The sequence below is a fragment of the Polypterus senegalus genome, chromosome 4 (assembly GCF_016835505.1).
Source record: "Polypterus senegalus isolate Bchr_013 chromosome 4, ASM1683550v1, whole genome shotgun sequence".
NCBI lineage: Eukaryota > Metazoa > Chordata > Cladistia > Polypteriformes > Polypteridae > Polypterus > Polypterus senegalus.
Genome location: NC_053157.1, coordinates 141,740,406 through 141,812,494, shown reverse-complemented (window position 1 = coordinate 141,812,494; position 72,089 = coordinate 141,740,406). Strand labels below are relative to the sequence as shown.

General features: G+C 37.6%; 1 protein-coding gene across 1 annotated transcript; it reads right to left on the bottom strand.

Annotated features, from left to right (window-relative positions):
- Window positions 1-23,868: 23,868 nt before the first annotated feature.
- LOC120528756 lies at window positions 23,869-53,627 on the bottom strand (the record flags this gene model as incomplete). The annotated part of the gene is made up of 2 exons (XM_039752896.1): window positions 23,869-24,169; window positions 52,972-53,627. Coding segments are annotated over 2 exons (957 nt in total), but the record flags the coding sequence as incomplete, so codon positions are not given.
- Window positions 53,628-72,089: the final 18,462 nt, after the last annotated feature.

The following is a 72,089-nucleotide window of genomic DNA, read 5'->3' as shown; positions in this document are numbered from 1 at the left end:
CAAATCAGTCTAGTATAATCAATTTAGACAGCACTTGTTATGTCTATTTTTGCCAAGAAACCCAAATGTTTATCCAAGTGTATGACCCTTAGAAAGCATTCACATAGTACATAGCTAGAGCAACTTTCTCAGGTGTTACTTATGTCAGCGGTTTCATCATGTATGAAGTAGAACCATTTGGTATTTCAATAATTCACTACTACATTGTCTTGTATTTATTATCCACAAAGTTCAGTGAATTAATTTTGAATCATGTTGCTGCAGAAGTTAGAATTCACAGGAGCTAGCTGGAAGTACATTCTCAGAGTTTTGACTCATAAATGGATGCACATTGTTTATGATAGATGGACAAAATCAAATTTCTGGGGAGTTACAACTTAAAGAAATGAGGAATTAAATGAGTGATTAGTCATACGATATCTTGGTGACATACTGGGATTCAAATACAATGCATTAGACATAGAGGCCTGATTTTGTGAGTGTGTTATAAAACCCTTCTTCCACTAAAACCACACACAAGTTTAACTATGATTTTTAAAATAATATTTAAAAAGAAAGATTGGAAGAGTAATATACTAAGTGGAACTTTTCTTAGTCAAATAGTACCTGGAAAGATCATACTAACAGTGGAGCACAAGTGGATTTCATAAATGCAATCAATGGCCAGTTAACACAGTATATTAAAGTACCAAGGAAAGTAAAAGCCTATCTAGATGTATTATTCTTTAACCAGTAACGGCGCACTACACGATAACGTGCAGTGAATACACTTGACTTGAACATTCATAGTTTTCATACTGTTTCTATATATGTTTAGCATTCATTTGCTCAGAGGTTGATGCGCTTGCTGCTTCATTAGCAGCTCTTCTTTCCTCCACCCTAGTGGCCCGGTTCTTCTCTTTTTTCGTTGGCATCTTTTCATGTTAAAACTGAATAAGTCAGTGTTTGTGTTGCAATTACTTATGTTTTCTTTAATTTTTCACTTAAGGTGACACTTAAGTCTTCAAACTACCTCAAGAATGATTCAAGATATGAAGAGGTAGGGGAAGTGACGGCAAAGGTGGTAGGGAATGAGAATGGTGCCTATACGCATGTGGCGCACAACTGCCCTGCTGGCCGCTGCCAAGAGTTGATTCTACAATAAAATAAAATAAAAATAAAAAGAGGAATAACCTTGGAGGTCAATCATCACCCTGAAAGCGGATAGTAGACGTCACATAGTATATGTGTACCAAATTTCAGGTCAATAGGTCGAACGGTTTGCAAGCTACAAGTGATTTAAAATCCTGGACAGACAAACAAACAGCCACGGTAGCGTATGATATACTGTATAAAGATAGTCAGGATAGAACTCTGGGGGTAGAGGTGTCCTTATCTTCAGGATCTAGGGGGCATAGTACAATACATTTCACAGTGTTTTGGCAGAGAGATAGTTTAAAAAATGTAACTGTTGAACTGAAAATTGGTAGGGCAATTTTGACCAAGAGTGGCAAAGCCCAAAAAGGTAAGACAGTTTGTCAGAGGACAGATGTTGCTTTGTCAGAAGTAGGGAGGAATGACAAGAGTGTTGCCATACTGACTATATCACTTCTTTGTACCAGCTAAATTTTTTTTTTTCTTACTGAAGGATATTTAAACGTCTTGGGTAGAAATAAAGGACGATCATTATTTTTCTCCCAGATATTTTTCTTGTATGATGTGACATAGACTTGAATAATGATGAACTTCAAATCATTTGGAAATTGCTTTAAAACCAACCCCAGAATGATATGCAGAAACAGTTGCTTCTATGAGATAATTGTAAATATCGTTTGTCCCTGTTATGATTTTACCACAAGCCTGAGTGCCTCTGACTGAACTGTCATCTAATACAGTGATTTGATTAGCAGCACCATCTATATTTAGGTTAAGTATACTTTATTATCTACAATAACTTACTTGACTTCCTTTTTCACACATCTTCTTTTAGATATTGACTTTTTTGTTGAATACATCCTAACAAATTCTTTTTTTAATTTTATAAGTTGGTAATGACTAGATGAGTTTCACATGGCTATATACTCATTCACTATTTTGTATCATAAACATATCTGTAATTCCTCAATTTATGCAATTTATTATGCTATGTATATTTATAATAATATTACAATGGCAAATTATTTTAGACTAACACATGACTGGATGACAATTCAATCAACTTATAACACTATCTGAATATTTTATCATTTCAATTAAATATTTTATTCCGTTTCATAAACATTGATTTATGTAGTGCAAAAAGTTTTTTCTTTCTTAGTGCCACGATCCTTGACATTTTTTACTTGTGAATAGTTATCTTTTCATGTTCATAGTGGTATTAATTATTTTTAAAACTGTTCTTTTTTTGTTTACTTAAGCTGCTGCTATTTTGTCGCTTAGTGGCAAGTTATTTGTATCATGTCAATTATCCAACAGTTTAAAGATAGGTGCAATGTAACCATAATATCAGAGTTTGAGGGGTTCTGATAAAAAACATTATGCATTATGCATCCCCACCTACAATTACAGCAGCTCAGGTGAGCAGAGAGCTGAGGAGACTTCGTGCCAGCAAAGCAGTGGGTCCAGATGGAGTACTGCCACGACTGCTGAAGGCCTGTGCACTGGAGCTGGTGAGTCCTCTACAGTGCATCTTCAACCTGAGACTGGAACAGGGGAGAGTCCCGAGGCTTTGGAAAACATCTTGCATCACCCCCAGTCCCAAAGGTATCACGTCCTAGTGAGCTGAATGACTTCCGGCCTGTAGCTCTGACGTCACATGTGATGAAGACCATGGAGCGGCTGCTGCTTCAATATCTGAGGCCACAGGTCCACCATGCCCTTGACCCTCTGCAGTTCACATACCATGAGAAGGTGGGAGTGGAGGATGCCATCATCTATATGCTACACTGATCCCTCTCCCACTTGGACAGAGGTGGTGGTGCTGTAAGAATTATGTTTCTGGCGCCTTCAACACCATCCAACCTCTGCTCCTTAAGGACAAGCTGACAGAGATGGGAGTAGATTCATACCTGGTGGCATGGATCGTGGACTATCTTACAGACAGACCTCAGTACGTGTGTCTCGGGAACTGCAGGTCTGACATTGTGGTCAGCAACACAGGAGCGCCGCAGGGGACTGTACTTTCTCTGGTCCTGTTCAGCCTATATACATCGGACTTCCAATACAACTCAGAGTCCTGCCATATGCAAAAGTTCGCTGACGACACTGCTATTGTGGGCTGCATCAGGAGTGGGCAGAAGTAGGAGTATAGGAACCTAATCAAGGACTTTGTTAAATGGTGCGACTCAAACCACTTAAACCTGAACACCAGCAAAACCAAGGAGCTTGTGGTGGATTTTAGGAGGCCCAGGCCCCTCTTGCACCCCTTGCTCATCAGAGGTGACTGTGTGCAGAGGATACAGACCAATAAATACCTGTGATTGCAGCTGGATGATAAATTGGACTGGACTGCCAATACTGATGCTCTGTTCAAGAGAGGACAAAATCAGCAATAAGATGCTGCAGATGTTCTATCAGACGGTTATTGCGAGTGCCCTCTTCTACGCGGTGGTGTGCTGGGGAGGCAGCATAAAGAAGAAGGACGCCTCACGCCTAGACAAACTGGTGAGGAAGGCAAGCTCTATTGTAGGCATGGAGATGGACAGTTTGACATCCGTGGCAGAGCGAAGGGGCGCTAAGCAGGCTCCTGTCAATCATGGAGAATCCACTGCATCCACTGTACAGTATCATCTCCAGACATAGGAGCAGCTTCAGCGACAGACTGCTGTCACTGTCCTGCTCCACTGACAGACTGAGGAGATCGTTCCTCCCCCACACTATGCGACTCTTCAGTTCCATCCAGGGTAGGGGCAGGGTATGGGTAAACGTTGACATTATACAAAGTTATTGTCTGTTTTACCTGCATTTTTATCACTCTTTAATTTAGTATTGTTTTTTATCAGTATGCTGCTGCTGGAGTATGTGAATTTCCCCTTGGGATTAATAAAGTATCTATCTATCTATCTATCTATCTATCTATCTATCTATCTATCTATCTATCTATCTATCTATCTATCTATCTATCTATCTATCTATCTATCTATCTATTTGCTTTCATTAATTCCTTGTTTGACTTCATGGCTCCTGACTTATTGCTATTGTTTATCAATTATGTTTCTAGGGTATCGTTTTACCCTGTTATCAGATCACCTGCTTGTATGAAAGGCCTTATCACGAAAGGTCCCAACTAACCTCTTAGCTTTTTTTCTTACTATCCACATTGTGCTCTGTTAATTCAACTGTACGGCCCATTAATGGCAGGTTACTTCGTGACTGTGGCTGCCTTTTATTTTCATTTCTTTACTTTACCAATGGAGGACTTGGCCAAAGTTATCCTTTGCGCCCTTAAGAGCAGCAGCTAGAAAAGGAATGACATTCTAACTCTCAGCTTGCTAATAACAATCAGACAGATACTGGCTTAAGCATTTACTTAAATTATATATATTTGCATCAAAACCAAAAGAAGCAAATATAAGCAATCCAAAGAATGGGTGGGTTCATGCAGCATTCATTCAGTTCCACATGACATTTCTCAGATGACCTAGTTCCTTAGTTACAGATTATACTGTATATTCTTAATTTAAAATGAAAAGAAATATTTCTTGGTGGAGACAGAGCTTCTTGAGAAGTCCATTTTTATTTGTTAGTTCATATGAAATATGTATTTACACAAATACAAATGTATTTTTCCAGCAGTGCTGAACTCTTTACCAGAGTGTCAGAAAACTTGGTATGGAATGGTCCATACAGTATTTTCATGTAAGTTACATTTTAATGACACTGTATTAAATCACTAATTGGAAGATTTACAATAGTTCTTGATAATAATACAGTGAAACAATAATACAAAACAACAATACAGAATTAAGTACATTAACTTATAATATTTATTATGTATCATCATGCATGCTCACCAGAGGGTTGCCTTCCAGATTCACCTAAGTTATGTGGTACCACCCAGGGACAAGAGGGGGCATTATTGCTAAAAGCCTTATCTATTTTTTTTCCTTCACAGCCTCGAGAAACTGCCCCTTGTGGGCAATGAAGCCAAGGAAGTCTCACCAGTTCCAGTGCAATTGGTATAACAGGGAGATGCTCCTGGAAGAAGTTGTCTCATTGTAGACCTGACCACAACAGAAAGTGCACTGATTCAAGGGAATTGTCCCTAGCTAAGAGTGCCTATGATCCGGTTGGCACCCCAAGCATTTGGCTTTTTACATGTTTCATCATTTGACCTGCTGCAGTATACAAATAAAGTAAAATGAATAGGACATTGAATGAAATGAACAACTGAGATAATATTTTATTTGAAGCTTAATATATTGCATCAATTGAAGTAAACAAACTCCATAGATAGACTGGGTGGCTTAATGCCTCTGTCCATGTTGATCTTTACAGATCTAGGTACATGTGCGTTCATTTTTTTTTTTTCTTCGTTATCAAGCATATGGTCTGGTAGGGCAAACAAGCTGTCAGTTAACTTACCTTAAAATGTGTTTGTGTGTGTGTGTGGGTGTACGTGGCTGAAACATGTTTCCTCATGCCTCCATGTGCGCGTACATGTTGTAAAAGACTTAACAAGAGACAACATAAAGGTTTGGGGTTTCCGGCCCCGTATATTGTAGACAACTCCACAATCAAATCTGGTCAAAATTATATAAACAAAACAGTTCATATGCGCGACGCCATTCTAGGCGTCGGCGGCCATTTTATAAGGGAGGAGCCGGAAGTGGAGGAATGCTGGGAAGGAACCGTGAGGGATAATGGGATTGATGACGTCAGGAAAGATGGCGGAGGAAGGGCAGAAGTAGCGTACTGCGGGAAGGCTTATGGTGGCGGAGCGTCTTTTTTCCTGGAAGAAGGCAAAGGAGAATGGTTAGTACCCCGCCACTCCCTGCCGGCAAACGTCTTCTGAAGCGTTTTAAGGTCTGTCCGCGGTCTCCTATTCGCACATGCGAAACAATGTATATTTAAATACATTACGTATCTCAAAATCTTCTCATGACTAAATGGAGCAGGATGCAAAAATCCCTGTTTAATTAAATAATTTTTACACTAGTTTTCGCTGGATGCAAGTCAAATTGTTTTTTAATTACAGCACGATAAATACTGGACCAAACTCAACTAAAAACAATAGGCCTGGAGTCTGTAATAAGGAAAATATCATGCAATTTGTTTAAAGAAGATATGTCAATTTTTCAAACATCATCATTGAACATAAGTCTTGGGATTTAGTGAGAATAACTCTTCTTCTAAATTGTTCTATTTTTGTAATATTCCAGGAGCTCTACACAATGGAGAAAAATGGAGAGACTGAAATTAAAAGATGTGAAAATCAACTTTTATTTTCCAGCATCACTAGTGCCAATTAATCTGACAGTCAGCTTTAAACTGACCCCTTGTAATTGTGTGCATGTGTCTACCAATGGACCTGCAGCTTATTTACTGCTGCATCCCACATTGAGTAGCCTTTTATAAACTAACTAGCAAAATACCCGCGCTTTGCAGCGGCGAAGAACTGCCTTAAAATGTTTATTAAGAAGAAAATTAAACCTTTTTAAACTGAGGGAAAATATACCAATAATTATTTGTTAAGACTCTCTTTGAATACTACACTGTGAGTTCGGCCCTCCGGTTGTAATATGACCAAGCAGTGCGCTGAGCTTACTCTTGAGCATGCAACGTACAGTTGGCAATGTGAACAGTAATTTTGTTTCAAATCTCACAGCTTGGATTGCTGCTGTCATAATCGGTTTGAGTTTCATGGTTTGTTTCAATTACGACAGTATTTGTAGGACTTGTGTTGAAGAGACATTCAGCATCTGTCAAGCGTTGTAAGTATACAACCAGTTTAATTGATAACTTCACATCCAGCTTTTGAGAGTTTAAACATTTATAAACATCAAAGTGTCCACTACTGAAATCGTCACCTGTGAATCTAAGATGTTTAACTCTTTGAGGGCTTAATATTTTTTTCAAAAAACTCAGTTTTCTGAAAAGCACACAAAGCAATGATTTCAACATAAAACGTCTTGCTACGTGCTATGGCTGCTGTTGGAGCATGTTTGGCAGCTCTGGCGGCAATGGCTGCACAGGGGCACCTCGATGGACATCAGGAATGCACAGTGGGCCGGCTGCCTGGCTGTCTTCACATTGCCGGTGGCCAGCGGTGGCAGTTGCAGTGTGACGGAATATGGGTTGTACCTCTTGTTATCATAAGTGGTGGTCCTCCAAGGCAAACACTGCTGTAGGTATATCAGCTACACAAATGATCAACTGTTTTATAGCTGATTACCGTCCTCTACCTCTGAATTTCAACAAAAGTTGACATCAGCCCTGAAAGAGTTAAGAGGCATTGGTGGTTGTCCAAAGGTGTAAAATATTTGGCCATTTCGGTACACTTGAAAGCGACAACCCAACAATTCAGCGGCAGCCATCAACTCACATGCAGATGCATAGGTGAAGGTCTTAAGCATTTAGTCTTATAGTGCTCCTGTGTAGTATAATTATCTCCTGTACCGTCATCAGTCCACACCTTGAACCCGTCCCAGTCATTCAATACATAAGACACAATGTTCCTCCGGATATCAAGAGTGAGCCTGATATGACCGTGCAATATGTAACAAAGAGAATGGAAAAGGCAGGTGCCATCTCCGGGCATGGAAACCACTCGGTAAGTGACAGTTCTTTGATCGATGGTGATCACCTCGATAGACATGTTAATGCGGGTACGGTTGGAATGATAAAGGAAATGGGTACCTGAACAATGTAAAGTAAGTCTAAAATACCTACACAATAACTATAATTGTAATAAATGAACAATGAAACAGCGGAGAAGCCGTGGATTAAATAAAAAGGCTGTAGTTATCAGCAGGGAGACGTGAATCCCGTGGCAAAGCAAGGAAGGGAATGTAGAGACTGGAGCGACGGACGGCCTTATATAGGCAGGCAGCCAACAACGTGGGAGGCGTTGGGATGGGGACCCGCCGCCTCACATGGTGACCGAGCTGCATAAGTAGGATTCAGTTAGCGTTGGGAACCCGCTTACCAAATTTCTTGAAGATGGACCCATAAGTAACAAAGACCGTTGAAAAGTTCAATATGGCGGCCGACAGTGGCATCATACCACCAAAATAAGTACCAAATTTCAGCCTTCTATCTACATGGGAAGTTGGAGAATTAGGGACGTTGGAAATTTCAATATGGCGGCTGACACTGGCGTCACACCACCGAAATAAGTACGTACATCGGTTTTGGTTAGCGCAGGGAAGCCACCTACCAAATTTCGTGAAGATGGGGCCATAAATAAGAAAGTTCAACATGGCGAACGTTGTCAACCGTTATGACCATTAAGCGTAGAATTTCGAAATGATACCTGCTTAACTTTTGTAAGTAAGCTGTAAGGAATGAGCCTGCCAAATTTCAACCTTCTACCTACACGGGAAGTTGGAAAATTAGTGATGTTGGAAAGTTCAATATGGCGGCCGACAGTGGCGTCATACCATCGAAATAAGTACGTACTTTAGTTTCGGTTAGCGCAGGGAAGCCGCCTACCAAATTTCGTGAAGATGGGGCCATAAATAAGAAAGTTTAATATGGCAGATGTTGTCGATCGTTATCGACCGTTATGACCGTTATGTGTAGAATTTCTAAATAAAACCTGCTTAACTTTTGTAAGTAAGCTGTAAGGAATAAGCCTGCCAAATTTCAGCCTTCTACCTACACGGGAAGTTGGAGAATTAGTGATGAGTGAGTGAGTGAGTGAGAACTTTGCCTTTCATAGTAGCTGTCCAGTCCCATGGCCCTCTTAGTCTCCGGCTGGATTAATACAGTATTATATTACATATAAACGTCTAAGCATGGAAGTATGTGTCTGTCCGGCCTGGAAGTGAGAGGTGAAGTCAGGGTAAGTGCTCGACCTCTGAGGATACGCAAGCGAGGCAAGCACGTCGGCAAAGTGAAACCTCCGAGAAAAGAGTCACATGCTTAGCAGCTAATACAGAAGCGAGGCAAGGACCTTGGCAAAAGGAAATCTCTGAAGAAAGACAATCACTTAGCCGCTAATGCACAAATGATGCGAGCACGTCAGCAAAACAAAACCTCCTAGGAGAGAGATGCCCAGAGTAGTTCCTTTCAATTACCTTATCTCTACATTTCAGGTTTTTTTTTTTGTCTGTTGATTTCAATAGTTTCTAGGACCCCGTGCTTTTTACAGCACGGGCTTACACAGCTAGTTGTTTAATAAAGTTAAAAAAAAAAAAAATTACAAGAAAATGCCACCCTGACCAAATCACTGCCTAAGATGCTTGTACATATATACATATACATACATATCTACATATATACATATACACATGCACATAAGCTATCGAGCCGCAGTCTATTACAGTATATGGACGAAAAAATAGGTTCCAGTTATGGCCATTACGCGTAGAAATTCAAAATGAAACCTGCCCAACTTTTGTAAGGAATGAGCCTGCCAAATTTCAGCCTTCTACCTACACGGGAAGTTGGAGAATTAGTGATGAGTGAGTGAGTGAGTGAGAACTTTGCCTTTCATTAGTATAGATAAATAATGTGTGAATAATGATATAGAAGGGTGCTTCAGTGAAACAAAAAAGATGAGGTGACTTTTCATGCAGCTCACATTAGCAAACTGCCTGTGCATTAAAAATAAATATTGTACAGAAAGCTAGAAATACTCATACAGAACAGAACACTTCCCTGACACATTGATTAGAATGGAGGGTATTGTAATCTAACTGTATCTCATATGTATAAGAAAGTTTTACATACATTAGATATAGCACAACAAACATAGTTTTTTTCATCATACACTTCAGATCTTCCATAGCATCTAAACTATTAAAAAATAAGTAAAACAGATATACTGTACAAGCAGGCAAAGACTTTTTGCTCATTAAACATAAATTTAATGTAATAAACTCTTCCATGGAAAGTGTCCCTTTTCCACATTTGTGGCCCTTCCCATCAAATGATCTCTTTATGTTACTGTGCGCTACTTCTGGCCTAACCGATGTTTTAAAACGGTCTTACAGAGTATGCTTTGAAATTATTGTATACAAAGGTGTGTTTATATCTTTGACTGGGTGTGTACTACTCAAAATGAAGTAATTTTGTTAAAGCACATTTGTGTTACTTAGCTCTCAGATGTCATCTGCTGGTAAAAATGGTGCAAGTTCATTAAAACTTCTGGCGTCTTGTACGCCAGTCCACGCTAGTAATTGCTGCATGTTATCAAGCACCCGGTACTGTACAGTACCCTATCATAAGCTAGCTTACAAGTACAAATACAATTTTTTTAACTAGCCACCATTACTTCCTGCACTAAATCAATAGCTTCTTTTAAACTCTACTAAATGACAGTACATAGTCAGCCTCTCATATGTGAATATTTGGAGACTATGTTGCCTGTTGATAGGCACATGCAAGCAATAATTTCACTGTGCACTGTACATCTGACAATAGTGATGTTATAAAACTTCTAAAATATTCTTAAAGCTAACACAGGGGCAAACTGAGTGGCTGGGAAATACTGAGTCAGCAACAGACACTGAAATCATAGGGTTGTTGTTAACAGTACAAAGCCAGAGACACTAGGCCACTACATTAACATTGACAAGGGATGATTGTCACTCAGCCACCTCACTAATTTCCAGACCATAAAAACAAGCAATAAACAACAGCATGGCTGACTTCCATCTTTACACAACCAGCTTAACAAAGATAATGTTGGTTTATTTATTCATTAATTTACTGGTAAAATACTGTGTGTTTTTTCTCCTTGGTTCATTTTTCTCTCTTTTAGTTATCTGATGGATTTTTTTCTCTTGTGTTCAGTGTGGCTTTAAAGTGCTTCTAAAGGCGGCTTACTTCCAGATGAGAAAGAGCTCCAATCAGACACTGTCAATATTGCTTATTTGAACAGTTCAATGCTTGGGTTGCTCTTCGATGTTTGCTTGTGCAGTCGCAAAAAATACATTTAAGGGAAACTCAAATAATAGTATTGGCAATAAATCTAAACTATTTCTGCTGTGCTTCTGTATCCAGTGTAAATTTACCAAAAGTTTGATACACTACTTGCTTTTTGCTTATTAATGTCAGAATGGCTATTCATTACTGTTCTAAGCTAAAACTGTTATGCTTTATTGTATCAGATCAAAATACTTGTCTGTTAAAAAGAAAATAATAACTCTTTAGGGATTACCCTGGTAAGGCTGTAAGCAGTCAGCTAATTGTTTACGAGAGGAAACAGATCTGAACACTATGAGAAAGTCATTACGCAGAGAGGAGAAAGGAAAAAGACATTAACACCTTTTTAGCATGGTCCTTACATAGGGTATGCCAGGAATATTTCCATGTCATAAACTCTAGTGAAGCAATAATATCATAAACACAATCTGCATATAAATGATGAAAAATAATACAAGTCTATTATGAAAGGGGCAATCATGAAAAATCTATAAGGTTACAAGCAGCAGACACTTTGACAAAACTGAACTAATGAACCTATAAAAAATAAATGTAACAGCATTCTCAAATGTGAGGTGTAGAAGTGATTTACATGAAAATAAACTCTTCAGATATAAAATTGATGACTTGCACAAGTTGTTCAGACATCTGACCAAGGACAAAACTAAGCTATTGAATTAACCAGAACTGCAATTGACTCTTGAGATGTGCCTTAAAAAACATAAAATGGCTTTAACCAGAAGGAGACTTGGAAAAGAAAGTCTAGCCTAGGTATAATACTCTCTCTCTTTGGGATTTTGGAGGCAAACTGTGGATGGGATGCATTTCTACAGCAATTATAAACTACAGAGCAATTGTGACTGCAGTGTCTTTTTTCGTTCAAGAAGCGGGTAGCTGGCACATAACAGCATGAAGGCTTTTATTAAAGAGGTCTCTCCTTCTAACAGCACCTGCCAGTGAGCTAAAATGTTTTCATTGTGAATGTACTGGTTTAGTTTTAGACTGTATATTCCTTAGATTTTTCTCCCATTAACAGGTCCTGTCATTTCTTTCTTTATAATATACACAATGAACACTTCTGCTGCACCCCTTGCTGATCAAGCTCTTGTTCCCTCTCAGCTCCAAAACTATAGCAACTCTTCCAGTAAATGCTATGAGATCTCTAGCTGTCAATACTTAATCTGCTTAATTAACTGAAGTGCAATGTTTCTTGTGTTACCCACACTACTACAGTGCTTGCCTTTTTCCACTGGCTACCAAACATTGTAAGGATCTAATTCAAAATTCTTTTCTTCACCTACAGTTCCCTGCATGGCTCTTCTTCTAAACAAGTCTACAGGTTTTCATTATGTACCTTCAAAAAGTCTCCGTTCTGTCTGCAGACCATCCCTACTCCTGAAAGACATGCTAACAATGTAAGATGCTCCAGGGTTCTTGCTGTCAAGCTGTAAGATGAAACTCCCGTGACATTTGAAACTCCACCCAATGATATTCAAAATATACCATCTTATAAAGTGCCTTGGAACTGCTAAGATTATTTTCCTCGTGTTCTCTTATTGGATATCTGCAGCTGTACCAACTATTTTTCATCCATTCTTAAGTATTAGTACACTTCTTCTGCTCTACTTTAAATTTGTTCACTATGAGTTGAGTGAACCTTGTACTTTTTAACTGTATATACTGTATATAAATATGTTTTCTGAATCACCTTGGATAAAGATGTCTGCTCAGTACAAAAATAATAGTAAAAAGCCCTGACAAATGTTTATACAGGTATGAGTGGCTTACTTATTGTAGCCGAAGTGAACAATTAAAACAAAAACAGGCTTTATTATTAGGAACTTGGACAGGTGCTTCCACATCTAACATACAGCTGTTGTAACTGAAAAGCCCACCAACACACAACTGCATGCGCTTTTCTTTTATCCCAATCACATAAAGGCAAAACGCACAAGGGTTTGTGGAAAAATAACAGAAAGAGCTGCAGTCTATGCATTTGCCCAAAATCCACCAGGATTACACTATCTGGCCAAGCTGCAATCAAAATTTTCCAGCTCACTTGAGGGTTGACAAACTGACCTGTTTGGTAGGGAAGTGATCTTGATCCTTTGTTTCCCTCAACTGAGTGCCACTGTTCAACTTTAACTGTTGTATCTCCTAGGATTCTCCAGAACACTGTTGATTGTTCAAAGGCAAATATAGAACCAACTGGCCTCAATGTAATACAAAAATTCAGTGCCTGGTTAGAAGATGTACCTGATTACACACTTATGCCAGTACTTCCAACACCTCACATGGGCCCTCCCAGATATTTTGCAGCTTAGGGGAATGTCCTCGTTTCCTCCTTGGACTTTACACTCACATCAGGTTTCCAACGTGGTATACTTAACATTGGCAGCAAGTATCATAGTGCCACTTGTTTTTGATCCCAGCTCTGGTGAGGTGTCCTGAAATAAAGACATATGTCCCAACCAGACATTCTCTGAAATCCCACATATATTGTGATCTAAAAAGGGTTTTCTCTGTAGGATACATGTATGGTTCTCTCTGCCAAAAAGCATGTAGGCAGGCATGCACGCTGCGGATTCCTGGATTGCTGTTCAGTAATCTTACATGACCAAGGGTTGGGGACAAACCCAACCCCACTGTTGTTGGGAAACCAAGGTAGCCACCTGAGTAGAGAGTGTTCAGTTGAAATGCTCCACCAGCCCATCATGTTGGGGTTGCAAGGGTGTGGTGCATGTCTTCTTAATACCCAATCACTCAAAAACCTCTGATCCTCCCCTGATCAAAGTGAAGCTCCCCTGGCACCCCCATCCTAGAAAACACCCCATCCAACAGTGTCTAAACTACAGAGTCTGCACTTTGAAATGTAATCCACTGACATCAAAACATATTTATTTTCCCTCTCAGTGAATGAAAAATGGCCAAACACATCAATCCTACTCCTTCCATTGCATCACATTCACACCTGCATCTGTTGTAATGGAGCCTTGGACTTACGCAGTGAGCCATTTTCTGCCACACATACTGTACATCACATGTCGCCACATAGTGGGCTGCATCTTGGTGGCAGAGACTCTGGTAGAAGTGGCTGCATGGCCTGTTCAAAGTGTTTGCTATTCCAAAGTGTTCGAACCCTGGCTGTCCATGTATAGCTTACTGCATCTTATCACAGAGTATTCTCAGAACAAGCAATCGGTATAACCATTGCCCACTACAGGGGACCTTCCAACCATGATAAAACTGTGATTTCAAGTCCATTCCAAACAGCACAAAAATTTTTGAATACCTAACTAAAAGGAATAAGGATGTCCTGAGCCTACCAGTTCTTACCAGCCTTCCAATCTTGGAGTCCTCTTGTTGTAGATGAGCTTCCTCTTTGAGATCTATCCCACTTTGCTCCACCTCATCAGTAGTGATGAAACACCTGCTCGCCTCTGTGTTGTAGAGTGCTTCTTCTTCCTGTTCTTGCAGATAGTACCTGCACTCAACTGAAGCACAAGGCCTCCAGGACAATGCATTACCATGCTTTTTTCCTGCCCACTGTTTAATTTCAAAATCACACTACTGCTACCAAGGCATCTGTCTCTCTGTATAAAGGAAATGAGTAACCTTGTCAGTGAGGCATGATCTGTGTGTAAATGGAAACAGCAGTGATACAGCGAGGAACAAAAATGCCAGGTGACCTGCACTACCGCTAGGAGCTCCTGCCTAGTCACACAGTATTATGCTCAATTCGGCTGAGAATCCAGCTGTAGTACATGAACAACTGCTCACCCTTTGGTTCCTCTTGGAAAATTACAGACCCATGTCTATACCACTTGCATCTGCATCAACAGTAAATGTTTTCCCTGGGTCTGGGAAGGATACAACTGGAGCTTTAATCAGTGCAGGGTTCTACTGATTAAATGCTGTCTCGCACTCTTTATCCTATTTGAATTGTCAATGCTTTTAAGTTAAACAATAAAGGAGGCAAGCAAGACTTGTAAAAACCTGAAAAAAATTAGCAAAAATAAGAGGTCAATCCTACAAAAGCAGGCTTTCAGGGTGGTGTCAGTCTCTCACAGCAGCCACCTTGGCATGGTCTGTAGCTACACCACCTGGGCCATCTACATGCCCCACAAATGCCACTTCTCTGTGCAGTAACTTGCAGTTCTTGGGTCTGTTTAATGCAGTTTAGTACTCTGTAGAGGTGTCACCTCAAGGTTAAGAGCATGCATCAGCAAATCTTTCAAATGTACCGCAACCTGTGTATGTGGGACAGATGGCAGTATCTATCCTCCTTTAATTTCTGTTGAATCAGCCTAGACTATTGTCATTTAAAAGTCACTCTTGAGTTACAGTGGAATCTGCTGGTGCATGAACAGAAGCTGTGGGGTCTGTACAATAAAAAAAATTCAGACCTATGCTGCAAACATCAACTATGTCTGCCAAGCAGTAAAGCTGGTGAGTTTGTCTGTTGCAAATGGTAATGGTCAAAAGCTTGTTGGCTATACATTTGAGCTTGCTGGCCAATGAGAGTCCTGAGGCTCTACTGCTAACCAGTAAGGTTTTGCCCTTTTCCTTTGGTAAGAGTTCCATTTGAATTACTGAAATGTCTATGCATTGCTTCATTGACCCTCAATATTAGTGTGTACAATACATCTTCTAGATATCCTGGAACACATCTTCAGTGGCGTTTGTGAGGTCATAGGGTGTTTTGGGTCTTTCAGCATCAGACACCCTCACCCAGATGACCCAGCTAGGAATGATCAAGCCCCGAATTGCATCCCAGCACCAGCAACCTATGGATCAGCCCTCTTAACCCAAAACCATCTGGTGGCTTTCTCTGTGACTTCACTCCTATTTGCCTTTCCTGTATTGCCCAGTTGATTGAGGATTAAGGACAGAGTGGATGTCCTATAAAAGAGTTTAGGTTTGTGGTGCTCTTCAGTAGAAATAAAAATACCATTTGGTTTTTGGCTCTTCACATCATAGATCTATTTAAAATGTGGATCAAATTAGATTTTAGAAACACTAAGAAGAAGAGTGGCTGAAGTTCATAAAGCTGAAATGCCAAAAATGCATTCTTAAGACCTATAGCAAGGATCATTCTGGCCACAGCCAGGCAGACAGAGGGCACAACCTAAGAAACATTGCTACCATTGCTGCTCTATCTAGGAATGGACAGCCTGCAAAGATCTCTCCAGATCAAAACAAACAAACAAAAAAAAAAGAAAACATGGAACAAAGCTTTGTTATTTGACATGTAATGAAAGAGAGACTCCTTTGTTGGACTCCTTTGTTGGACTTAATTTAACATATTAATCGTCTGAAGTCGTGTATCTGGGTACAGCAATTGCGGTGCAACAGAAAACATGTTATCGCTGTGGATCTCGAATGCACCTGGCTAATAACCCCAATTGTCCAGCAAAAGCAGTAAGATGCAGACATTGCGGTAAATTTGGTCATTTTGCTAAAGTATGTCGTGGTGCCACATCCACTTGTGCTGTGCAAGAAGTTACTGTGCCTGACCTTACTGTTCTTAGCATTGATGACACTACAGTTGCACAACGGAGGTAGGGTCTCTGGTGCACAGTGTCCCTTCAAGCTGCCTGCACTCAACCAGTTCAAGCAAACTTACTTCTGGACACTGGCTCAGCAGTTTCAATTCTACCAGAAGTATTCTATCGTCAACATTTTAGTAACGTACCACTTGTTCAGTCAAAAGTGCAACTAAAGACTTATATGCAGAAACCACTTCCAGTACTGGGATGTATTACTCTTTTCATTACAAGGGATGCAAACCATACACAAGCTACATTTTATGTTGTGCCATTGGGAGCAGCTTTGTTAGGCATGGACCTTTTTATGGCACTTAATTTAGAAATTAGAAATGGAAAAATTGCATCCAAGAAAATGCCCAATGACCTTGTATACAAGATGACAGTAATGAATATTAAGAATACTCATACATTAGGTGTGACTGATAGATTTATACATAAGGTTAAACTACGACATGAGGTAATACCTGTTCAACAGAAACTTCGTCGTCTACCATTTTCTGTCCGTGAGGCTGTCTCTAAAGAACTAAAGAGACTTGAACAGGAAGACATTATAGAGAAAATTGATTTGTCTCCTTGGGTGTCACCATTAGTATTAATTAAAAAAAAATCAGGTGCAATACGACTATGTGTAGACCTTCGTGAGCCAAACAAAGCTGTGGTGATAGATAGCCACCCTTTACCACACATTGAAGAAGTGTTCACACAGCTTCGAGGAGCTAAAATGTTCTCCACCATTGATCTTCAAAATGCTTACCATCAGGTACCTTTACATGAGGATAGCAGAGATATTACTGCATTTATAACACATGATGGACTTTTTCGTTTTAAAAGAGTACCTTATGGTCTGGCATCAGCTCCAAGTGCATTTCAGAGAATGATGTCCTTGATACTAGCAGGGCAGGATGGGGTGCAGTGTTACTTAGATGACATTATAGTATATGGGGACTCACCATCTGTTCATGAACACAGGTTACAAGCAGTACTTCATTGTCTGCATGACAGTGGGCTGCAGCTTAATATGGAGAAATGTCAATTCAGAAAAACTGAACTGACATTTTTAGGCCATAGAATTTCTTCTGCTGGCCTTCAGCCCAATGTTGAACACATAAGAGCAGTAACTGAAGCTCCACCACCTCATGATATATCTTCTTTAAGCTCATTTCTTGGATTGACTGCTTGGTATTCTAAGTTCATTCCAAATTATGCCACTGTGGTAGAACCCCTTCGTGAACTGCTTAGGAATTCTGGAGAATTTTCTTGGACAAATGTGGCACAAGAAAGCTATGATTGTATTAAGAAACTTATTGCTACCAGTCCAGTGCTTGCAATTTTGACCCTTCATTGCCTGCAATTGTAACTACAGATGCTTCGGATTATGGTATTGGTGCTGTTCTTACGCAGAATCATGGTGGATTTGAGAAAACTGTTGCCTTTGCATCTCGTACATTGTCAGAATGTGAAAGACAGTACTCTACTATTGAAAAAGAGGCTCTTGCTTGCGTGTGGGCCACAGAGAAATGGCGTACCTACTTGTGGGGACGTCATTTTACCTTACGCACTGACCACTGTCCATTAACCACACTACTTACTAGCAAGGGGCTTGGACGAGCAGGCATGAGAATTGCAAGGTGGTCAGCACGACTTATGTCATTCAACTACAGTATTGAGTATAAACCTGGGCATGAAAATATCACTGCTGACTGTTTATCACGCTTGCCACTGTCTGAGACAGTATCAGAACAAGACCCTGACTTGGAATTTGTTGCACTGGTGTTTGTTGACTTTGCTGCAGTGACTGCAGAGCAGTTTCAAAGTGCTTGTGCATTGTCCCCTATTCTACAAAAGGTCAAGACTTATATTACTAAAGGATGGCCTTGTACTTCAAAAGGACTTGAATCTGATGTTATTCCATATTTTAGAATTCAGACAGAGTTGGCGGTACAAAATGAACTTATTATTCGTGGCACTCATCGGGTCATTGTCCCATCAGAATTACAGTCTAAGATGATTCAGCTGGCACATTCTACCCATCAAGGGATTGTACGAACGAAACAGAGACTCAGGGATTTATATTGGTGGCCTGGCATGGACTCCCAAGTGGAAGATGCTATCAAATTATGTACAACTTGCATACAGCATGATAAAACCGCTAACACAAATACAGTTCCATTACAACCAGTGCCTATCCCAAATTCAGCTTGGAACAAACTTGCTATTGATATTGTGGGGCCATTTCAAACTGCACCATATGGCTATCGCTATGCCATTACACTTATTGACTACTTCAGTAAGTGGCCAGAAGTTGCTTTTGCATCTGCTGTGACTTCGGAAACCATTATACATTTTTTGCGCACTATTTTCAGTAGGGAAGGAAATCCACTGGAAATTGTTACTGACAATGGATCTCAGTTTACGTCTTCTGACTTTGAAACATTTCTTAGTGATAGGGACATCATACACACTTGCAGTTCTGTTTACTATCCACAAGCAAATGGTGAGATAGAGCGTTTTAACAGGGTATTAAAGGACTGTTTGCAAACAGCAAATATTGAAGGAAAGCCATGGAAGTCATTTGTCACTGAAATTTTACAGACATATCGTGCTACTGCACATGCAGTAACACAAAAGTCACCTGCTGAGCTCTTACATGGTCGCCCAATGATAACTAAATTAAACATTAGAGACCTGCTTCGAACTTTGCCTTTGAAGCAACATACTACTGTGGCGCAGCATGTACAACACAAACAAGAACAAATGAAAAAATATACAGATATGCGTCGCAGAGCAAAATCACCTTTCACTTGTGGGAGTTTTGTGCGTATTAGGAAGCCAGGCATAGTCCAAAAGGATCACTTCAAATTCAGTCGCCCTTACCAGATAATTGCTCAGAAAGGCCCAGCCACATACCTGTTGTCAGATGGCAAGATCTGGAATGCAGTTCACCTCGCTCCAGCTACAGCTGTACAATCCAGTCTGACTTCAGACACACAACCAGAGGATTCATACGTTCCAACCCGTCCAATTCAGTCGGCTGCTATTTCTACTGGTACACCTGGGCAGTCTTTTTCAAATATACGGAGAAGTAGAGTGCGACAGGCTCCGGTGTGGACAAAGGACTATGTCAGATAAAGATTTACAGCATTTGGAAGCTACACGTGTTACCTTAACAGTTATAAAGGAATGGGATAGTTTAATTGGTTGGTTAGTATAATGTTGAAGATTAGAGATTACAGTTTTCTCTTCTAATGTTTTAATATTATTAATGATTGTACTTTTTTTTTGTGTTTTTGTTTTTTTGTTTTTTTTCTTCAAAAGGGGGTATATGTGGGATATTGATGTAATCAGTCAGGAGGTAGAGGTCGCTGTGAGGAAAGGGGTGGAAGAAGAAAGGAAAAATAGAGGAGGGAAGTATGAATAAAGTTAAAGAAGAACTGACTACATTGCATGGTCCATTTATTTCAACAACATATAACAGGTACCCAAGGATTTTCTGGAGAGACATAGTACCAAAGGAGTCCATCTTCATCTCAGGTCACTGGATATTGTCCATGTCTCACAACCATATAGCAAAACAGGAAGCACCAGGACTCTAAAGAGTTGGACCTTCGCACTTTTGCATAGATATCGGGAGAGCCACACACCCCTTTCCAGCGACCTCATGACCCCCCATGCTCTCCCAATCCATCTATCGACTTCACAGGAAGAGTTACCAGAGACATGAATGTCACTGCCAAGGTAAGTAAAACTCTCAACAAGGTCAACACTCTCTCCGCAGACAGACACACTTCTGTTGGTTGTACCTAAAAGGTCATTAAAGGCCTGGATCTTGGTTTTTGTCCAGGACATTCGCAAGCCCAGACACTCAAAGCCCCCATTGACTCTGTGAAGATCACAGCATTGTCAGAAAAGTGAAGATCCATGAATCTTTCTTCACCAACAGATGCCTCACAGCCACTGGACCTCACAACCTTGCCCAACACCCTGTCCTTATAAGCATTGAACAGAGTAGGAGCAAGAACATACCCCTGACGAACCCCAGAATCAAGTGGGAAAAACGCAGAGGTCCTGCCTCCACTCTGCACAGCACTCACAATACCAGTGTACAGGCCAGCCATGATATCTAGCAACCTTGAGGGGATCCCTCAGGGCAGCTCAATCAACTGAGTTGAACTCTTTGTGAAAATCGACAAAGGCTTCAAAGAAACTCTGCCGATATTCGCATTTGCACTCTATGAGAACCCTCAGTGCCAGGATGCGGTCAATAGTAGACTTCTTAGGCATAAAACCAGACTGTTCTGGTTGCTGGTAGGTGAGCAAGTGATCCTATTGAGGACGACCTTAGCAAGGACCTTACCCGGCACCGAGAGCAGTGTTATTATTCCCCTGTAGTTACTGCAATCCAGGCGATCACCCTTCCCTTTCCAGATAGGGACGACAAGTCCCGTTTTCCAGTCAGTTGGGATGATTCCAGTCTCCCAAATGGAAGCAAAGATTGCTTGCAATCCCAGGAGGATAGCCTTACCACCAGCCTGTAGAAGTTCACCCCGAATACCACAGATCCCTGCAGCACCCACCAGCTGGTTCACCACCTGTCCAATCTCAGTGAGATTGGGTGGTTCACAGCTAATTGGAGGATCAGCCTCAAGAACCATGAACCCAGAGATATCCAACGTCCTAGCTGGAGGTTCAGCTTTGAACAACTGCTCAAGGTAGCCAGCCCAGCGGGTCACAACTACAGTGTCATCCGTAAGGACCATTCCTTTAGCTGCCCTGACTGCGACTCTCCGGGAAACAGATTCAGATGTGTGTAATGCTTTGATTCCTCTGTAAGCAGGACGTGGGTCACTAGACCACAGATGGTGTGTCACTTGCTCATAGATTCTTCTAACAAACGCCTCTTTATCTGCCCTCAGAGCCCTCGCAGCCATCCTTCTCAGTTCCTGGTACAGACCAGAGTTGCCATTTAGGCGTGTGCTGAGACTCCTCTCAATGATATCCAGGGTGCCCTGCGAGATGAAACACCTCCTTCTGGGAACACCGGTAACACCAAAACAACCCTCAGCAACCTTTAGGGTCTTGTTGCGGAAGATCTCCCACATCACATTAGGATCAGCAGTCGTACCCAAATCTGAAAGTTCCTCACACAAACTGTGTGCAAACTCATTAGAAACAGCCTGGTCTTGTAGTCTGGCCAAGGCCAGGCTCATTTGCCTAGTAGGTGGTAACCTACTGGACCTAAGCTGGACCTTAAGAGTCGCAACAAGAAGTCTGTGGTCAGAATTCACAAACTGAGCACTTCTGTAGACCCTGCAGTTTTGCAAGCACCTCCAGTGTCTGCCCATGAGGATGTGATCGATCTCCTTCACTGCACCACCAGTATTGGAGTACCAGGTCCAACGATGCAGTTCACCTATTTTGACATTTAATAGCTGTTAGCCTGAAATTTGATACTTTTCCTAAAGTGACCCAAAATACACAAAAATTAAAGTATTTTAAAATATTTAAATTTGTACAGGTGCTACAAATTTCTGTACATAGAGACTGTTCAGGGTGAAATTTGACTTAATCTTTTGAGATGGATTTTAGATCCACCTGTGTAGATCAAATCAAGGAAAATGGTGGTTTTAGGCAATATTGAAATTTGTGTGTGTATTTTTTTAGGGAACAGTGGTCACGAGAACTGTCTGTCTGTGTCCCCACCACATTTGCACTTATTCCTACAGAGATGGTCATGGGGGAATCTCGAAACTGTGAAATAGTAAAAGAGGTTAGGATTGATCCTATATGGTGCACATAAGGGACATAGGTCATACAAATGTCAGAGGGTGCCTTGACTCAGACACGAGATCTGCACATGCAAGCACAAGCACCTGCAAGGGGTTCAGGAGGGAATAAAGGGAGGGGGATCATACAATCATGAAGATCACTGAAGTCTCTGAAAGCTGCTATTTCAGTGACTGAGGTTATGGCAGCAAGGCTTACTGTGCAAGAGGCCCTTGATCTTTGAAGATGAGGAAGTGGATAGTGATTGGGAGGAGGATGTTTCAGAGCAGAAAGACAACATGTGGGATGAAGACAACTTTAATGAAGATGACTATGAGGGAAAGAATGAACATGCCTCTGAGGCAGCAAGGGAGACATTTATGTTATGTTTAAGGTTTCTTTATTTGTCATTTGTGCATAAAACCGACAGTCAAAGCACATTGGAATTCTTGTGCAGAGCTTTTTCAGAGTCATCATAGTAAACATTTAAAAGAAAAGTAAACAATAAAACTATATAAATGCATAATATGAATTATACCAACACTATACAAAATGGTGGTGATATCTACACAAAAAAATACAATTATATAGCAGATATTGCACAGTTAAAATATTTCACATTTATCACGCGAGGAAGTGTGGGGTTATTCCACATGTTCAGTAATTTTGTTTTGCCATCAGTCTGACTGTGGCGGGAAAAAAATATTGAAAAACCTTGTTCTGTGAGTGATGATGCTGTCCGCTCTGCTGTGTCTCAGATTGTACGTACAGTTTTTGTGTCTGAGCAGAGATTGAGCTGGATGGAATAAATCCCTGATAATTCCCTCTGCTCTTTTCTGACAGCTAGTTGTTCCCCACAGGCCTTCAGAACTCTGGGAGAAACTCCATCGGATCGCACAGCCTTGTGTGGTTTCAGTTTCTTCAGAGCTTTCAGGACCTGTGTATGTGTCACCTGGAAAGCAGTATCCATGGGGTCACAGGGGGCCTTTTAGGGTGTGTCTGTGTTCAGCCTGTCGAAACCTGGCATGGAAGGTGTTAAGGCTGTCTGGAAGGGTGGCATCTCAGGGGTCTGTGGTTGTTTTTATAGATCTCCTGTAGTTTGTGACAGAATGAATTCCCTGCCACATGCTGTGCATATTGTGGTTGAGGTAGTAGCCGTCAAGTTTTTGTGAGTGAGCCCATTTCTGCAGCTCTGATGGACTTCTGTAGCTCGTACCAGGCTCTCTTATACTCCGCTTGATCTCCTGACTTGAAGGCCTCCTGCCGCTTCCTGATTTTCTTTTTTATGTCCCCATTAAACCAGGGTTTTTGGTTGGGGAACATACGCATAGTCCTGGGAGAGGCACATATAGACGTGCACCAACTAATGTAGTCACTTACAGTCTCTGTGTATTCATGGATATTGTTAGTAGCCTCTTTGAAAATGCTCCAGTTTGTGGCCTCTAAGCAGCCCTGCAGACTAGCATTTGCATCATCAGTCCAGGTGTTAAATGGTCCTGACTATGACTGGCTTTGTCTTGAGCCTTTTGTTGTAAACTGGATTGAGCCGGATCGCCAGGTGATTAGATTTTCCAAAATGAGGTTTTGGTTCAGCTGAAAAGGCGTTTCTGACGTTGCCATAGTGGTCCAGTGTTTTATTTCCCCTATTGGGGAAGGTCATAAACTGATGCATGTTTTTCCGGAGATTGCAATGGTTAAAATCTCCCAGAATAATAACAACGGAGTCAGGATATGTGTTTTCATGCTCTTTGATCATATTGTATAGCTCCTTCAGTGCAGCCTCCTCCCTAGCACAGGGGGGGATATACACAACACTTACAATAATGCATTGCAGTTCTCTGGGCACGTAAAATGGCCTTAGCTTCAAAGTCCGATATTTAATGTTTTCAGAACAGGATTTAGAAATGGTCTTACAGTTGGTACACCACGATTGTTTGACGAGGGCGGCCAGCGCATCACACAGCGCATCGATCCGTGTAGCCCTCTGGTGTTATTGCCTCATCGGGTGTCCTCTCCCCCAGCCAAGTTTAGCAGAAGCACAATATGGAGCAATCCTGAATGTCCCTCTGCGTGGAAATCTGAGCGTGGAGCTCGTCCATTTTATTTTCCAGAGACTGAACGTTTGCAAACAATATGACTGGGAGGGTTAGCCTTCCATTTCTAACCAAGTGCCGGAGCCTTCGGTCAATTCCTCCCCATCTGCCACGCCTCCGCTACGACCTGTTCTCAGAAGAGCTTCCTATCAGGGACCGGCCTGGCGTCGAGTCAGCATAGCATGCTAGCTCAGGGTGGAATTCCAGTGAGATCGAGTTGGAAAGTCCGATATGGCTGCGCTCTCTCAGCTGTAATAATGTCACCCGATCATAAAGAACGTTTGCAGAGTGTGTCTTAACTCGACACAAAAAAGTAAAAAGGAGAAGAAAAAAAAAGAAATAACGACTCTGAAAGCTTCGCAACGTCGCTCTCTGGGGAGCACCATTGTTGAACAAAAATGCTATCAGTTGGTCCTCACTTCCACATCAAGTTGCAGGCAAGATGGTAGTGGAAAATGTCATTCAAATGACTCCAAGACCCACAAGACTGGCTACTTCTCATGTATTTGACATTTTGTCAACATCCCAGCTTTTCCCCCTAGCCACTGAAAAAATTATAATTGAAATGACAAACATGGAGGGGATTAAACAGCATGGTCAAGAATGGAAGACTATAGATGTGACTGATCCACATGGAGTTTCTATTACTGGCTGGCATATTCAGGTCCTGAGGTGATCATTGACATATAAACCTAGAAAGCCTTTGTCATATGGAGAGAGCTGAATCCTACATGGGGGGCATGCAAGAGGAACTGGAGGAGGTTCTTTCTGGAGGACCTTAGAAAAGCTCTTGTGACTCATTGCATGCAAAAGCAACACCACCTTCTGTGCACAGCAGCTTTAGCAGCACTGATAAGGGCAGCATAGTGATCTGAGCCTCGCCTTGATCGACAAGGCACTCAAGAAGCCAATATAAGGGGACAGAAGAGAAGGAGATGTAGCTCCTGCTCTGTAAAAAAGACTGCAAAACAGGGACAACCAGCTGCAAAATTGGGAAACAAATGTGCAAGTCCCTCACATGCCAAGGTTTCCTACCATGTTTTGAATTCAGACACTATTTTGCAATAAGCAATTTTTTTATGTTTTGTGTTCTAAGTATTAATGTTGAATTAATATTGATAATTACAGATGGTAGTTATGAGGATTTTTTATGATACAGTATTTAACAGTTGTAATGGTTATACATGGTTAGATAATAAGCCCAACAATACCAGAATGTTTTTGCCATTTTCACTTTCAATACACTATACAGTATTTAAATGATGTTTTTTTTTCATGTCTTAGGTAAAACAGGAGATTACATTGTGTGATAGTAGACTTTTTCTTCAAAAGCTAAAAAATACACTTTTCCTGCGTCTGAAACATTAATTAAGGATTACTCATTCATTTATTAATGTCAGATAGGCTATTTATACAATCTAAATAGATCTGTAATACAAAATTTCATTATAGACACTTACTATGAGGGAAATCTTGGCCCATGTCAATTTTGATCGTACTGTGAAGGCATGAAGCGTGAATAGTTTGTAAGAATTAAAAAAACTTGAATATTGATTCAAAAATTAAAAAGATAACAACTGAAATAACATGTACCAAATATTGAAAGGGAACAACAAAATTATAAAAAGCCAACAAACAACCTGTAGATTATTTAACTTAAAAGTAATGTGTACAGTAGCATGTACCATTTTCTCAGCACTCATCCACTACATTCATAATTTTAACTTTTACAATTAAGTTAAAAGTTTATGATTCTGAAAATATAAAAGCAATTGCTTTATGTTTTTTTGTTCATTTTAATTTTAATATGTTTTCTTTAATATATGGCAGAAAGCATAACTGTGCTCCCTATGGATGCTATTTCCGGTATTATGTACTCAGAATAGTTTATAAAAATATATACATAACTGTATGGCATTCATTATGTTTGAGTCTGATTGTTAATTTGAGTCTTTTGTTTTTTTGTGATTCATAATAACCCTCCTGGCAAACAAAATTTTACACTTGGGACAATGGCATATGAATGCTATTTTTGAATGCCATTCAAATGTTACCTCTTTTGCTTTCCTAAGTATATTGATTGTGGAACAGACAATAAGGCTCATGAAGTGTAATTTACTTTCAGCTTTTCATAAAAGTGGTGCACAAAAGATGCCAACAAATTAATCTACCATAGCAAAATTGCCTCTTTTATGAAGGGTAAGTCCAATAATGTGTTTGTGAAACTCTATTTTTGACTGCCCTTCATGTTACTCAAATGAAGTGTTTATCATTTAGGATGGTGTGCACTGAAAAATTATCACTTTTACCTTTTAGCTAAAAACACAGCTATTGTACAGCACAAAGGTTAATGCTATTGTTTTACAGCTCTAGGAATTGATTTCCAGATTAGTATTACTGCTTTTCTGCTGAAGTGACCCACATTGGATCCACAGTCTAGTGACTGTCTACAGACTGAAAAAGTCTCTGTTAGAGTAGCGCCAATGGAGACAGCAAACTACATAACTCTAGTCCAGGGGTGCCCACACTTTTTCGGCTTGCGAGCTACTTTTAAAATGACCAGGTCGAAATGATCTGCCTACATTAAAAATGCTATATATATGTTATACAGTATATGTTGTTGTACCTTGCATAACTGAATAACCTTTATGGCACAATTCAATAAATTTATGGTCACTACAGTTTTTAATAATCTTCATGTGGGAAAATGCTGACTCGCATAAATAAGTACAGTCGAATAATGCAGTCAAGGAGCTTTTGAATTCAGCCGAGTGAAAAATGACGGCTGTCCGATTAACTTTCATTTTAGTTCCCTCTCTTTCTCTTTCTCAGATCGTTTTTTGGAAGGGTCAGTTTCGTAGTTTTTATGAACAGTTTTAAAGTGCCTTTCCACATTTTCTTTCTTTGGAATAGCAATGATAGACTGACAGATCAGACAAATGCACTTCGATTATGACATTGTGAGAAAAAAAATCTTCCAATTCCACATTCAGCCCATACCTTCCCCAAATATTTTTTTTTAAAATCCCTTCTTTAGTCGATATAAATTGGAAGGCTAACTGGATCACAGCTGGAGTTTTGCAGTAGCTCGGGTGTTTGATCGTGCGTGCAGGATGACCAGTGTCAAATGCCATAGGGAGGATATATAGACTAATGTTTAAAAAAATTTTTTTGGAATGCAACGCAATCTACCTGCACTTCCTTTGCAAACTACTGGTTCATTGTGATCGACACATTGGGCACCCCGCTCTAGTTTTTCAAACTTATTTTCTTGGGGTCATCTACTTCTTCATTGTATTTCTTCTTTAGAACAATTGCAATAATTCTAGTAATTTCATGTGCCCCAGAATCACAAATTTGTGTTTGAAAGAGTCAGCGATTGTTTTATGGTTGAGGTGCCCTACTAACATGTTGGGAATGACTTTAAAATAATTCCAGAAGGATACTAGAACATCACCTGCATTCTGAAACTTGTGGAGTTTTTTTCCTAAATACAGTGATACCTCAGAACACTAACTTGATCCATTCCAGAAGGCTGGTTGAGTGTTGATTTGGTCAAATTTCCCCATAAGGAATTGTGTAAATAGGATTGATCCATTCCAGAACTCCCAAATGATTGCTTATTTATACCTATATATATATATATATATATATATATATATATATATATATATATATATATATATATATATATATATATATATATATATATACTGTGATAATAAATGGGTCCAGACATCATTAAAAGGTTTGGGGCAGCCACCCATATAATATTCATGGCTGCAAAAGGCTTTTTAGTAACAGAGATGTTCACCAGACTGAGTCCAAAGCAGAAGTGATTACATGTGGCTAAGATGGCGGCTTTAAAGGCCTGTATAGGAAGTGACACCATCAAAGGACCCACCCCACCCCAACCCCTGGGGAAAGGTCTGCAGGGAACTTAGAAAGACAGTCAGTGAACCCCGCCACCCCCTGATCGGATATTTTATTACAATTATGTAAGCCCTTTAGCTGCCTCCTACTTGCACATGTGTCTATACACACACACTCTTCTGCAAGAGTTGACATACATAAACCATTTTCATGTTTCGTTATTATTTCCTTTTTTAGGCCAATTGTAACACATACAAGCTTCCTCTTCACTTTTGTGATTACTTCTGCTAACTTTCTTAGGGACCATGGTAATACTTTCACCAGGAAAAACCCCAAAAAAAGCAAATAAGATAACACATTCAGCATATCTGTACAACATCAGATCTGTGGTGATACGGAGGCTGAATTATAGGCATATACAATGTACTTAGGCCTGTTTGCTTTGCCTCACCTCCTTATGGCAGCATTTTGATCCATATAAGTTTTAGCAGGATGTTAATGTTCTGAGTTTTTGTTCGAAATTGAAGGCCAAAAAAATCGAATGACTCTTTCATGCTCTGATTCGTTCGAGTCTGGAGACATTCATATTCCAATGTTCTACTGTATAAATTTTATTTTAACTTTCTTTCCTATCAACTGCCGGACATAGCAACACTAGTCCTGAGAAGAGAAACTAGGCTCATTTCTGGGCTTCAGGGGATGAATTATGAGAAAAGATGAAAAAACCTGAGCATTTTCAGTTTAAGACGACGAAGATTAAGAGGCTACATAAATTAAGTGTTTTAAATTATGAAGGGAATTAGTACAGTGGATCAAGAACATGGAGACACAGTTGGAAAAGTTTCACACAAACATTAGGAAGTTTTTCTTTACACAGAGAACCATAGACACATGAATTAAATTACCAAGTAGTGTGGTAGACAGTAGGACTTTAGGGACTTTCAAAACTGGACTTGATGTTATTCCCAAAGGTGCAAATGTGTTAATCAAACCAGAATGTAAATGTTATGCTTTCTCCCGTTTCATAATTTAAAGAATTAAAATTGTCTGCTCTGTAAGTTACAGTAAAAGCTACTACACTCATTTAAGAAGAATGGTCTGCTGCAATGCTATACATTTGGGCTGTTAATATCATTCTTCTTCTGCCTTAGAGTCAGTAAGATTATTGTAACATGGATTATAACTAAAGGTAATAGGCATAATCTTCTCCGGCATTTAAGCCTGCTCCAGTTAAGTTTTTAGCCAATTTCCTAAGCAGCTTTGTCAAATATAAAGGTGAGAATGGTATACCTCCTTCATACTTCTAAAGTTAATTTACACACATCATCTAGACCTTACACTGTGACCATAAAATGCAGATTTTCCTAGTAATATAAGTTCTTTGCATATAGAATTATCGGCCTAGCAAAGCATACTCTACCAATGTAAAAGTATTAGTGCGACACTGTGCCTTGGAAAGGAGGTGTCTGAAAATAAAAATGTATTATTTATCTTCTTCTTTCTATAATTATTATTATTATGCAATGTCTTAGGGAATATTAATATCTAAATGCCACCGTGGATTTTCTGCTGACATTTCAGTGCATTAGAAATTTTTGCCCTTCCTGCAAATGAAGAGCAAACTCTCCAATACCTGTAGCTCTCAAATCCCTTAAAAGTGGGCTCCTCTGTGCCATGGAGGACATGAAGCAAACTGTGACATTATATTTGCATCTATAATATAGTAACAGTACATCACTAAGCCTTACATCAATTGCATACATTACATAAACATGCATATCAAGTTAAACACAGGAGTGAATCATGGTGATTAACATGAACAAATCAAGACTGATTATTTAAAAAATAACTAAGATAAAATCCAGCATTAACTCCAGTGGATACAAGTTAAGGTTTCTCTCAAAGTTCACTCAATGTTTCCTCATTTTTTTATCTCTCCCTTCCTAAATTACCTGACAAATATGCATTGATCTCTCACTTACCACCTGGAATTCAGTGATGTCACCTGGCTCGAGGAGGTCTTAGTTTGACATCTTCAATCTTGTAAAGAAGTCTCTGCATCCATGCAGGAACATACTAGTGGAGCAAACTTGGACACTTTCTTTAAATTTAAACAGTTTGTGGCTGAGCAGCTTCTTTCCAAGTGTGAATCTTTACAGCAGAGCTTTTATTTTAGGCTTAGTATTGTCTGAAGAGATAGAAAAGACATTAAAGCCAAGCAGAAACAGATTTCACTGGAATGTCAAATGCTGACTGATTCAATTGTCCTCCAATTATAAGCAGATCACTTCACTAGAAAGGCAAGTGGCATCACCGACTACAAAGCTTACAGAATTGGAAGATAGGAATTGCGGAAATAACATTCACATCCTAGGAGTTAAAGCAAATGTTAGAATAGAAATGCCAAAAACTCCCTGAAAAAGTGTGTCTGGCATTATTCAATTCTTTGTCTAACTTCACATTCGGTATTAAGAGATGCCATAGGATCTCTACATCCATCCCATCCAAGACGATAAATAATAAAAGTTTCTCAACTTCAGCAACTGAAACTTTGTTCTTCAATAGATGTAAAAAGCTCTAAACATATCCTTCGGAGGTCAGTAAATATTTTTCTTACCTGATACCAGAAAGACTATGGAGTCAGTTGTTGTGAGATGGAATCTCACACATGGTAAAAATGGATTGAGGCCTCCAAAATGAAAATGAAACAGGACAGGACCTTTACTGTCCAGCTAAGAAGAAGCTCACTTCAGGCCAGGTTGTTCCTGACAGCCACCTACTGGCTTCTAGCATAGCAGGCCCCAAAATGGGAAAAACTGGTTTTACACTTCAAAATAGCAAAAGAGTCCAGGGAATATCAACATGCCTCACAATAGGAAAAAAGTGTGAAAACTCTGGCTAGTAGAGGCAATTCAGAGTGCAGTTTTTTTTTGTTTTTTTTTTTTTTCAAATAAGCATATTTATACAAAATAGATGAAGAAGGAGTTGCCTAAAAAGACAGCCCAATGCAAACAAGTCCCAAAACATAATCCATAAGCAATAATCCAATTAACAGTAGCACAAAATAAACAAGAATACATAAAATCAAGAAATAACAATACTCTCTTTTAACTTCAAACACTGTGCATGTTTAACGTTTTGCTGCCGAGTCTCTGTTTCCTGACTAAATATAAAGCCAGAAAGAGGATCTAGAAGCAGTGCTGTAAGAGTGACCTGGCCCACCTCCTGGGATTCCACTTACAAAGCACAGAAAATGGTAGCAGGCTTAAAGTCATACTGAGGACATGCCAATAAGCAAAGAAGAACATAACAATAGCAACAGACAAATAGAAAGTTGAATATGGAGGAAATTTCTAGACAAAGTTAATTCAGATAGGAACACATTTTTTTAGGAACTAAATAGAAGATCTTGTATAGGGTGTGCTACATAAGACAGGGGAACATTAAACTCCTTCATGCTAAGGGAATTGTACCATAGAAGTTAAAATAGGTCAACAAGTTTGTGGCAGTGTTGTTAATTCCTACCTTGGGAGAACTGAGTTAGTTGACCCTATTTTAAAAAACAGTAACAACAACGGACATGTGTCTTCTATATGGGTAAGGTCAGACTTTTTATTCTACTTGGGAATTAGAAAATGGTCTCTACCCATTGTCAATTCAAGAAGATTAAGGCAAATTATATTCTAGTTATACTGTGGTGGATCTGGTTATTTCCCCTTGCACAGATACTGTATGTGATGGTTTGTGGGATTATGTTAACCCTAAATGGGGCATCCATCATTAATATGGACAATCAGCTTCACAACCCTTAGCTGACACATGTACTGTAATTATGGAGTAGGCTTATCAGCAGTAATCTCTTTACCTGTTAACTGGTGACAAATAAAATATTGTCCAAAATCCCAGGAGGGTGCTTGATGAAATCAGAAATGCACCTCAAAATATAATCATGATTAAATTAATTACATTAAATAACTATATTAATTATAAAGGCATTTATCAATTTGCTCATGCATAATGCATTACAAAAACTATACTATATCACTATATCTAAACCATAACATTTTCTAACTCAAGGAACACATAAAAATATGTGAATTTAAACTCCTTATATATGTCAAGAAAAGAAAAACAAACATATAGACATGACACTAAATAAACAACTAAGGTATACATATAATTGTAAATCATATATTCAATACGGCGGCACAGTGGCGCAGTGGGTAGCGCTGCTGCCTCGCAATTAGAAGACCCGGGTTCGCTTCCCGGGTCCTCCCTGCATGGAGTTTGCATGTTCTCCCTGTCTCTCCAGGTACTCCGGTCTCCTCCCACAATCCAAAGACATGCAGGTTAGGTGCATTGGTGATGGTGTGCCCTGCGGTGGGCTGGCACCCTGCCCGGGATTTGTTTCCTTCCTTGCGCCCCTCCAGCAGGTTAGGATATGAGGGATATCCAGCACCATTTCCTAGTGTTCCAAAAAATAGTACCAGGGATACAGGAGAAATGATACCAGATTGCCATTTATATAGATTTACTTACTTTAATAGCAGACTATAAATGGTGATTGATTGAGAGAATCAGCAGATCTGCAGAACAGGGTATTCTAACTTGTAGATCTGAGTACAAGCTTAGCAGAGCCCAAAATGATCACTTCAGAAAAACAGTGCTAACCAAAATGATTATCAAATATGTTTCAGAACTGAACAGGTACCTTAACCAAGGATCAGTGACACATAAGCCAAGTATATATGAAAATAACAGATATAAAGCTGTAGCATTTTGTGCATAGTATACACTAAACCTTGAAACTGGAATTTTCATGCTCTGTTCTTATAAACAGTGCAAGGTAGACCTGACTCATTGGACAAACACGTTAATCTTTGAACTTATAGTTACTAGTGCTAGCTGCTCTTTCCCCACTTCCTGTCATTTGTAATCAACATGTCGGAACAGGAAGTATACAGTAGTGTTGCACAGCAACATGATTATTCAATTTTTGACAAATGAAGGAGTCATTCCATCTCAGAGTTATTCGAGACTTAAAAATCAGTTTGGGGATGAGTGTCTCTCTCTCTCAGTCTAGAGTGTATGACTGGTGCAAGTTATTCAGAGAGGGACTATCATCTCTTCGATCCACTTAAGGAATTTTTAGGAGGGAAGAAATTCAAGCCGAATTAGGAGGTTATTGATGCTGTGCAAGAATGGGTCAACATGCAGTCAAAAGACTTCTACTCTTCAGGGATTAAGAAGCTTCCTGAGTGCGGGAACAAGTGGCAGGAGACTATATAGAAAAATAGTGTTTAAGTTGTTTCATTGTATTTAATAAATAAAGCATAGCTCATATATTCCTGTTTATATTTGAATGCCCCTCATATGTACTGATCAGGCTTTATAAGTAATGAACATATCATGATCCAGTCAACACCTCTTTTGTGGATTTGAATAAAGCACACACATTTATACATCTGTTGGCCCTTGCATAAATGCTAAGAAATTTTAACATGCCTGAGTTTTTGATACATATAACTGTAGTTTTAATGTACATATGCTATTGTGTTTGAAGCCTTTACTTTAAGCTGAATTGTTTCATGAAGTGTACAATACTGCATTAAAAGTATATTGTTATTACCATTGGCATTTTTGATTTTAAGATAAAAATTACTTTGATACATGGGAAAACATTGTGTTTTGGTGAACAATGAATTCCACCACTCTTGTTATAAGAACCCCACTATTGTAAATACAGTATAACCATTTTCAAGGTTTTGATTACCAACAGAATTATTGAACCAATAATTTAAGAAAGATCAACTATATGAACTGAAGCCCACCTACTAAGTTCTTGAAATTAGAGTGAGTCTTATGACATAGTAAAATTTAATAATTATTTTGGAGTTCAGTAAATATTTATGGTCTATAAATTAAAGGTCACATACTTTTATATATGCTTTTGAATATTAAAGTTTTCATATTCATCACTGCTTACGTTGTAGTTTTTGATTTAAACATGTTTTATCTTCATTATCATCTTGCTTTGAATATCCCCACCGGGAATCATTGTCATTTTGTGGCTCCATTGCCAGGACAAGACAATCCATTGCTATTTTTGCAGTCCCGAAAGTCACAGATTATGTTTTTAAAGTGATAATTTAGAAGCAGCTTGTGCATGTTTACAGGCATTCAAGATTGTTTATATTCTTAAATCTGATTTTCTCATGTGCTTCTCTATAATTCTTTTGAATTACAGTCTTGAAATAGCATTTCTCCTTTCTTTGAATTAGTGGCTTTTGACCCTGCAAGTTTTGTGTTTGAAGCTTCCATCTCTTGGTCCTTTTATTCAGCTCTTATGGCCTGTGTTTTTCCCACCTTTGTCAGAACAATGAGAAATATGAGACGGGCTAGTGTACTAGTGAAAATGTGGTGGCTTTTTGTTGATCTATCATGGGAAAGTTGGAGGCAACTTTCTACATTGAATTGAATTTGAACTTTTATTGCCAGACAACATAATTGCTAGGAATTTCTTTTTTTGTTATATCCATACACATGACAATGTATATACTATTAAACAACACAATACAATACATGACACCATCACATTACATACAGTAAGAATGAAAAATATATTGCACAAAACACAAATATTTAAAACAACATTGTAAAATAGGATATACTTGATATATTATTGGGCCAAAGTAAGTCATTGTAATATAAACTCAAAATAAACATAAATGTAATTTAGATTGGAAGGAGAAGTTCAGAAATCGAGAAAGGACAGAGTTAAATCAGAGTGATGACAGTAGGAAAGAAACTGCTTCTATGTCTAGTAGTTCTTGGCTGTAGTGATTGGTAATGTTTCCTTGATGGTATTAACTTATAAAGGCTGTTGCCTGAGTGGGTGTAGTCTTTGATTATATTTCCAAAACAGTTGCTGATCCGTGATATATGCAGGACCTTAATGGAGTCCAGTTTCAAGAACGAAATGCACAATTTACTGATCTAGCTATACATCCAATAATTCATTGCCTATTGCTGTTAGCAGGGTTAATAGCATTCAAGCATTTAGAAAGAGTTTTAAAAATGTAGCACTTCTCCAGATCTTCACAGGGCCAATAAAATCCATCAGCAGAATCAAGGAGCAAGTGTCAGTAATAAAAATGACAAGGAAATTTTACATTGCAGCATCTGGTTATACAAAAAGTGAGCCAAAGAGTCATGTTATAGGCATCTGAAGCTAATTTATTTTGAATTAATATCTCCCAATCCAGTGCTCAGTAATGCAGACACTTTGCCGCTTTTGCCATCTATAGCAACTTATATGCTTGCATTTTTCTTTCTAAATGGGGCAAAATCAACTGAACACTTAACAAGCACATTGGACTCTAATGCATTAAACACGACTGGACTGAATTTTTTACTGTAAATACAGTAAACAGATTGACTGGCCCAAATAAGCATGTAAATATGAAAGTGGGTGTATCACTTTTGTTAGAGTACACAAATGTGGGTGTTTATTATTTACAGAGCTAGATTAGCTAGAATGTCTGATTCAATTTTGGAGAGAATTCAACTGCTAGAGTAAACAATAACTAAATGTTAATAATTGTAATTCTGTATTTTTTAAACAGAAGTTGTGTGTGTGTACATTGGTGTGTGAGTGTGACCTGCCTCTGGTGTATAGCTTCTAGTCTTAGTGGAGTTTCTGCCAGTGCTGGTAGAATACTCTTATGATCCCAAAAATTCTGAAATTGAAAACAGGTTTAGAAAACAAATGGGTAAACGAAGCAACAGAAATACAACCATGTTCACTTTTAGTTTACAATCTGAAGAGGACTAAGGTATTACCTTACCCCAAATGCCAAGTATGTAAATCTGCTTAGCAATATGGATAGAAAAAATAAGCCACCTCCAACAATTCTGTTTTGCTTGTAATTACTGTATATAGCACTTGCATGTATTTCTTTTGTTTTTGTTAATGTTCTTGCACTGAACTGTATATATTTGCAAGATATTACTGTAAATAGTTACTGGCACATCTGGAATAAACCAGTATTCAGAGGTGGGTAGAGTAGCCAAAAATTGTACTTAAGTAAGAGTAGCGTTACTTCAAAATAATATTTCTCAAGTAGAAGTAAAAAGTAGTCATCCAAAAAATTACTTAAGTAAGAGTTAAAAAGTATTTGTTGAAAAGACTACTAAACCACTGAGTAACATAATAAATGATTTATTTTTTTGAAATTTTGTAGTAAGACAGACAAAAATATAAAATAATGTGCAAATTCTGCTATTTCCACATAATAACATAAAAAAAATGAGTAAAAATAAATAACATCTTTATAAAATAAAGATGCACAAATAACATAAAGTTCCAAATCTCAGTTTTTCACAACAAAGCTTTTGAAGCCAATACCTACAGTAGGCAACATGTATGTATGAACAATGCAAGCTACTTACAGTGACAAGATATACTGTACACTGACATATGCATTTGTATATGCACTTGCCCTCCAAATAGCACAGCTGATAGAAGATAACATTAGAACAAGGCAGCTTGTGCACATACAAGAAGTCTCACTTTACCTTGACTGTCTGTGTCTGTGCATGTTTGGTTAAAACATGCTTGTTCTTCACTCAGTGAAGTGATGGTTAAGCTTCAGCAGGAATTGGGTCTCGTTTTTTCATGTGCAGTGGAACCTTGGATTGCGAGTAACTTGGTTTGCGAGTGTTTTGCAAGATGAGTTAAAATTTTTAATAAATTTTGACTTGATAAACCAGCAAGGTCTTGCAATAGGAGTAGTCCGTATACGCTTTGTCTGCTGAGCGTCACGTGATCACAACTGAGCTGATGGTTCTTCTCTCTCTCGCTGCAGGATTGTGGGCAATCGTCAGTCAGTGTGCCTTACTCATATAGTTAACATCTTTACGTGCGTATACTGTTTACTACAGCATTGTGACCACGTGTGTGTGCTGTGACGTGTGAGTCCCCCGTCTTGCACCCCAAAACACGAAGCTGAGACTCAATACTTTAGCAACACCATCATTCAGCTTGAAACAGGAACAGTGCGGTTATTTATTGTAGTGGGATCTGCCACTCTCCTATACACAGACACATCAGTCAGGTAGTGTCTATGCCACCACAGTTTGTGTGTGGTCATGTGACTGCATGGCTACGTCTGATTTGTGAAACGGAGCCATGTGATAATTGTTACTATGTCTGATTGGTGAAACAGAGTCTTGTGATTATTGTTGCTACATCTGATTGGTGAAACAGAGTCTTGTGATTATTATTGCTACGTCTGATTGTAAAACAGTCATGCAGTAGATCCACTGGCGGCTTCTGTCTGGTAAAAATATAGCGTATCTAATGAAAAAAAAGTAACGATTCGAGCATTGCCCAATGTAGCGAAATAAGAGTAGCGTTTCTTCTTCACAAATGTACTCAAGTAAAAGTAAAAAGTATGGTGCAGTAAAACTACTCTTAAAAGTAAATTTTTTTTTAAAAAAAGTTACTCAAGTAAAGTCCACCTCTGCCAGTATTTTATTTTTGGAACTGTCATCATTGTCTGTGTCTCTGTTCTCACATGTTCACACATCACACCTGGTCATTTGGTTATGGCTCCAGGTGCCCGAAGGCAGTAACTGTGCAACACTGGCATTGCATGGGCACCACAGTTTGGTGGCAGTGGTGGAATCCAAAGCCAGGGGAGAAAGACAGATACTGTTTTATTTTGAGCACAGACAGAGACAGAATTTTGTTTTGTACAGTATGGCTTCTTAAAGACAACCTATAGTTGGTACTTCTGACAGTCTTCCAAGGAAATGACACAGGTGCAGTCCCAGGAGGTGATGACACTACCAGTACAGGGGATAAACATTCCTTGGAAGCACTTCTTTCACAGTTTATCTCTGTGCTGGAGGCTAACAAGCAGCAGATGGATCATCGCATCAGAAACCTACATCATCAGTTCAAATGCTCGCAGTCTCCAACCCAACCCAACTCAACCTGATGTTCCTTGTGGAAAGAAGCAAAAATTCTCTCATCCATTACAAGGATTTTCCAAGACTTTTGCCATACCAGGAGAATGAGGATATAGAACATTACCTGTCCACCTATGAGAGGTTGGCAAACTGAATTTAAAAGTTGTTTCAAACTGGTTTAATAAATATGACAATGAGATCAGTGTTTCTCAGTTCCCTTCCCAGTTACAGGATCTAAATCCTGTAGAATTCCTTTGGAATGTGGTAGAGTTGGAGATTCACATCATGAATGTACAACTGAAAAATTTGCAGAAACTGTGTGATCCAATCATGTCAACATGGACGAGAACATTAAAGGAATGTTCCCATTGTGGAATCTATGCCTTTTAAAATTGCAGTTGTTTTGAGAGCAAAGGGATGTCCTACCCAGTATTAGTACAGTGTTCCTATAATTTTCTCAGTGAGGGTAAATCATTACATCTTTAGGAATCATGGAACAACTTAAAGTCAACCTATCTTTATAAAATTGTCCGTTCATTCTAATATTTACTTGAGCAAGATGTTGGTCCCAGGATATATGGCATTTGAAAAAAAAAGCCCCTACAAAGAACTGGACTGTGGAACGTTTCAGATACTCAGGGTGTTCAGGGTGAGTTCCAGTTGGTTAAAGGAATATGGAGCCCAGTCCTCAGGATAATAATATGATTAACAGGTCACAAACTAGTTTCCTGCTCACTGGAAGAGTAAGCACTATGAAGGCAGCAACTTTCTGTATTACTGTACCTATTCTGATACTCAACATACTCCTTTCTAGACTTAACTGAACATGGGGTTGACTTATGGTTATTCAACTGTATTAGACTACTGTTAATGGTGTCTTTGTTTTACAAAGCATTTTTCATCTTCTTTCTCCTAACTTTGACCTGGCACAAAGTGAGTAAATAAATGGGAAACATACACATAAATAGCTCACCTCTACACATTTTAAAATCTGGAATTTTCCTCTGGAATTTCCCAGCCTAATATCACCTGTTAAAAATTGTATTTATTATTTGATAGCTACAAAATATAAGCATCTCCAGACACCTTGACAAATATTGCTTTAAAAAGTTAGCACGTAGATATTAAAGAACAATTCATTGTAATCAAGTTGGTTGAATAAAGAAACCTGAATGTACTACTGTTAAGACCACGAAAGAAAAAAAAAATACATGTATTAATAAGTGCTGTCTGATTGTGCTGTTGTCTTGTCATGTTGTACATTGCACCTTTGATCCTGGAGGACGTTACTTCATCTAACTGTGTGCTTTAATGTATAAGGTTGAGATGACAATAAAGCTCTACTTCACTTGACTTGAGATAACATTTCTATTAGTACAACATTAGTGTAAAATATATATTTCATCAGCAATAGCTGGCACTTTGTGTATGCCTAAGGATTGTGTACTTCTCAACTGGTCTGGAGGCTGTGTAATGAATCTACTTCAAGATGTACCATTGAGACCTAAACCATTAACAAAATGGGAGATTACTTAAAATTCTGGTGCAAATAATGAAGTTGATGTAATTTTATATCATTTTCACATATTCAAAATGATTATCTATGAACTGATAAGGCATGATTTGAAATGATAAATGTACTGTAAATGTAGGTTACTTCATATTGTTCCTTGTGAGAGATTTCATACACAATACTACATTGCAGTTAACCAGTAGAAAGACAGACAGTATTATATGTGATTATTGTTAAAATCAATCAGTCTTTTTACTTTGATCAACAAATAAAAGGTAAACCAAAAATAGTAGCCTTTGATCATTTTATTTTTCTTGTGCAATTCTTCCTGTGAATTGTCAAACTGTGGAGCTGCAGGCCACTTACTTATTGTCTCTCAAGAGATGGATGGCTGTCATTACAGTTTTGTGTCTTCTGCTGATAGTTTCACTGAGTATCTAATATACATGTTGCACGGCTTATTGCTCTGCTGAAAAATGTTCCATCAAATGACAAAAGACCCCAGATAGCTGTGACAGGGGATTTAAAACTAAATATGAAATGTAGGTGGCAAAGGATCACCCATGCATAGATGTGTGACCAGACCATGAAGGGGAGATTTGTCCAATTTGCATGGAAATCAACTGTCACAGCCAAATTCCTTTTTCATCTAACCCACTGTGATTCATTATGAATGAAACACTAAACTTAGCAAATGAACTGTACATGTTTGCACTTCAACTGCACCCTAGTTATAACACATCACAAAGAGATCTCCTCCTAAATCAATAATCCTTTACATCCATTGAGACATAAAGAAACTGAAAAAAGACTATTTCTTAATATCCATAACATTACACTGTAAATATAGTCCAGCAAAGTAACATAATTTATTTTCACCAGAAACATTTAGTTATATCTCAGTGAAATTTTTTATAACAGACGGTGATTTTAGCTTTTGCTGAAAGCTGTAACACAATGATTTGCTTAAATAAGGAAATTCAGTAGGTGGGATATTTCAAGTTAAAGTTAAAGAAAAAGGAAGCAATAATATTAACAAAAAACACATTTTATTTAGATATAAGGATTTATATCTCTAAGCAGAAAATTAACAAAATCATAACATACACGTAGCATTCATAGAAGTTTGTGAAATCCTTTTATTTGTCCATTCCAACATGTCTGAAAATCCTGAATCTACATATCCAGTTTTCCAGATGTTTTACATAATAGGTATTGTTTTAAATGTTTAATAGTACCGAACATAAGAAGGAAGATAGTTTTTCCTGTTTTTTATAGTTCTAACCAAGTCAAAAGTGCTTATTTAATGAAAATTTTAATAAAAAGAGTTTACATTTAACTAACATAATAAATAAATTACATATCAGTAGAGGTCAGCTAATCAAGCTTGGTATGACAATATGTTTGTTGATGATCAAATATTTCTGCGTTGCTTAATTAAAGTGACATTCAGTATTTCTTTTTTTTCTACTTACATTTTAAATAGCACCTTTTGAACAACAAAACACCATTTTAAAGCACTTTAGTAATAAAGGCTAACACTCAACTGTCTCCTACAACTAGTGCTAAGGAACTAGAAAGGCATTAAAATTGGAAATCTCGATTTAAAGTCTGTTCTACTTGCCACAAGGACACAGTGCCTGCCATAAACTATAAATTGCCTTCTTCTAACAAGTAATGTAATCTGTTTCTAGTTTTAGGAATAGGGGTATCAGCTTTGTAAAACTAAAAGTTTGTTAATCTTGAAAAAAAACATATTTCTAATTCTGCTTGCATTAAGTATATGTAATGAGCTCACCTACCTAGGTATGATTTGATATCAAGAGGTAGTGATATGGCAGAACTGCCTGCCTGCACTAAGCTTTCATGTGACAAGAAGTAGTGGTGAAACTTTAAACAATTTTGATATGATGGGATAGGAGCTGTAAGAGAAATGAAAAAAGTGCCTGAAACTGCATGCCTCTTAAACTAAGAAAAACAACAACAGAATTTATTTATATAGCACATTTTCATACAAATGATGTAGTTCAAAGTTCTTTACAAGATGAAGAAAGAGAAAAAGACACAATATAAAAATAAAATTAGGCAATACTAATTAACATAGAATAAAAGTAAGGTCCGATGGCCAGGGAGGACAGAAAAAACAAACAAAAAAAAAACTCCATACGGCTGGAGAAAAAAAACAAAATCTGCAGGGGTTCCAGGCCATGGGACCGCCCAGCCCTCTCTAGGCCTAACATAAATGACCTCAATCAGGCATCACATGAAAGAACTTGATGATGATGGTCATGTGGACCTCTGGCCTTCAATTCATCAATGTAGGGACTGCACGGTACTTTGATCAGGTGGTGATCGCAACCACAGAGAACTGGAAAAAGAACAGCAGAGAAAGTAGGAGTTAGAACGGATTTTGGAGCCACCATGAATGATAATGATAATTAAATGCATATACAGAATATCAGAATTAAACTAAAATGAAGCAATGAGAAGGCCATGTTAAAATAATTAATTTTTTGGCAGTTTTTAAAAAAATGCTCCACTGTATTAGCCTGGCAAATTTCTATTGGTAAGCTATTCCAGATTTTACCTGCATTACAGCAGAAGGCTGCCTCACCATTTCTTTTAAGTTTACCTCTTAGAATTATAAGCAGACACTTATTTGAACATATAAGGTTATGATTTGGAGTGTAAGGTGAAAGGCATTCTGAAATATAGAATGAAGTGAGATTATTTAAGGCTTTAATTCAGAGTAACCGGAATTGTGGAAGAGAAATGAAAAAGAGAGTGCAGGCAGGGTGGAATGGGTGTAGAATAGCGTCAGGAGTAATTTGTGACAGACGGGTATCAGCAAGAGTGAAAGGGAAGGTCTACAGGACAGGAGACAGAGCTGGAGGTGGCAGAGTTAAAGATGTTAAGATTTGCATTGGGTGTGATGAGGATGGACAGGATTAGAAGCAAGTACATTAGAGGGTCAGCTCAGGTTAGAAGGTTGGGAGACAAAGTCAAAGAGGTGAGATTGTGTTGGTTTGGACATGTACAGAGGAGAGATGCTAGGTATATTGGGAAAAAGATGTTACCAATAGAGCTGCCAGGAAAGAGGAAAAGAGGAAGGCCTAAGTGAAGGTTTATGGATGTGGTGAGAGACAACATGCAGGTGGTGGGTGAAACAGAGCAAGATGCAGAAGACAGGACAATATGGAAGAAGATGACCAGCTGTGGCAACCCCTAATGGGAGCATCCGAAAGAAGAAGAAGAAGTAAACCATAAACAGTATTTTAAAGTCAGTTCTAAATGGCACAGGTAATTAATGTAGTGACATCAAAACTGGAGAGGTGTGCTCGGATTATCTTTTCCTAGTTAAGATTCTAGCAACTGCATTCTGCACTAGTTACAATCGAGTAATATCTTTTTTGGGTAGTCCTGAGAGGAGTGTGTTACAGTAATCTAGCCGACTGAAAAGAAAAGCATCTTGCAAAGTTATACAAGATCTAACTTTTGCTATATTTCTTAAGTGAAAAAATGCTGTCCTAGTAATATGATTAATATGTGATTTAAAATTTAGGTTACAGTCAATAATCACCCATAAATTCTTTACCTCCGTCTTGACTTTTAATCCTAATGTATCAAGTTTATTTCTAATACCCTCATTATATCCATTTTTGTCAATCACTAAAATTTATGTTTTCTCCTTATTTCATTTGAGAAAATTATTGCTCATCTACTCAGAAACACAAGTAAGACATTGTGTCAGTGAACCAAGAGAGATGGGGTCTATTGATAAATACAGTTGTGTGTCATAAGCATAGCTGTGGTAGCTCACGTTATGCCTCAGGATAATCTGACCTAATGGAAGCATGTAAATCAAAAAGAGCAGCGGACCCAGGATAGAGCCTTGTGGAACACCATATAGAATATCATGTGTCTTTGAAGTATAATTACCACAACTAATAAAGAATTTTCTACCTGCCAGGTAGGACTCAAACCAATTTAAGACACTGCCAGAGAGGCCCACCCAATGACTAAGGCAATTTTCTAAGAATATTATGATCAATGGTATCAAATGTGGCACTAAAATCTAAGAGGATGAGAACAAATACACAGCCTCTGTCTGCATTTACAAACAAACAAGTCATTTACTACTTTAACGAGTGCAGTTTCTGTATTGTGATTTGTTCTGAAACCCGACTGAAACTTATCAAGAATAGCATGTTTATTGAGGTGGTCATTTAGCTGCATAATGACTGCCTTCTCTAGGATTTTACTTAAGCAAGGCAGGTTAGAAACAGGTCTAAAATTTTTAAAAGCAGATTTCAAGATTATTTTTCTTGAGCAGTGATTTAACTACAGCAGTCTTAGAAATTATCACCTCATTTGTACCAGCACATTTAAATCAGAAAATGAGATCATATATAATATTAAACTTTTATTTTGTTCATTGATAACAGTTTGCATATAAGAAGTCTTGTTTGGTGTAACCAGGTACTTACCCATGACTCTTAATAATTAAGTATTTTGGGACTTCACGTAATAATTAATGCAAAGGGGTCTTCCTGAACTTTAATACTTATCTGTATGCTGATTGGTATAATTGAAATGCTTCATAGTCATTTTATGTAAATAAAACTAGCTGATTAAAAGCAGCTTCCTGGTAGATTTCTTTAGTCGAGGTCTGATTAATACTTTGGGCTTAGTGCTGTTTGGATAGGCGCTGTCCATTTGCAACCTTGGTTTAGCTAAAAGAGGTTTTAGAATGTTATGTTAAAAAATACTAATTAATCTTACATTTTATGTGATAATCAGCCATTTGTGCAACATTAAGAATAGTATTATTTAGAAAACACTGTGATTTTCAAAAAAAAAAAAATTCTGCCTTAATGGTTGTATAATTAGCTTTTGTTGTGAAATGACAGACTCCCATTCGGTTTATAATTCACTACCTGCAGATCCATGGGTTTATGAGTTTACCAGTATGCGTTGTGGCAGTAGGGGCATGCAATGTAGGCGGCTATGTGGTATTTCAGACAATGTGTAGGTGAAAGGAGTACAGGGTTTTTAATTAGTTATAATTGCTTCTTTTGATTTAAAAATAGATGTACTGCTATTTAAATGCATTTCTGCTTTGTCTTTGTTTGCGGATAGATGTATAATGTGCCTCACTTATTCATAATAGAATAACATTTAGCTTTTAGTAACTGTATATAAGTCAATCAGTCTTTATTTAGTAAATGAATCAACTGGAATAAAAATTAAAAGAAAATAAAAATATTCAAATACAAGGCAAGCCCTAAGGAAACATATGTGCAGTGAGGAAAACATATTGGTTTATATGTGTATATATTATAAAGGTTTACTCTGTGGACAAAGGGTTGCCATGCTAGAAATTGCAGCAATGAGAACATGATCAAAAAATGCCATTTGAGGCATCCATGACACCACCAGGAGACAGTAACCCATGAAAATACATTAGATGTCCCAACAGGGCAACAGAAAAGGACACCTGGGAACTACAGACTAAGTTGTGTCCAGGGTGGAGGTATATAATACTCAACCAGGACACTAGTGATAAGGTGATCTGACAAGATGCTAGAGGGACTTGACTCTTCTTCTAATGAGAAAGTAATGCCAAAGGGGACTTGAATAAGTTCACTTTTTGAAGAGGGCAGAACGATGTTTGTAAAGGACTGGAAGAGAGGACAAAGTCAGAGTCACTCAAAGTCTGTTAATCAGATGGCAATTCTATCTTTCGTCAAAACAGAAATTCAGAAAGAAAGACGTCTGAATGACAGAAAACTCAAGGAAATGATTGCCAAAGAGCTGACAAATTTTCATCCAGTCTCATATAATTTAAAAGTAAAAAAAACAAACTTTAAATAGTCATGTCGAGGACATCACTGTTGCACTGTCAGGGGGGATTGTGGGAAATATTGCCTGGTCAATGAACGACATGAAATCCACAAAGTAGATGCACCCATTGCCCATTTAAAATAGAGTTAAATGATAAAAATAAAATATACTGCTCAAAAAAATTAAAGGAACACATTTTAATGAGAGTATAGCATCAAGTCAATGAAATTTCTGGGATATTAATCTGGTCAGTTAAGTAGCAGAGGGGGTTGTTAATCAGTTTCAGCTGCTTTGGTGTTAATGAAATTAACAACAGGTGCAGTAGAGGGGCAACAATGAGATGGACCCCCAAAACAGGAATAGTTTAACAGGTGGAGGCCACTGACATTTTTCCCTCCTCATCTTTTCTGACTGTTTTTCACTAGTGTCACATTTGGCTACAGTCAGTGTCACTACTGGTACCATGAGGTGATACCTGGACCCTACAGAGGTTGCACAGGTAGTCCAACTTCTCCAGAATGGCACATCAATATGTACCATTGCCAGAAGGTTTGCTGTGTCTTCTAGGACAGTCTCAAGGGCATGGAGGAGATTCCAGGAGACAAGCAGTTACTGTAGAAGAACTAGACAGGGCCATAGAAGGTTCTTAACCCATTAGCAGGACCGGTATCTGCTCCTTTGGGAAAAGCAGAACAGGATGAGCACTGTCAGAGCCCTACAAAATGACCTCCAACAGCCCACTGGTGTGAATGTCTCTGACCAAACAACCAGAAAGACTTCATGAGGGTGACCCAAGGACCCCATGTCCTCTAATGGGCCCTGAGCTCACTGCCCAGCAGCATGCAGCTCGATTGGCATTCGCCATAGAATACCAGAATTGGCAGATGCACCACTGGTGCCCTGTGCTTTCACAGATGAGAGAAGGTTCACCCTGAGCACGTGACAGAAGTGAAAGGGTCTGGAGAAGCCATGGAGAACATTATGCTGCCTGTAACATCATTCAGCATGAGCACTTTGGTGGTGGGTTAATGATTGTCTGGGGAGGCATATCCATGGAGGGTCACACAGACCGCTACAGGCTTGACAAAGGCACCTTGGCTGCCATTAGGTATCAGGATGAAATCCTTGGACCCATTGTCAGACCCTATGCTGGTGCAGTGGCTCCTGGTGCACGGCAATTCCTGGCCTCATGTGGTGAGAGTATGCAGGCAGTTCCTGGAGGATGAAGGAATTGATACCATTGACTGGCCTCCACACTTTCCTGACCTAAATCCAATAGAACACCTCTGGGACATTATGTTTTGGTCCATCCAATGCCACCAGGTTGCACCTCACACTGTCCAGGAGCTCAGTGATTCCCTGGTCCAGATCTGGGAGGAGATCCCCCACAACACCATCTGTCATCTCATTAGAAGCATGCACCAATGTTGTCAGGCATGTATACAAGAACACAGGGGCCATACAAACTACTGCGTACAATTTTGAGTTGCTGCAATTAAATTTTGTCAAAATGGACTATCCTGCCACATAATTTTTTCACTTTGATTTTTGGGGTGTCTTTGAATTCAGGGCTCTGTAGGTTGATAATTTTCATTTCCATCAAACGATGTGGCATCCTTTCGTTCCTAACACATTACCCAGTCTATATCAGTATAGATATCCAGGAGGATTTCTTTTTCCCATTGAGATCTGATGTGTTTTCAAAGTGTTCCTTTAATTTTTTTGAGCAGTTTATATAGTTTTTAATCAAGTCTTTGGGTAAAATACAAATAAAATACAAACTTGGGTCTGAAAAGCTCCAATAAGACCCCCAGAAGACCATGATCACTTTTAAAAAGTGCATTAAAAAATTAAAGAAGAATCCAATCATAATAATAATGTAGAGTGACCTCTGGGTCTATGGAAGGCAAAAGTGTTGCCAGAGCAATAGATGTTAAAACATCTATTGTATCTCTATTGTACATCTATTAATAAATAATAATATTTATTATTATTACTTACATGTAGAAATTAAGCATCTGAGACATCACTGGTGTCTTTCTTCAGGGAGACCAACAGCATTTTTCATTCTTTTTTGTAAAGAAAGCAGCCTGTGATACTTAGACATGATTACTAGAGCATCACCATGTTTTAAAGTGGTGATCATACCAATCAATTTAACAAGCATTAGACAAGTTACCGTAGACAACATGGTGATCGCCATAAAAAGATGCAATCAAAAAAAAGGCAAATGCAAACAGTGGCACACAAAAGGCAGCTGCAATTACATGATCCAGCAACAGTAATTTAATAAAAGTTCCTAAAGTCAAATAATGGAATCAAACAAAGCAAAACAAAACAGAATATTAATGTGTTCCTAACAAAAAACTGTGAAAAAGTAGAATGAGTTACCCTATTAAGAAGTTGAGTATTCGGAGACAGAGCCTTTCTAAATTAACTGAAGACTCTCAGATGCTGGACTAGTAGAGCCCACTAAAGGGAGGTTAAGTCTGGTGTTCCAGTATAAAAAGAATGACAGCCCAGACCCCAGAACTATTCTGGGAAACATTTGAACACAGCAGGAGTAACCACAATATGGGGAGAATGTGAAAAGGCACACAGGATGGGAATTAAACAGCAGTCAATTCATTATAAGTTAGTAACCCGTCTTTTGAGCCTCCATCATGCACTATATCAAACAGATTAATATATTTATATGCAATTAATCAAATAAATATTTTGTATCTCACCATCTCAATGAAAGTTATAATCAATGCTCATATATACATCTTATTCCAAAAACCATTGCAAATTTAGGAATTTATTCTCAGTGGGCAAGTGATTTTGAAGATAAATGTTTTAAGAGTGTTAGTGTCTTTTTCCATATATATAAAATTGGGAATAGTAATAAGCATACATCCTGATGTAGTGTTTGTGTCAATTTATTTTTTTAGGAAAACATTGTTAAGCTTACACAGTCTTTGAAAGTCAGCTTTTATTCAGCATATACAGGGTATATTGTTTTTGGCAACTATGGTAGGATGAGCTAAATATGAAAATTATGTATGGAAGTGGATGCCACAAGGACAATCATTGGACCACGGTCACATATTTATAACATTGAAGCACAAGTAATACATTAGAACTAAATATTTTACATTTTCAAGACTGAGAAAACAGCATTTGGTTAGCTGATTGTATTTACTTAAAAAATCAGAATAGGAAGTGTATAAGCAAAGTTCATTCTGGAAAAACTGAAAGGAAAAGCAGAATTCAGAATATTTTACATAGTTAGCCAGTCTGTTTGCAACTTCAGGCAGCATTTGATTTCCATGAGATTCAACCTTGACTTGGTGACAATGAGTTAGTACCATTTTTCAGTCTTTTGAAAAATTGTCTGCTCTTCTAGAAGGAAGAAAGCCAATTGTGTGTACTTATTTGAGTGAAAAGCAAAAGAATGCCTGTCTTTGATTAAGCTTTTTTTAAAATGTGTTCTCTCAGTTTAGTTCAGTTGGTGCTTTGTTGAAATAATTGAGCTCTTCAGGTTCTTTTCTGACATGCTTGTAAAAAGCTAAGCTCAATTATAAAACTGGACAGTCTGAATGGAGCCACGGACATTTAAATGGAGTTTGCTATTTGCTTAGCTGTTGATCGCATTCTAAAGAGTTCTGTCTCTGGCAAGAAATCATTATTTTCATTTCTTAATTAAGGATATATCATCTGTAACTACTGAAATTGATCAACTGGGGGATGTCATCAAGGACTGAAGGAAGGCTGCATGAACCAACCCAGGCTGTATAATTTTTTGGATTACTTACATCTGATGCTGTGAGTTATTATGCAGATAATGTGAGTTAAAGTAAAAGTTTACATCTATGCTACTGTCAAACTGCCCTAAGCAAGCAGAGAAGTTAAGATGATCATTTCTCGTCTAACTGAGGCCCCATAAGGGCTCAAGAGGGTGCTTTTGAAAAGTTGTCTATTAGTGGTAAAGTGGTTTGAAGTAAAGGAGTTAAAGAAAATGACAGCTATAGTCAGTGAAGCAGCCTGCCATTAGAAGTTCCTAGGGCTGAATATGCAGGGTACAAAATGAACACTGAGATGGCTAAGAGGTTAAATGTAACAGCTGTATAGTTGGTTTTGATATTTCTTCCTAGACCCCATTAAGAAAAGAACCTGAGAGGTTAGATGATACCTTTCATGTTAGGTGCATGTCACAGGTGATCTGATAACATACAATAATAAAAAAAGAATAATATTACATCCAGGAAAAGTTTTTTCTGTGGTCAATGAGATCACACATAAGGATAGATTAGTGCTGTGATGGCATAGATTGCTTTCTGCATAACTTTCTCAACCCTAAAAAGCAATAAAAAAAAAATGACGATCGTTTAGTGCATATCTGAGTGTTGTACCTCCACCCAAACAAATTTAATGAAAGACTATGTTGCTGAACTTTGCAAGGCAGCTATGGATTGACATTATGGCTGTATGCTAAAACAGATGCTGAGGGATAAGACTTCCTGCAGCTTTAAAGATGATGCAATATAAAACCCAACACTGAAATGCACTGTAAAGCACGTGTTTTCAAAAGAAGCAATAAATAAGAATGTGAAAGACCTGTAAGAAAAAGAATACGGTCATATCATAAGTGAATATAAAAAATGGACACATACTCCAAGAGTACTGCCAAGATGGAAAGCAGAGAATGTCACAGATGCAAAGGAATAAATCACATAAATTCTAAGTATAGCTGCAAACATGAAAAATGTCATGCTTTTGGAAAAATAGGGCACATGACAAGGGTTTGTTGCCAGAGAAAACAGATAAAGAGAAAGCTGTAAAAGTGCACTGCATGTACGCACAAAATGAAAGGCAATGAAAATGAAAGTGACAGTACAGCCAGTACATTAAGCTGCTTTATGCACTGTTTAAGGAATATAAGCAGAAAAAAGCCTGAGTAGACACTGAATGGTGAAAATGTGAAATTTGATATTGGCACAGACAAAAGTGTTAATGTTATGAATGAGAAAAACATTAAAGGAACTTGAAGACATACAAAATATCCTCAGATGAGATTTTCAAAGGTTTTTACTTGAGGTTACTATAGCTGCGTTTTCCCAAAATTACCAAAGTTCTGCAGCTTCAACTCAAAAAAATGGGATTCAACAAAAGCCTGACGCGCAGAAATGACTCCACAGACAAAATATCTTGGTTTTTGGAAGTTTAGTTAAGTTTTGAAGTAAAAACAGTTCACACAAAAAGGAAAATTAAAATAACAAAAAAGGAAAAGTTAATGTCAAGAAAAGTTCAGTTCTAAGCTTAATCTTGTTACATCTCAAATCGTTACTTCTTACTTAACATTTCTGAACCATTTCAAAACGGTCAGAAAACTGTATGCTTATCCCATTTCTAAGCTTAAATGGGTCTTTCAAGTCCTTCTTTACTGGGACTTGTTCCAAACAAACTGAACTTATTATCACACTGTTATTCAGTTATAGCAAGAAGGTTCTATCTCTTGTTAACTATAGGGGGAAAAGACTATACCATAAGCTATGACTATGAAAGACATTAATATTCTATTCAAATTAAGCACACATCAATGTGAGTTTAACTCAAAACTTTAACTTTCTAAGATTGGCTCTTACATTTCCGGCCCCTAATTGGCTATGCAGGAGCTGAGACAATTACTTTACTTTACTTCAATATGAGCCAATTTCTTTTATATTAACTATTCGTCTTAAATCATTAGCAATAACACTGCAAACAAACAATTTTTTTTAATTTCATATTTTAAACATTGGCTGTTTCTTGAAGTAGGCACAGTTTATTCACGGGTCTGTCCAGTGTGCTGGTTTTGGTCTGCACACAAACTCTTCTGACTGCACCTTTAGCATCTGGCATTGTCTTGATGACTCGACCCATTACCCAGGAATTGCGAGGTGTAGCTTTATCTACAATTAGAACAACGTCCCCTGGTTCAAAATTTCTTCTTGGTGCAAGCCACTTTTGACGTTTTTGAAGTATTGGCAAATACTCTTTTGTCCATCTTTTCCAAAACAAATCGGCCATGTATTGAATTTGTTTCCAGCGTCTTCTTGGGTATGGTTCATTTTCTGAAATGAGTTTAGGTGGTATTTCAGGTTTTGTCTTCAATAATAACAAGTGATTGGGTGTGAGTGGTTCTAAATCATTTGGGTCATCTGATGTCTTCGTAAGGGGTCTGTTATTGAGTATTGATTCCACTCTACACATCATTGTAGGGAGGTTTTCATCATCAAGTGTTTGTTGATTTAGTGTTGAATTTAAGATTTTTCTTATGCTTCTGATTTGTCTTTCCCACACTCCACCTTGGTGAGAGGCTGATGGTGGATTAAAAATCCATTTGATTTGTTCTTGCATCATAGCGTCACTGATTTTTTTGTGTTCCAGTTTTTTAATAGCTTCTCGTAGTTCTCTTTCTGCTCCAACGAAATTTGTTGGTTTGATGCTAGGCGATCTTCTGGCAAATCTGCCATTTTTTGCTCACCTGCTTTCGCATTGTATCTTCTGCATGTTGTGCACTTTGAAATTATTTTTCTGATAGCTGAATTTGCTTGAGGTATCCAGTATTTCTGGCGTAATTGTGCGAGCACGTAGTTACGCCCACAATGTCCGATGCGTTTATGAATATGCTGCAATATGAGAGAAGCAACATGTGAATGCTTGTGTAGAATTGCAGGATGTTTAGCTTCTTCGGGCATTGCAGCTTTACAGAGTCTTCCTCCAACTCTTAATATTCCATCTTGTATGATCGGGTCGAGTTTATAGATTTGACTGTTCTTTTTAACACAAGTCTTTTTCTTTAGAGCTTTTAATTCTTCTGGAAATTCTTGCTGTTGACTTAGACGGATAAGCTCGGTTTCAGCTTTAACTAAGTCATCTAAAGAAATTGTACTTGGTTTTAAAGTCCGTTTATATTTTTTCATGTGTTTTGTGATTAGTGATTCTTGTTCTTTTGGATTACCTTTAATCTGACTGGCTTCTAGTTGAAATGTTTTTCTTTCATTTCTTAAGTGCAGCAATAAGTCTTTAAACTTGAGAAACCAAGCTACCGCTTTCTTCAAGCGATGCCAATCTGAAAAGTAAGTGATTAGTTTGTTGATGGGTTCGGTCACCTCCTCTACTCTCGTCATGTTAACTACACAAATTTTAGTTTCTGGATCATCTTCAACAGTGAATCATTCAGTTGATCTGGTCTGTTTGGCCACTCACATTCTGACTTCAATAAGAAACTTGGACCATGTGGTGTTTTTGAGAAAGTTTTCTATGCTCAGCCCTCTTGAGCTTGATCAGCGGATTAAGGACAGATGTGACATACCTCCACTGTGAAGGTTGTGAATGATCTCTGATCACAGAGATTCTGTTTGCAACAAAGGTCTTGAATCTAGTGCTTTCATTTGAGATGTATTTTAGCACCGTGGTGCTGTCAGTCCAAAATGTAGATTCTTGTAAGGGCATTTGAAGCTCACCTTTAAGCATTTTGTCCATTTTAACTGCCACAACTGCTGCTGTCAGCTCCATTCTTGGAATTGTGACCTGTTTCAATGGTGCAACTCTTGACTTGCCCATCAGGAATGAACAATGCCTTTTGCCCTCTTCATTTGTTAAAACAAGATAGGTGACAGTGCCATATCCATCTTCACTAGCATCTGCAAAATGGTGCATTTGTGCTGTCTTTATGGTTCCAAACCCAGTAGGTTTGAAGCATCTGTTCACTTTATAGTCTGTAAGTAACTTCAAATCATCCATCCATTTTTTCCATTTCTGAATGTGTTTGACTTCTACTTCTTCATCCCACCCACATTTCTCTTTACATAAGTCTCTTAGAATAAGCTTTGCTGGCAGTAAAGCAGGTGCTAGAAAACCAAGTGGATCATAAACTGAGCTAACAACAGACAGGATACCACGCCTTGTAGCGGGCTTGTTTTGCAACTTAATCTGAAATTTGAAACTGTCAGTTTCTGTGCACCACTGGATTCCCAGGGCACGCTCTGTGGGAAGGAGACTGTGGCTCAAATCTAAGTCCTTTTGTTCATGAGCTCTGTCTTCTTCAGGTATGGACAATAAAACTGCTCTGTTGTTACTCACCCACTTAGTCAAATGGAATCCCCCTTTGAGGCATAGAGCTTGGAGGTCCTTTGCCAGCTTTTTGCTTGTTCTTCTGTGTCACTGACCTTAAACAGTCATCCACGTAGAAGTTATTGAGAATGGTGTTAACAGCTTCCTCAGGAAATGTATCTCTGGCATCTTCAGCTGTTCTACACAAAGCATAAGAAGCACAACTGGGTGAAGAAGTAGCACAAAAAGATGTACTGTCATTTTGAATTCTTCTAGGTCTTTACTTAGATTACCTTCAGGCCACCATAGAAAACGTAAAAGATCTGTGTCTTTGTCTGGTATCTTAACTTGGTAGAACATTGACTTAATGTCTGCCATTAAGGCTACTGGCTCCTTTCTGAATCTTGTAAGGACGCCAATGAGTGTGTTAGTTAGGTCAGGGCCTTTTAGTAATTGTTCGTTAAGTGAAATCCCTTGGTAGGTGGCAGTGCAGTCAAAGACCACTCGAATCTTATTTTTTTTGGATGATACACACCGTGATGTGGATGTACCACACTCTGCCTTCATTGCAATTCAGGCTTTTTTTGGGTACTTTAACAGCATAGCCATTGTCTATAATATCTTTCATGAAGGCTTTATAGTCTTTGTGGAAACCTGAATTTTTGCTCAATTTTCTTTTGAGTCCGATAGCACGCTGTTCAGCAATGCAGCGGTTATTCGGCATTTTAAGTGATTCATCCTTCAAAGGCAAATTTAAACAATAGTGGCCACCTACCAGTCTTGCAGATTCTGAAGCTATGCGCATGAACTTGATGTCTTCCTGTGACATTTCCTCCTTTTCTTCACAATTGCGCTCTGGAAAATCTGTGTTATACTGTTGCAGCAACATATCTTCAATCTCTGTTATTGAGACACGATTGATTGAATGTTTAGGCATCTTACCACTTTGTTTTGTGAGGTCGTCTTTCTCTTTGTATGGTCCACCAACTACCCATCCAAGTGCAGTCTTCATAGCATGAGGTCCACCTCCTTGGCTAGGTATGATTCGCGACTGCTTGAAGATTTCTGGATAGTTGATTCCTATTAAAAGATCAACTTTAAGATATGCCCACTTATTGAGATCTTCTTGTAGTGGAATGCTTTCTCTGTTCACTGGAATGGAGACCTGTGTGAAGACCTTTGGCAAATCAATATATTCAACATCATTGAGACCACAGACTTGTAAATCTGATAAAACAGAACATTGGGTTAGCATTTTTGAATCATCATCATAATTACTCATAGTTTTGAGGAATACTTGTGTCCTTTTCCCTTGAAGGCTCAGTTGTCTCTGGAGCCTTTCAGTACAAATTGTTACTGTACTGCCGAGGTCTATAAAGGCATATGTTTCTACATACCTTTCACTTTTTTTGGATTTTACCTTAACAGGAACTACTTGTAGTGCGCATTCTTCTCCAGCCCCTATAAAGACACAGGTTCCAGTCTCGGTTTCCGTTTCAGTAGATGTTGCCACACTGGCCGTAGCTTTAAATACTGCTCCACTGTTCCTTTGAATGTGCAGGATATCTGGGTGCTGTAAAGAACATGTCTGACATTTCATTCTCTCTTTACAATTCTTACTTAGATGACCCTGTTTGAGACAGCGAAAACATAAACCTTTAGATTTTAAAAAGTCTATTCTTTCTTTATGTGGCAATTCTTTGATTTTTTTACATTCGGCGAGAATATGTTGGTTGCTGCAAAATGCACATGTATCATTAACAGTGATTTCTTGAGTCTCTTTTTCGACTACATCAGAAATATTGGTGGTGAAAATACTTGATATCTGTCCATACTTCTGAGGAGACCTACTTTTGTCAGTTTTTTCCTTTTTCTCCATGTTACCTTGTGTAACATCTCCATAAAAGGGAAAAAACTGACAAAAGTAGGTCTCCTCAGAAGTACGGACAGAGATCAAGTATTTTCACCACCAATATTTCTGATGTAGTCGAAAAAGAGACTCAAGAAATCACTGTTAATGATAGATTCCAGTTCAGGCCTTAGATAGCTAGCTAGTTTTCTGACGAAATATAGCTGCGTTTTCCCAAAATTACCAAAGTTCTGCAGCTTCAACTCAAAAAAATGGGATTCAACAAAAGCCTGACGCGCAGAAATGACTCCACAGACAAAATATCTTGGTTTTTGGAAGTTTAGTTAAGTTTTGAAGTAAAAACAGTTCACACAAAAAGGAAAATTAAAATAACAAAAAAGAAAAGTTAATGTCAAGAAAAGTTCAGTTCTAAGCTTAATCTTGTTACATCTCAAATCATTACTTCTTACTTAACATTTCTGAACCATTTCAAAACGGTCAGAAAACTGTATGCTTATCCCATTTCTAAGCTTAAATGGGTCTTTCAAGTCCTTCTTTACTGGGACTTGTTCCAAACAAACTGAACTTATTATCACACTGTTATTCAGTTATAGCAAGAAGGTTCTATCTCTTGTTAACTATAGGGGGAAAAGACTATACCATAAGCTATGACTATGAAAGACATTAATATTCTATTCAAATTAAGCACACATCAATGTGAGTTTAACTCAAAACTTTAACTTTCTAAGATTGGCTCTTACAGTTACCATGGATAAGGGAGAAACCTTAAATATCAATAGCAAATTAAATGGAATGAAGTGTGTGAGACCACTGAAATCTGACAAAAATGAAAGAAAGTCATTTCAATTTAATCTATAAAAATATGTCCATTTTTGTTGACGAATTTGTTTAAAAGTCACTAAGGCAACAATTTATGTTTCAGCAGAAGTCACAACATTCTTCCACCATAGGGTTACTACCTTACATTTTGTGTGTAAATATGAATGATAAAATAAAAACACTGATAAAGGAATATATCATTGCACCTGTTAAGTATGCTTATGAAAGTCACCCTTTGTTCCAGAATCAAAACATGATGGTTGTTTAAAACTCTTAAGAAAAATAAAAAGCTCATCGGAAACATGCCTTCTGATGTCATATGTTGACAAACTATTTACTCATTTACTTGGCAACAAGACATTTCCTAGGTCTAAGTCATATTAACAAGTAAAGATGGATGAGATGACAAACCTCACAGAGAAAAAAACAATAAGGGATTATCATGTACAAGAATAAATTAAATAGAGTTGCTCAGAGAACACCTGGACTACTTTAGATGAACATGGAGGGACTGTTAAAGTGAATTCCAATATACTGTACACACACACACATATATACTGTATATGTAAGGAAGCAAAGTCTATGATACGGTTTGCATATATGTAGTTAGAGATACACAAAGGGAGAAAATGAGTCATGAATCTTAAATTAGTTATTTATTTCTAATTTTTTGACAACCTGCCAGGTACCATCATCAGAGGAAAATGATTAGACGTACAGGAATCACAGGCAATATACCTGGTGAAGGGTGGTGATAGAGGGGGAGGTTGCAAGGGGGTTGAGGATGGATTAGTAAGGTGGGGTTTGGAAAGTGCTGGTCATAAAGTCTTTTTTTATTATTTAGATGTTCTTCTTTTTAAGCTTGAATATCCAAATGTCTGTTAATGGCGTTTTCATTAGAGAGCCACAATTTAGCTAGTTCTGTGGCAATCTTAGTGTTGGCCCTGAATTTTACTTTCATAGTTTTCTAGTTAAACGTGTGTCTGGTGGAACTTACATGTGTGTAAATTAGTGACTGTGGGTCTTTCCTTCTTACAGCATTGTGATGTTCATGTATACGTGTTGCAAGTCTTTTAGATGTTTGTCCCATGTAAACCACTTGGCATCCATTGCATGGAATGCTGTTCTTGTCTCCGTGGTTGACTTTTTGTTTTTACAATTGAAAAGGACAGTTCATAAAGTGTTTGCTGGTTCCTGCACTTTCTTGATCCAAGATCTGGACAGGATGTATATATATTGTCACGCTTGGGTCACAAAGTTGCACTGATTCATTCAGGGTTTTCAAGAACCAGAAACGTTATTCGTAAAAAGCATAATAAAGAATAAAGCAGATGATGTCTGGGGGAGATAGACAAGGCAGTGAGACTAAAGGACAGCTGTAGTGCAGACTTTTAAACTTTTAAAAGCTAGCAGGAACATTTTAGGGTTGTCCGTAGGATCCATCTTTACTAGCAGATCCTTAATAGGAACAGCGGGAATAGGAGGCATTACCTCTGGGTCTGGAGGAAGCGGGACATTCACACGTCCTGAGGATCCTTCTGTGCAACCAGTTCTAGTACCACTTGTCACACTTGGGTCACAAAGTTGCACAGATTCATTGAGGGTTTTCAAGAAACAGAAACTTTATTCGTAAACAGCATAATAAAGCATAAAGAATAAAGTAGAGGATGTCTGGGGGAGATAGACAAGGCAGTGAGGCCAAAGCACAGCTGAGGTGCGGACATTTAAATGTTCGAAGCCCCGCGCAAGATGCAGATCAAGTGCCATGGCAGCAGCAGCAAGCCTGCAGCTGATCCAGCAAAGAAGAGATAAAAAAAAACTATTTGTTTCCCATTGAATCACTATTTAAGAGGGGGTTTCGGGAGAACATCTTCTTGGACAGAGACACAATTTTCATGATTTTGGCTCTGTATGGCTCCACAATGGATTTAAAATAAAGAAATCATGTGATTGAAGTATAGATTGAAGTATAGACAAATTTTACAATCAAGCGAAAACTAGATGAAAGTAAATATAGGGTTTACCACAAAGTGCAAAACACTGGTAACTGTCAAGCATAGGAAGGACAAATTAGACTTTGCCTGAAAACATTTTTTAAAAACTTGTCCAGTTCTCAAACAGATTTTCTTTGAACAAAGGAAACTAAGATCAATATGCACCAGAACAATAGAAAGAGAAGAATATGGAGAAGAAAAGGAATGGCTTATGATCTGATGCATACTACATCATCTGTAAAACATGGTGAAGGCAGTGCTACGGCATGGGTATGCCTGACTGCCAATGGAAGTGGGTCACTGGTGTTTATTGATGATATCACTGCTGGCAGAAGTAGCAGGATGAATTCTGAAGTGTACAGGGACAATGCTTCACAATACAGATGGACAATGAGCCAAAACATACTACAAAAGCAAACTAAGTGCTTTTCATCACAAAGTAGTGGAATAAACTCCAACGTCAATCAACTGACCTCAACCAAATTGGACATGTATTTGACTTGTTCAAGACAAAACTGATGGCAGAAATTCCAATGAATAAGCAGCAACCAATGACAGCTGTAGTAAAGGCCTGGCAAAGCATCACTAGGGTGGAAACCCAGCATATGGAGATAGCCATTGGTTCCAGACTTCAGGCAGTCATTGACTGTGAAGGATTTTCAACCAAATATAGAAAATGATCATTATATTTATGATTATGTTAGTTTGTACAAATACTGAAAATAGCCCCTGAAAATAGGTTGACCATGTATAAAAATATCTGTCATTTCCAAAAAGCTTATATAGTATTTTTGGTAAACCTCTTAAATTAAAGATGAAAGTCTACACTTCAATCCCATAATGATTGCTTTATTTCAAAGCCATTGTGGTGGCTTACATAGCTAAAATTATGAAAATTGTGTCACTATCCAAATACTTATGGACCCGAGTGTAAAATGACAAACTATCCACCATCCAGTGTCTGGCGTAATGTCCTTCACCATCCACAAGAGAGCTGCAGTTGTTAATGAACAAAGGCAACAAGATGTCCAAAGAAAAAGGGACATAAGGGCTAGTATATCTGGTGAACAGAGATTCCTAAATGCACAATGCATTTAAAACAGACGGATTTACCATTGTGCCCATTTTACTAAACAGGTGTTTTGCTATGCCATAAATTTATATTTCTACTCAGTGCAGTTAATGAACATTTAATACTATTGCTGTCAAAATATATATATATATATATATATATATATATATATATATATATATATATATATATATATATATATATACTGCATATATTTCATATACTGTATATAAATCAATAAATTGTGAAAAACATGCATAATTAAACAAAAGTCACCTAATTATTTTATTTTTATTACAGAATTTATTTCACAATGGTCTTATTTTTACAGACCAATTTTATTTCGCAATGTGACTTTACTGAATAGCACATTTCCAAATGACTATTATATTGTATTTTTTAACAGGTTATTAACTAATTTATCTATACCACTGTACTGCCATTATTTATTTCTTAATTGCTAATTTATTTTGGCACAAATGGTATTCCATAAAAGAAGAAGAAGAAGAAAAAGTGAGATATATAGGATATAAATTAGATACATAAGGCTAGCATGCAGTGAAAGAGAAAATGAAATGTGTAAGATTGTAAAACTTACATTGATTTGTTAAATTTCTACCACAGGTTTACTGAAATATCCCTTTATGCTATCAAAAGTATGAACTTTTGAGGAAAGATATGGATTGGGAACTGGAAAAAAGGCAAGAGAATGCATTCAAGACATTAAGAAGCTACTTAGATAGTCAAAGTTTTAGTTCAACATACTTCCTTTAAGGAGCTCATTTGTGTAATGATTCAGATCATGCAAGAGGTGTTATGTTGTGACACCACATGGAATATAAAACAGACAAATTAACAACTCTTCAGATTGATTCAAAAGTAGTGAAAATAGAGCTTTAATAATCCCAAATGATTATAAATTTGTATATAAACTGGGGAAGTACTGTGATGATGTAGATGTGTTGAGCAAATTACTAATTGCAGAAGAGATGTCTGAGGATGACCAAGTTGAACAAATTTTAATGCTAGATGATATACTGTGTGTATTGTTAAAGAACAGGTAAAGCCAGAAAACTTAAGCTATGATGTTATGTCTAGAGCCCCTTAACGCGCACACGTACCGGTCCCGGGACATAACAGCGTTTTGAAAACGTTACAAAAGTGTGCATGCATATCTGCCATGCATCTCGACATACTACCCATCAAATGAAACTTCAAAGTCTTGTCTTACCGATGATATAAACCATTTTGACACACAACAACCACATCACTTACACTAAAGCCTTTTTTACAGAGAAGTACATACTTTTAAGAGTTGACTTTCCCTACCTTTGAAGACCCCCTGCAAGTCAAACATCAATATTTCCGAGCAGTATTGATCCCATTCTGTCCATATATAATATATAATATTATATATCATATATAATATCATATATAATCCAGTAAAACGATTAGGTCCAAAACACACGATATATCCTCAAAGGGACAAAAACTCCAGAAAACGTTTCATAACTTGAGGCTAGCTACGTAATTTTTTTTCATTTCTATTGATCATATCAGACGTAATTTGTTTCTGTCGGCGATAACCATGCTACAGCATGTAACACGGAAGTGTTAGCTTCTGATTGACACCTAAGTTGGCCAATTACGACGGGTCTGGGGTTGACTGGCACCTCGTATAGCCAACGAGTGTCACAGACAGCTGAACGATGACGTACAACTCCAAACTCTGGTAGAATCTACCAGTTTGATTGGACACTGTGAGTGACACTCAAAACTTACAGCCAATGAGCAGCCGAGCATTTTGATATGTAACTTGCCATACTAACTTGTAAACAAAACAATCGAGCTGCGAAGGTGGCATTTGTGCCAGTCTGCAGAGTTGGTGCGTGGTTGTTTATTGTGATTTCGCCAAGTTTTTCGCATTTTAAATATGAATAAAGTACGATAAACATAAATACACTCTCGATTAAATAATAGATGCATGTACGCAGCGTGAAAGTAATCAATCAGCCCAGGAGACGTCTAATGGCAGAGAGCGACATGTGACACACCCTTGTGCTTTCTGCTTGCTAGTGATTGCTGCCATCAAGTGGCACATGGAAAAACGCTGAGCTGTGTTGTAACAGTTTGTAAAAGAAATGTATATAGTTTGTGTGCATTTTATAAAAAAAAAAAGTAAAAAATAAAAATATATATATTTTTGGCCCATAAGACTTGTATTGACTATTTTTACATAGAAATGTGTATTTTTAATTGTTTTTATTATTTTTATAACTAATAGAGTGGCACTGTGTGTAGATATAGATTCCTTTAGGTGTAAGCTTTCAGTAGAGCCTTCATTGATATATGTGGGTTGAAGCATTCAAAAGTTATTACACTTTTTCCATACGTTCCAAAATGTGGATAATGGTCCCTCTAAAAAGCACCTGGGCATGCCCACATAAAAATGGTGTAAAATGTCATTTTACAGGTATTCTTTTCAAATTTGAAATGTGAGTAGTCAACAAGTTATTCTGTTGGTACATAGTGTGTTTCTGTCCCCACCTACCTACTGCAGCTTTATTTTTCTTTATTTTCATAAAAAAACTTAGACGAGAACAAAAAAATTCATTTTTTTTGTGAGTTCTAATGTGCATAACTTTTGATCAGTCACACCTACAGTGATTCTGACTACTAAGGGTGAAACTAGAGAAAGTTACCTTTACAAAGAGACCAAACATGTGTTTATACTCCAGATAGTTCAATAACAGCAATGATTCTAATTTGGAGAGGTCGAATTACAAGCGATTTAGCAAAAATAACCCCGCTTGATAAGGGGCTAGTGCATTAATGCACATTAGGATGACTGACTAAGGAGTAGCAATTTTTGCAGCACATTTTTTAGTTTCATCTGTGACCTTGTTTGTCACATTTGTACCATAAAATTCACTGCTTAGGCCTGCTTAGGTAAACTTTTTTTTCCAGTATCCAATGATGCTTTGTGAGGTCAGAAAAACATAATAGAGCCAATATTGGATGGACTAGCCCCCCAAGTGTATAATGTTGATCCCTTGCTCATCTAAGTGTATGTCTGCCTTTACTTATAATGCAAAGTTTTCCAAGTGTATGATATAGCAGCAAAGCTGTCAGTATATGAATTGCACAGCCAGCATCAGTTTATGTGGGGAAAGGAGAATACATAAGATACCACATTGTTGATGAAGTGATCCACGGGTGAATACAATGTAAAACGGCAGACAAGACAATGTATGCAAAAGCAAGAATAAACAGTTGTTTTTCTTTGCATGTGTTGGCACCTGCCATTAAATCATGACTATAAATGAATGTGATTCATTGTTTGTGTATATAATTAAATACGTGAGCAAGCATTTCAGCATAGCATCTTATTTTTTTCTACTAAAATTTACATAAAGTACCATGTTGCTTTGGTTCTTCCATTTTCACAAAAAAGCCCATCATTTATTTTTGCATTTCTATTCATTGTCGGGTGTGATGTGTTTGTGATAACTTTGAGGGAGTGCCATGTTCACTGCTGCACTCCATCCACTATGTGCAGCTCTGCATGTTCTCCCTATCCCACATCAAATAAATGCTGGCGGTGTACTTTGTATTCCATTGTCATTTTTTACCTCACTGAAATAACTGGAGCACTGACAGTTTTCAGATTTGTTTTTTTTTTCTTCATCATAATGAAACAATGTGAGTGATTATAAGTGTGACATTTTTTGGTGATTGCTTAATAGTTGTCTGCAGAAGACAGACAGTGATTCAGATCTGGGAAACAATGTTCAGTAATGTCTAACACAAGCAGGAGAGGATATGGCAAAGTAGAAAGCATATTGAAATGCAGTCAAGTGAGAGAGAGGCAGAGGGAAGAGACAGCAATGCACACCTGGGTACCAATGTAAAATAGTGTTCCATGTGGTCGTAATATGAGGTGTTTCATTTATAAAAAAAAACCAGAACAATATCAATCATTCATCCATCCATCCATTATCCAACCAGCTATATCCTAACTACAGGGTCACGGGGGTCTGCTGGAGACAATCCCAACCAACACAGGGCGCAAGGCAGGAAACAAACCCCGGGTAGGGTGCCAGCCCACCGCAGAAAATATCAATCATATGCTTTGAATATAATTTTAGAATAACAACATGTGCATTTGAAGTGCATCAATTTTGGAAAAGTCAAAGAAGTGCATGCGCATGATGTGCTATAAGCTGCCATAAGATATGAGAATTTTGTGTGAAAAACGGTTGACTCAACATTTTGATTACTTTTGTCAGTGTGACAGTGATGTTTTCTCTAAAAATGAATTGATGCCTGATACATGACATAATTTTCTCTTGCTTAGTACTGCTGCGTCACATCTCAGATCACATTTTTAACCACAATAATCAGTCCAGCTTAATTGACTAACACTCTTTTGCCCTCAGGGACACTTTACAGCTTAAGCTAAAAGAGACTTATGGCTTCAGCATGCGCAGATACTGCTTCTAAACACTCAAAGCAGGGCACTTCATGGTGATGTCAGCTGAGCTATCTACTTTGCCCCCATTTTTCCACAAAGAGTTCTGTCACTTCAGTTTTTAATTTAGTTCAGGAGATGCTTTGTTGTGCAATTTAGTTTATGTTCAGTTTCTGACACAATGGTATGGGCCATGAACGTTTACATGTAGCTTGCAATTTGCTTAGGTGTTTGATACAAGGAAAAACAGCTCGCTCTCTAGCAAGAAATCTTTGTTTTCATATTTTGATGAAGGATGTAAACTGTACAGTTAACTAAGGAACTGGACCAACTGAAAAATGTCATCTGGGACTGAATGAAGACTGCATGAACTCACCCAGGTTGCATCATTTATTTGTATTGCTTATATTTGTTGCTTCTGGTTGTTATGGGAAAATAATATTTAAGTAGAAGCTTAAACGCGATGTCTCAATCTGATTATTCATTAGTAGCATAGCTGAGAGGCTAGATTAATTATTATATGTCTAGCTGCAAAGACTTAAGAGAACAAAGTAATCTTTTTGAAGCCTTCCTGTGGTGAAAAACTGAGCAGTAGTAAAGGAGTTACTGCCTGCCATTAGAGGTCCCTAGAGTTGAATTCAATATGGACCATGAGACATGCAAGAGGTTACAGGTAACGGTTATACAGCTATTTTTACATTTCTTCCCATCCTCTGTTAAGAAAAAAACCTAAGAGGTTAGTTGGTACTATTCTTGTTATATGCATGTCACTTATGATCTGATAACTCGATAAAAGAGATAGCCTTACACTATCATCTGTTTGCAAGTGTCTGAATTATAAAAGATCTTTGTGCATTAGATATTTCAGACTTACTTAGGGATTTAGAACTTCTTGCATATTTCTGTTGAATTTCAAGTTTAGCTTTTATTTTGGGCTTTGGTAATATATTTTCTCAGTTTTTTTGCCTTTTGATCCTTGCTTTGTTTACTGGCTTATGATCTCTCAAATCTCTCAGTCCAGTGCCTTTTTTTTGACCTTCCACTTTGGCAGAAGATAAGTATCTTTTTTTCACACTAGACAAACTTGCAAGTTATACTCTTTTCAAAGTGTAATCCAGGATGTATTTCATTAAAAGAAGAGCCACTCTAGTACACAAAAGTACACACAGGTTACCATAAAAATAACTAAATCATACAGATTTTTGTTATCATTTTTTTTTTTCTTCTAAGAATTCTTCTAAAAATAACATGAAGTCTAGCTTGGAAAGTCCCTAAAGTCCTACTGTCTACCACACTACTTGGTAACTTATCCCATATGAGTATGGGTCTCTGTGTGAAGAATAATCTCCTAATGTTTGTGTGAAATGTACCCTTAACAAATTTCCAACTGCTTTCCTGTATTCTTGATGAGCATTTTAAAGTAACTATCTCGATCCACTGTACTAAATTAAACATTTTAATCATGTCACCTCTTTTCTTGAACTGCTCTTTAACAGCTCTTTTAAACTTTCCTCACAACTGATGCTCTGGAATGAGCCTAGTTGCTCTTCTCTGGACCTCATCTAGCACTGCTATGTCCTTTTTGTAGCCAAGCTGCACACAGTACACCAGATGAGGCCTCACCAGTGCATTATAAAACTTGAGCATAACCTCCTTGTACTTGTACTCCACGCATCAGGGCGCTATATAACCTAACATTCTGTTAGCCTTCTTAATGGCTTCTGAACACTGTCTGGAAGTTGACAGTGTAGAGTCCACTACGACTTCTTAAATCTTTCTCATAAGGTGTATTTTCAATTTTCAGACCTCCCATTGTGTATTCAAACCTAACATTTTTACTTCCTTTGTGGAATACTGTAATAATTTTCTTTGTCTGTTTAAAAGTAGATGCTTTCATTTTTTTTTTTTTTTTTACATTATTGAAATTCTTTCCCTCTTTCCTTTTCTCTTTCAAACCTTAGATTGTTTGCCCCATCTTTCAAACACTACAACTATTTTTCTTTTTTATTTTCTTTTTAACCTAAAATGTGTCCCTTTTTTCTTTTAAACTCTAAAATTTACCAACCATGACGATAGCCTTCTGTTTTAGGTTTTGTAGCCCACTGATAAGGAAACTCTGCTCAATATGTTTTATAATTACTCTATGACATAATACAGGGAATAGTAATGGCACTGTCCACTGTGCTACAATGTTAAATAAGACAGAAGTAGACATTTAAACTATGACAAAAAGAGAAACAAAACAGCAAGTGTGTCAAAGTCAGGTTATTAAAGTCTTATTTGGGTACAGCAGACTTTGTGGATCTTGACAGATTGTACTTTAAGTGGGAAGTAACTGAAAAAGATAATAGGAAATATGTACTAATTTGTGAAGAAGAACAATAACAACAAATGACTGCACCTTTACATGCAAATGGATGGAAACCTAATTTTTTCATATTTAATTTTCATAGAAATAACAGAAACTATGGGGGATACATTAAAGCCAGACTTAATATGATATAACTATGATAAGACATTCCAAAAGAGTGGAGTATTCATCAGTTCTGAAAAACATAAAGACTAAGAAAAACAGTAAGGTTTTTTTTTTTTACTTTTTTAAAATGAAACCATACACCAATGATGACATTACAGTACTTGTGCTTCAGTGATGAATGGGCTATACATTACTTCAGATAAAAACATTAATTTGGTAAATGTTCTGATTGCTAATAAAGCTTTAAGATTTCAAATGAGAATAGTATTTTCAGCATAAATACTCTATATATGTTTTGCATAAGTAGTGCTTGTAACAGATGTATCAAGTACACATGCTTCATTGGACACCAGGGTAGCCATACATATACTGTATTCATACTGTATCTCATGCAGATTATATGAAATGAAAGTTGTAGGTATGTTTCCTGTGCTTTTTCCACTTTCATCTTCTCTCCTACATTTTTATAAAATGTTTGCTCCTGAAAGTCACTCTTTACTCAGGAAACAACAACATGGAACCATATATGATTTTAATTCAATGTATCCAATGAAACATTCACCACAGGGACAGACTTTAATTGCTCACAAACCCTTCAACAATTGCATAAGCTGCTTCGAGAGTAGAGACGGTGATCAAGTCATTTAAAAGCTAAATGCACCACGCTTTTAGAAATTATTTACGCTTAAAGCATACACTACCCTTAAATGAACCTTGAACGGACTCGCTACCATGCAGTATTTTGTACAGTAATTTAATTTTTAAAGAAGGATAGCAAGAAGTATAGTTGTCTCAAGATGGTTTTGTTCTTTTTAGTATAACATTCTGATTTATAGTTGAGTCAGCAGTAGTTTTGTTTACAGTCTTTATTTGTTTGTCACATATAACGAATTTTACAATAAAAGATAAAAGGTTTTTAAAAAATTTGGCGGATTTATTAAAAGAGCATTAACTAAAAGGAAAAATGCATTATATTTTCTCTTATGTTAAATAGAACTTTTTTTCAGCTTCATAGCTACAAGATTAAAAATTATATTTGGAGAAATAGGCTTCATTTGAAAAGTACATAAATTCAATGTTCATATATGGACCATTTAGCAAATTTTATGGGACAGAAATTTTATAGTCAATTGCATGTTTAGTGATCTGTTATGCTTAAGCTGATGCTGCTGCCGATGAAATTAATTTTATATGACTTGGCACATAGCTTATATACATGACAGGTAGTGCGCTTTTATTGGGGTGATTTCTTTACCTTTTTATTGTTCAAAATCAACTTTGCATGCTGAAATCTTTTCTTCTAATGCTGCAGTTTTTTTTTTAAACATTTAAAGTTTAACTGTAAAGTTAAGCGCTTAAAACATTTTTATTTATAAATTGCTTTTAGACTGACAATGCCCTATAAAGTTACCAAATGCTTAATTAATTAAGGTTGATGAATCACTTTACAAACTTAAGTCACATATTATTCTTAGTATTCCAACAAACACATGGCATGTTCAAAAACAGGTTACCTAAGATACCTAAGATAATACTGGTACTCCAAGACAAACCTCAGACCATTATAACATTTGAAAATAACCAGCATATTTTGCCAAATATCAGCTGAAATCAAACTGTGGAAGGAGATCACATTGTACTTTACAGTCACGAGAGGCCATCTTCCTGCTCCAAACAGAGACTCATTTCTTAACACTCTGATCCAATTCACCTCCCAGCACTTTATTGAAAAATTGCTACTTAACGTCTTTGACAAAAATGCCCTAATTGTGGTGAAGAACCAACTCCTCAGCTTTTAATTAATCTGCAAAAGAAATTACAGTATCCATCTTCAGAATTTGTATCCATCTTCAGAATGTGTATGGACCCGTACTTGAACTCAATAGGCAGCCTTCTTGAACATAACACAACATTGAAAACAACCATGCAGACCTGCTTTACATATATATGTGCCGAACTGGTTGACTTTAAAGAAAGCAGGCAAATTAACTAGAGATATTTTGGGTTTGCAGTCCATTGTATCTTTTTATAACTCAAAAATGAATATGCAGCCTAATGAGGTCACATACCACATAAATGGTGACAATGTAGTCGATTACTATGTTGACATACTGTTATGGGTGTCTTGTCAAAGTTATTCCAACCTGTAGACAGAGGTTTAAACTGTGTCACTGTGATCTGAGGTTTATTCCACCTTACATTATTTTACTTAAAATGGTAATTGAGGCCATTAATAAATACAGCTGAAGGCACACAAACCAGCTGGCAGAAAGAAAAAATGACTGCCATGTAAGCAACCTGACAGGGAGATGTAAAGAGACAAGTAACAACAACTCAGGCAGGCTATTAAAAGAGAGTAAGTGCATGATCTGATGGTCAGTTTATGGTCAGCAATTGCAAATGCTATTTCCATTTAACTTAGGCTAGCAAAACATTGTATCACCATGTTTGAAAAATGTAATGTTCTTATTTTGAAACCAATGACCGTGAGAAGAATATAGAAGTCCAGGCATTGCACTGCAAAATTGAAGCTTACTTACAGACAGATGGGAAACTTTGCTCATGCTCATACCTAGAAACCATGTCTCCCACGCTCTTAAAGTGGCCAGCATTGACTAGAGGAATTACACAACTGCATGCTTTGCAATGAGCTTTCCTTCAAAATGGTGTTATTATGTGTGTCAGCCAATATTAAAAGAAGCTAAATGTATCCTTTCTTAGTGTTAATTTTCTTTTCTAATTACCACTGTACCATTAGAGACAAATATATTTAATTTAATTTATATATATATATTATGTATTTATATATATATATACTTATATTTTATATATAAATACTTTTACATATATATATATATATATATACTAGCAAAATACCCGCACTTCGCAGCGGAGAAGTAGTGTGTTAAAGAAGTAATGAAAAAGAAAAGGAAACATTTTGAAAATAACGTAACATGATTGACAATGTAATTGTGTTGTCATTGTCATGAGTGTTGCTGGCATATATACACACACACACACACACACATATAAACATATATATACACATAATATATATATATACATACATATATACATATATATATACACATATACAAATGTAGACATATATATATATATACATATATACAGTAATCGCTCATCGATCGCGGGGGTTGCGTTCCAGACCCCCCCGCGATAGGTGAAAATCCGCGAAGTAGAAACCATATGTTTGTATGGTTATTTTTATATATTTTAAGCCCTTATAAACTCTCCCACCCTGTTAACATTATTAGAGCCCTCTAGACATGACATAGCACCCTTTAGCCAAACATTTAAACTGTGCTCCATTACAAGACAGAGATGACAGTTCTTTCTCACAATTAAAAGAAAGCAAACATATCTTATCTTCAAAGGAGTGCCGTCATAAAGGAGCACCATCAGGAGCAGAGAATGCCAGAGAGAGCGCTTGCTAAGAAAAGCAAACAATTAAAAAATCAATACGTGCTTTTAAGTATACAGAAGCACCGCGATAAAGCGGTATTTTGTAGAGGAGCGTCCGTGTCCTCTGTGCAAACAGCCCCTCTGCTCACACCCCTCCGTCAGGCAGAGAGAGTGAGAAAGATAGAGAGAAGCAAACAAGCACCGCGCGGGAAGCATATCTTATAGCATTGAGGAGTTTTAGTTAATATGTAATACATGTTCTGATTGGGTAGCTTCTAAGCCAACCGCCAATAGCATCCCTTGTATGAAATCAACTGGGCAATCAAACTGAGGAAGCATGTACCATAAATTAAAAGACCCATTGTCCGCAGAAAGCGGCGAACCAGCGAAAAATCTGTGATATATATTTAGATGTGCTTACATTTAAAATCCGCGATAGAGTGAAGCCGCGAAAGTCGAAATAGCGAGGGATTACTTTACACATATATATACACACATATATATATATATATATATATATATACACATACATATATATATATACATAGACATATATATATATATACATATATACACATATATATACACACACACATATACTGTATATACATATATACATATACATATCTACATATATACTGTATATACACATATATATATACAAATCTATGTATATATCTACATATATATATTAGGGGTGGGACTCGATTAAAAAAATTTATCTAATTAATTAGAGGCTGTGTAATAATTAATCTTGATTAATCGTATGTAATCACACATGAAAATTTGCCCCAAATCGCAAATGTTTTTTAAAAGGGTTTTAGAAAACCCTTGTCAAATAATAGACATGGACATGAATATTGTAAGCTCAAGCTCTTTTAATTTCTGAAAAAAAACCAAAACTTTTAAACTGCATTTCAATTCAAAACAGAAACAAAAATATCCCTGGCTAAAATTGGGCAGACTTAAAAATAAAGTGGTATTTTAAGTACTTTAAGTACATTTTCAGAATGGTATTGTCTTTAAATAATAATAACCAAAATTTCAACATAAAGTGTTTTTCTTCTTAAAAAAATAAGAAACATAAAAGGTAATTTGACCAGCTTCATCTTTAAACTCTGAGTAACCTTAGCCAAAATTATTTTGTACATTAGCCTAAAACAGTGTGATCATTGAACATTTTGTAATTAGATGTAATTAGAATTACTAACGGTCACGGAAGTCCAATGATCCCCAGTAAGAGCCACAAAGTCCGCTTTCTGTAATGCATCTAATTTTGCTTGCTTTTCAGTGTGCAGAAAACTATGCTTTTAGCAAGGCTTCCATCGGGTAGTGTTTTGAAAAGAAATTTTCTGTACTCTGTACTATTCTTTCCTCTGCATGTGCTGGAGTACAAAAGAAACAGCCCCATACAGCAACGTGGAGACTAGCAAGATCGGGAAAAAAAAAACACAAGGTCACCGATTACAACCGCAAGATGTTATGCGAATGAATATGAATAATATGAATAATGTTGCATCCATGCCACAATGTTTTCCGAAATGTACTATACAGGTCATAAAATGAATAATTCCAAATATCATATATCTATGTCTCTGTTTTTTTTTTTGACATCATAGACCATAAGGTGCATACTGATTCAGCGTGACCAGGAACACTCTATAAAACTGAATGAAAAAAAATCAAGTGACTGTGAGATACAAGGAAGGCAGATTCACCAGTGTTTGTGTGTCAGCTTTTATCCCTCCAGATTAGAGAATGTCCAGTTCCATTGCCTGAAAACATCTTGTGACATCTCATATCATCTATATGCAAATGATATACAGCTTTATTTTTCATTTAACCTAACCAAATTAATACTTTGGTCACTTTGGTTGATTGTCTGTCTCAGGTTATCGACTGGCTCAGTAGTAATTACCTGCAGTTGAATTCAGGAAAAACTGAGGTACTAATTGTTGCTCCTCCTTTTCTTAATTCTGAGATCAGTTTAAAATTATCTTCTGTCTCTCCTGTTATTAAGTCCAGTCTTCGTAACCTTGGGGTTATTTTTGACCAGTCCCTGACACTTGATGAGTATGTACGGTCAGTCAGCCGCTCATGTTTCTTGTATCTCTCAAAACTAAGAAATGTTGTTTCAAAATCAGAATTGGAGATGCTTGTTCATTCTCTTATTTCCTCACAGCTTGATTACTGTAATGCTCTCTT